Here is a 61,396-nt window from a genome sequence, read left to right as displayed (position 1 = left end):
ATACACGGAGTTTCCAAATATTCTTCCTAGAAAACACGTCAAAATAGGAAGAACTGATAATGAGCAAATAATATTTTACTTGAAGATGTTATAATACCCAATTCATAGAGAACAATCCGCTCTTCACCTACATCTACTACACCAGGACACATTTGTTGCATTACTGTTAATGCCACACGAGAACTTCTATTAACTGTGTAAAAGAAGGTTAACTGAAATTGCAAGGTAATGAAATAATAAAACTATTAGAATATTACAAGTGATGTTGATTTTCATTTGGTTTTATCTAGAAATAATATTCTAAATTTATTATGAACCAGATAAAATAAAGAAAATTTAATTAAAAATTATAACGATCCTTAGAAATTTAATCAATCAGAATAGAACAAAGTTCTTTTTTCTTACTAAATTTAACACCTTTACATATACTTACTAAATCTGAAAGTTATTTTTTCTTTCTTAAACTAAGAGGAAAACTTCTCCTAATGTTTCAAGATAAAAAAATGATAACAGTATACTTTGAACAATTTGATAAGTTTTCAACACCATTAGATTAATTAAAAAATTTAGGTTTAATGTCTCGGTAGGTCCCTATTTTCGGCGTGAATCTCAAATAGGTCCCTTTTCTTTTCGGCGTCTCAATTGGGTCCCCATTTTTGTAAAATTGTAACAATTAGGGGTCTGCCGTCAAATTGAACAAACGGCCGTTTAATTGTTTGTTACGTGGCATGAACAGTAATGACACGTGGCATGATTCCCATCTGACACGTAAGAAACAATTAAACGGCCGTTTGTTCAATTTGACGGCAGACCCCTAATTGTTACAATTTTACAAAAATGGGGACCCAATTGAGACGCCGAAAAGAAAAGGGACCTATTTGAGATTCACGCCGAAAATAGGGACCTACCGAGACATTAAACCAAAAATTTACAATGATTTCGAATTACCTATGCCAAACCCCATACCTAACTATACTATGGTTGTTTGCGAATTTATGTTAAATTTGGTATGTAAAATGTAGGCAATTAACAAGTGATTCTGTAATGGTGAGCAAGAGGTGTTGTGATGATTGTCCCATTAGCTGGTATTAGACATTGAAGTGGAGAAAAGAGAAAGAACAGAACATGTGGAAAGAAAATAAGAGTGGGTAAATATGACGAAATAATTGAGTTGACATGCATGGAATGTTTGGACAAATGAAGAATGCACATGAGGGTGGTAGATGTTATATGATATGAATGGTAAGATTAAAAGTGATTAATCGAAATAAGGAAGAATTAGTAATAAGAAAATTAGAAAAAGAATATAAAGAAAGAGAGAGTGTGGGAAAGGCTTGGTCAACAGAAAATCCAAGTGAGGAAAGGAGAGAGTGGGAAGGGGGTTGCAGTGAATGAATGAATGGGCCAGCGTATGTCTCGCGTTGACGCCAGGCTGACGCCTAAAGGGACAACCCAATGGCCCTATATATCAACATAACTAATTCTTTCAGTCTTTGACACCCTCATACTCTCCATCATCCTAGCTAACTAACCACTCATCACATAACTTCCCCCTCTTTCTCTCTCTCTCTCTCTCTCTCTCTCCCTTCTTCCCTCTTCCCTATGGGATCTCCTTCTGCACATGTTTTACTCTCCGACACACGTGTCTCACAATACAATTTTCCAACATTTTCCACTTCTTAGTACAATTATATATGTACCATCTCTCCCTCCACATATACCTTTTTGTCTACATTTTCTATTTTCTTAACTTTCTGGGCTGGCTTCATTACCTCTTGCCAGGGGATACACCATGTTGCAGGATGTTTTTGATCAGCCACTTCCACCAAAGGCCGAACCGCAACAGCAAGTCCCCATTGTAAACACCTCCACCCACTCCAAATAACCTCCCATCATAATGCATGCATCAATCATATCATCGCTTCTTTCTTTCTGTTTCTTGCAACTTTCATATGTTATTTCCCACTGCTAATAAAATTAAAGCTAGAATACAACACATCATTTGCTATTTCAGACATCTAGAACCTATCATTCTCAAATGTGTTTTTTTCTCTCCATTTATATAGTTGGGGAGCATAATGCTTATTAACAAGCAATAAGAAAAAAAAAACTTAGAGATTCCGCAATAATTATTAGGCTTTATCCTTTTTTTAATATTATCCTATCAAATCCCAGATAATACAATTCACCAATATCTCATTTTCTGAGGACAACATCGTAAACTGCAAAGTGATAACAATTTCTGCATGATTTGCAGTGTGATACCCATTTAAACGTAGCTTTCAATTATTGTGGAATACACACACACACACACATACCTGCCTGTGCTTGTCCATTTGCCAATGTTGATATTCTTATTCAGTTTGAGAGGGAGAGTGGACTTAAGGAACAGTTCACATGTAGCATTATGGGTTCCTTTTAAATGCCTTTTAATCTCCATTAAATCAGTTTCCATACATCGAACAAACACAACGTATCATGGGATGAGGTTCCTTCTTTGTTACTGACATAAATGTAACATAAATGCCCATCTTTTTCATGTTCCAAAAGAAACAACCCTTATGTAGAACTTATTATCTGCACATGACCAAATATAAACCCAACTCACTAGATGGCACAACCAACTAAATCTGTATTAGGAGTTCTTCATTGTAGGGTATACATGATATATTTAATTTATTTCTAGACAAAGAGTGATGATGAACATAACTGATGCTTGGACGCGTGTTACTTACTCAATTCAGAATGCTCACTATTTGATGAAGACATGCATTAAACCAAAGTTTAGACCGATTCTAACAAGAGAATATTATCTTTTTGAAAGTTCAGACTCTGATCATTATACGCTTGATCCCGATTCCTCCTTTGTTGATAGAAACGAGTCTTCTAACTGTTTATAAAGGGTCTATTTAAATGTTGTTATCAATGTATTCAGTAGTTTCTTTTGGTAGTCATGATGCTTAGATTGTATTTACATCACTTGCTGCAGGAAGAAATTTCAAGCCCTTTTAGTAGTGCTCGAATTTTCGAATTTTGTAACGCAGAATTTTTCCCAGAGGCTTTGCCAAATTCTGAGGTTACTTCCAGCTCAAACTGTTGCTATGAGGAGAACTCCTCGTATGCCACAACAAACAAATCTTTAACTGTAGATGTAGAAAATAAATTGAATAGCAATAGCAACACAGTCACCACGCCAACTAGCATTACCACCACCAACAACAACAACACAACCAACAGTAGTAACCTGTCTATTATCTTAGACCCCCAAGATGAAATGGACAATAATGACATCGCTGCCTCCATAGACTTCTCACTATCTCCATCTTTCAATGTTCCTCCATTTCTCCCAGTCACATCCCAGCAAGAACAGTTTGATTTCTCTTATGTGCAGCCTCAGGTCCAATTACCAGCATTTTCAGTTGTGGAGGGCTTCTCTCAGTATCCCACTGACCCCGTTGCACCTCCACTTATGGGGGCTCCATTACCTTCTGTATTTGAAGAGGATTGCATATCTTCTGTTTCTTCTTATGTGCCTCTCAACCCTTCATCTCCTTGCACTTATCTCAGTCCTGGCATGCCACCATACATGCCTACCGGCCCCCTTACTAGCGCCTTATCAACGGATAGTTCTGGATATTTTGGTGGGAACATTCTTCTTGGTTCTGAACTTCAGACACAAGAATTGGAATACCAAGGAGAAAATGGAAGAATGTATTGTACAGATTCAATTCAGCGGGCGTTTAACCCTCCAGACCTTCAGGTATGTATGATTTTCAAACTACTGTAGTTAAATTCTCCGTCATTGCCTTTTGTTAACTGCCATCCAAATAAAAAGTGTTCGGTGCTCAGAAATGACAGAAAAAGAAGTCAATTGGTCAAGGATTTTTATTTATTTATTTTTAATGCTAAGTTGCTGTTATAAGCTTGCTCTTTCAGGTTTCTAGTCCGAAAGGTCGCAGCAGTAAGGTTCTTGACAATAAAGAGAGGTTTTACAGGAGGTGAAAAGTTTGCGAACGATAATGGCCCAAAAATTTCTAAGAAGCTGTATGCCCCGTAGAATATATGCCCATATCCATCAAAACAGTAGCTAGCATATCAACCCCTTTATAATCTCATTCTCACCTGTATAAAGTAGCATAAATTCTGCGCTAGTTAGTAGCACGAGTCAAAATGGAATGGCAACTTTCCACAAAAATTGATAACAAGCAGAACCACCATCAGTAAAGACCCACTTCATGAGTGGCTCTTTTAGCATATCGTTTTCCGGAACCTCTAACCAAGTTAATGATAGTTTGCGATGACCAATTTCCTTTGCGCTGAGCAAGAAAGTAACTGATTTTGTTTGTAATTTATTTCCTAGGCACTTGGTACTGAGAGCCAGCAACTAGTTCCCGGGGGTGGTAGTTCTGCCACTCTAACACCTGAAATCTCTAACTTAGAGGACTCCTCATTCAAGGTTGGAAAACTTTCTGTTGAGCAAAGGAAAGAAAAGATCAATAGATACATGAAGAAAAGAAATGAAAGAAACTTCAGCAAGAAAATTAAGGTACGCTCAAGCTCCTTTCCGTCTTCAAAACAGCCTCATCATCAAACAAAATTAAAATCTCATGATGTTACATTTGCATATATATGCAAGGTACTCCTTGCTTATAAACCACTTCATATTGCATACTTCCAAGTTCAACTAATGATGCAACCAAATGTGCAGTATGCCTGCCGCAAAACTCTGGCAGATAGCCGACCTCGGGTTCGAGGAAGGTTTGCAAAGAATGATGACTTTGGAGAAACCAATAGAACTACTAGTAGCAATCATGAAGATGATGACGAAGAAGAAGTAAGATTTCCAAGGCTTATTGGTTTATTAAACACTTAACAGGGCTCTTTTCATTCAACCTGCCCGAGTTAAAATCAAGAAAATCTTTTTCATTTGTACCTTCTCAATTATTTGTTGATTAGTTTTTTAAACCTGCAGGTAGTTGTGAAGGATGAAGATGATATGGTTGATTCCTCAGATATTTTTGCTCATATCAGTGGAGTGAACTCCTTCAAATGCAACTATTCCATCCAGTCCTGGATTTGACTTAATAGTTTGAGCAGTATACCTACATTTAGCTTCTGTAGATTTTTTCATGGCCACATACCACCCCACATTTCTCCTATCTGGTTTTGATGGATGAGGAAACTGAATAATTGGGGTCCTAATACTATACAATAAGTGAATGAAGAAAATATAGAAAGAAACTGTATACATTTTTTGCAGACATTACCTTTCTTTTTTACTTGAGTGTACTAAGAACCACATGATGTATTAACTAAAAATTTTAATTGTCTCCCTGTACTACTGGAGTTCATATGTACTTTCTTTTATAATAGTGAGGAACTAGTGCTGGCTACATTGAAGGGCATAAGCCAAATCTTTAATTAGTTTTGTTACTTGGTTTGAATCTGTTTTTCGCTGGTTAACAAAATTAAAAAAAAGGTATCCTCTTAATCATTTATTTGATTGATTAATCATAATATAAATTTTTTAAGTAATAATAGCCTATAACAGTTACAGCACACTAAAACAGTTCAATAGGTTAGAAATATATATATATATATATATATATATATATATATATATATATATATATATATATATATATATATTAGTAAAGCATAGCATTCAATTCCCATGTAAGGACTAAAAAAATAATAATAAATGAAACAGAATCTGACCAGTCCAACTTTTTAATACAAATATATTAATTATAATATTTTGTATAAATAAATAATAAAGAAATAACAATTATATTATATTACATTTTATAGTAAATAAATTTATTACAAATAAATATTACATTATACAAAAGACTGTGTATTAAATTTGTATACTTCTAAAATAAAGATAGCACTTAAAAAACTACAAAAATACAAAATCTAATATAAAGCTTCTTAAAATAAATACAGGGAATCCAATTTTAAAGTGTAAAGTGATGGAAATGAATCTAGAGTTATACCCGGTTAGCAAGCATGGGAGCTTGGTAATGATAAAAGGGTATCAGCTGTTTATGTTGGCCTGAATAACCCACCCAAATCCAAAGACGAGAGTGGGAAGAGCAGAGCAGAGCATGTAGGGCAGGTTGGCACCTTTAGGGTACTAAAAATCGAGGGCACGTTACCGCGACATTAGGGGTACCTTTTAAAAAAGGGCAGAAATTATATTAGCAGTGGTATCTATCAATTTGATGCATTAGTACCGCGGATAGCTACTCAACACAAACTAGTAACGCATCATCCTCATACATTATACAAGGCAGCTTCTCCGTCAATTTCCTCACACATCCCTTTCTCGCTTTCTCTTTCACTCTCTCTCTCTCTCTCTCTCTCTCTCTCTCTCTCTCTCTCTCTCTCTCTCTCTCTCTCTCTCTCTCTCTCTCTCTCTTTCTCTCTCTCTTATTTTCCCTCCCTCTTTTTCATCACTCACTTTTCACTCTCCTCCTCACTGAATAACTTAAATCTCTCCCCCATGTCAACAAAACCTGATTCACTCAGTACCAAATTGAGTTTTTAATTAATTAAATTCCTTTGCTTTGCTTTCATCTTTCAAAATGAACGGCAGTTCCAGCGAAAGCAAGACAAGGGACATGGACGGGCAGCTGGCGGGGCTGGGCTACAAAGTCCGCTCATCTGAGCTCTGTCAAGTGGCTGAGAATATGGAACGTTTAGAGAACGCCATCAACACTGTCAACTCATCCAGGGACATTTCTCAAGTAGTCTCCGACGCACTCCTCTACGATCCCTCCAACATAGGTTTAGGTTCCTGGGTCGACACGCTTCTCTCCGAGCTCGACCAAACCGTCTCGTTGCCCTACGATCTATCTTCGGACCTACCCGATTTGCCCACGGATCCAAATCGCCAACTGGGGATGGTAACCACCGTCGAAGAAGACTCCGGGATAAGACTCGTTCACACGCTCATCACGTGTGCGGATTCCGTGCAACGTGGCGACCTCGCATTCGCGGGCTCCCTCATCGAGAGCATGCAGGCACTGCTAGCTCACGTGAACACCTCCTGCGGCATCGGGAAGGTCGCCGGCTACTTCATCGACGCCTTACGCCGCCGAATCTCGTCTCCGCAAAGCGCAGCGTTTCCAACCTCCCCCTACGAGAACGAAGTTCTCTACCACCACTACTACGAGGCCTGCCCCTACCTAAAGTTCGCGCACTTCACTGCGAACCAGGCGATCCTTGAAGCGTTCAACGGCCACGACTGCGTCCACGTCATCGATTTCAACCTGATGCAGGGGCTCCAGTGGCCGGCTCTCATACAAGCGCTAGCACTCCGCCCGGGAGGTCCGCCGTCGCTGAGGCTGACCGGCGTGGGACCTCCCTCGCCGGACGAGCGAGACACACTGCGCGAGATCGGCGCGCGACTGGCGGAGCTGGCGCACTCGGTGAACGTGCGGTTCACGTTCCGCGGAGTGGCAGCGTGGCGGCTGGAGGACGTGAAGCCATGGATGCTGCAGGTGAGTCCGAAGGAGGCGGTGGCAGTGAACTCGATCATGCAGCTACACCGCGTGCTTGGTTCGGGAATCGATACGGTTCTCGGCTGGATCCGAAGTCTAAACCCAAAGATCGTGACGGTTGTGGAGCAGGAAGCGAACCACAACGGGGAAGGGTTTCTGGAGCGGTTCACGGAGGCTCTGCACTACTACTCCACCGTCTTCGACTCGCTGGAAGCATGTTCGGTGGAGCCGGACAAGGGTCTCGCCGAGATGTACCTGCAGAGGGAGATTTGCAACGTGGTGTGCTGTGAGGGACCGGCGCGACTGGAGCGGCACGAGCCGCTGGCGAAATGGAGGGAGCGGCTGGGCAGAGCCGGATTCAGGCCCTTGCATTTGGGCTCGAACGCTTACAAACAAGCGAGCATGTTGTTGACTCTGTTCTCAGCCGAGGGTTACTGCGTGGAAGAGAATCAAGGGTGTTTGACTCTGGGTTGGCATAGCCGGCCCCTGATTGCGGCTTCAGCTTGGCAAGCCGCGCCGCTAAGAGAGGGTGAAACGGTGCGTTTCCAGCGCTGATGATGAGGAGAGGATGTAACAGAAAAGAGTTGTTTATTTATTCTAGTTACTACTACTAGTAAACACAAAAGAGTGGTGAAAATAATGTATATTTTTGTATTTTTCTTTCATTTTCCCACACACGTGACTTCCCTTTTCTCTTTCTCTTTTTCTTCAAACCCAACCAAAACTCTTCTCTTTTTCTCCTTTTCATTTTCCATACTTCCGTCTCAGTTACCCTCTTTCATCCACACAATCACTAAACATTCAAATTCATTTTCTCTCACACTCACTACCAATTCTATCGTTTTAACTCTTTTCTTTCTTCTTCTAATTCATGCTGCTCTTTCTCTCATGAAAACAAAATTTCGAACGTAGTTCTGGGTAATGGTAAAACAAGTCACACAATACACAATATCTTTCCATGCACATTGTCGCATGTAGGATCCATGAAAATACATATAACTAACTTTGATTTAACATATATTCAAAGTATAAACGAAACTATGATAACAAAAAATATTATATTTTCTACAGAGAAGAAAACCGAGGAGACAAAATAGACCTAAAGAGTTAACAAATTAATGGAGTGGAGGTGTAAAATTAGAGTTACTACCAAGATGAAAAAATGGGATCTATATGATACTGAAGATGAATACAGTTTAAAGAGAATAAGAGTTTTTTAAAAAAAATTGTACAGAAGAATATTTTTTGCTGTAAAAGAAAAGGGAAAGGGGACATAAATAGTGATTTTGGTAAGTTTAGAGAGCAATAAATTCTTTTTTTTTTCCTCAAAAATGGAGGGTGTATGGAAAAATAATCCCACTAGTGACCCAATTGTAGATAGAATCCCTATGATTTACATTTCTAAACCTATAATTATTTAAGAAAAAAACTGAGGCCAGACACTGAAATTGGCATGAAGAAAAACTGAGAATGTGGACAGAAAATGATAAAATAAAGAACTGAAAACTGTGGTGCATCTAAAGGTACCTAAATCTAATATGTGGAAAACACTGCTATGCTTCAATCAAGGAGATTATGACCAATACTTAACGCAAAGAGGAACAAGAGAGGAACCTTGTAAGCAAACAAGGAGACATGTCCAAATCAATCTCTCGTATACATTAACTATGTCTATTAAATGTACTATAATTTACTTCAAATCAAACGTTGTTTTGATTTATTGCATCATCATAAATACTCTAAAATGTATTAGGATTGACTCAGTGAAGGTATTTTAAAGTTAAAATTTTTCTATCTTCATTGATGAGCTTGATTGAGATTTTGAAAACGAAACTCTAATGAAAAGAAAGATTTGAATGAGGGAAAAGAAAATGATGATGAGAAATAATTCACTAACTCTTTTAGGTGTCATTGTTTTTGGTTTGAAATTCGCCTCCTACCCCAATATAAAAAGCATTATTATAGTATTTATTTACTTGGTCCTGTGATGTAGACATATTATTTATATAAATTTAATATAGGAAACCAAGAAGTTAGGTATTTTCTGTTTTCGATTTTCAAAATGGTTGTTGCTGAGACGGCTCCAAAGTCTGAAATTTACATTTCTTTCTCAATTATTGTCCACTTTTTAAAAGAACAAAAAAAACTGTTTCACTAAAGTATTCCAACAACCCTATGCCTATTCATTTTTCAAAAAATAAAAAATTGCCAAAACCATCTATAGAAAACAGATTTTGTCATAATATTTAATAGTAAACCTAAGTGACAGGTTTTTTTAATGAACACTCCGTGTTAATTTAAATTGTCAATTAAGTCACGCATGTTAACTTAGATTTATCTCATTTAAAACCAATCTTATGATTTGGAAATTTGGATATATTTAATGGTTGATTCAGTGATTTTCAAGGTTCTTCAAATGTACAATAAAAATACTCCCATTGGTTGTATTGTTGGTGTTAATTACGGGGAAAGTTTTAATATTTTCACTTAAATGATGATAGTAATTACCTTAAGCCCTCTAATACAAAGAAAAAAAAGTTATATAATTAATACTTATTTATCTTTTGTACTATATAAATACTAAAAAATCACCCATTAACTTTCACCACAAAACTTAACTCTTTCACAACCCTTCTCTGTAAACTACAACAAAACACAAAACTATGTTAAAGAGAGCAATAAAGTAAATCTTGTAATAGAAAAAAAGGTACATATATTCATGTTGTTATAGAAAAAAGTAAATATATTTTCTTGAGTTATAATCATTAATTTCAATTGTTTTTAGTTTTCACTTAGTATTTATTTTGATCTCAATATTTATAATAATTATTGTTTTCCTCAAAGTTCGGTATTTTTACTCCACATGGTTTCTGTGGGATGGCACTCGGCCCCACGGTGGGCGCCAAAATGTTTCGGTGTACATTTGTCCGGTGTGTCTTTATTGCTCCTGGCTGTCTGGGACGCTTGCTCTTTTCCAATTGTTGCTCTTCATACTCGCCAAAGGAGGGAGAGGTACCTGCAAAGATACTCCGACGCTCAAGTCAGATATGAATTATGGAGCCTCAGCTCTCAAGAGAGTAATTATGATACTGCTCTGAAATATTATTCTAGGGTCTCTAGAGCATAAAGAGAACCTGGACCTTGGCGCTGTTACTGTATTTATAAGCAAAATAAGAAATAATCACCTTACCTAAAAATGTGGTTAGTGATTTTATAAATATCTTAACCGTTTAAGATATTTTATGTAATAAATATAATATTTAAGATAAAATATCTTACTATATAACAATATTTATTAAAAAAAATAATGTGATCACTTTCTTTAGATCAACAATGTTATTAGATCATGATGATATGAGAGAATGATATAGATTTTTTTTTCTCTAGCAAAATACATATATTATTCTCTCAAGTCATCTTTAATAAGATTAATATTGATATAATATGAATGATCATTTTTACTTCTAATGATAAATATTTAGATCACATTAAGTAAAAGAATAAAATTGAAAAAAAAATATTGAATGATCCCTATAAATATTAGGACCAGGAGTATTAAACTTTTTTGTTTTATGTAATTATTAAAAAACAATGATGTGATATTACAATTCAAATCTAACTTTATATGATGTAATCCTACATAAAATTTTAATCAAACCTATGCATAGAGGCACGAGGACATTGAATTTCATAGCTACTCCCCACGTGTACTTTTTATGACATTTAATATTTTGGAGTTAATTATAAATAATAGTATAAGTTGTACAATTCCCAACTAACTATATTTAAGGTAAGATGCATACTAGTTAACTTAAAAGAACTTTATTCTACATTTGTTTAACATTATTGTATATTTATGATTTTAAATTATCACTGGTAAAGTTGGAAATTTTTTACATAAACTATAATTTATACATATTTTCCAGTTAAAAAAAACACTTAATTCTTCCTTAAGAATTTCTGTCAAAGAGATTATTGTGCAACTGTTTGTCTTTCATTAACTTTTTCCTTCATTTTCAACTTTCCATATATGTGCCATATATATATATATATATATATATATATATATATATATATATATATAGATAGATAGATAAATAGAATTGATCAAACTCTTTCTAATGATCCATTTTTTGAATACTTCTTACTTCTGATGTTTAAATCAGTTTAGTATAAATATAAAGATAATAAATGTTTAATTAATATTTAACCTATCATTTTACCTTTAAACATCTATTTATAATTTTATAACGACTTTTTTTGTTATTAATGACTTAATTATAGCCTAAATTTTACTAATATTATTTAAATTTTTTTCAGAATGATGTTTTACTTTAAACTGTTTCACCTTCATTATTTCGTCTTTTTGATAAAAATATCATCTCAATCACTCGATTAATAAAATAAAAATATTACCTTTAGCAGGCTGAAAAATTAACCTTGTGACCAACTTCAACAAAAACATAGCATATAAAATATATATATATATATATATATATATATATATATATATATATATATATATATATATATATATATATATATATTTGTTCTACATTTTGGATTTGTAGTAAATTTTTTACAGCAAAAGATAGCTATAAGAAGTGAATCCGTCTACTACAATTTTTCTTTTAATTATCCACATATTTTTATTAATAAAAATAAATATATCAGTAAAATTTATCAATAAATTTTAATTGTTTACAAATTATTTTGTTAGTAATAAAATTATCACTATGACTCATTAGTAAACTCAAATTTTTAATATTAATGAATATTTTTTCTTAAAATATATTCAATAATAAATTTTATAAATAAATTTCGTCAAATAATTTTAGTTTTTATTACCGATGAATTTTTTTATTAATAAATTCATTTGAAAAATATATTTTTTTTAAGTATAGTGAATTTTTTGTATATGTTAAAGGAGATGAGTGAAAAAGAGAAGAGAAGAAGAAGAAAGAAAAAGAACAAGATAATAAGAACAAGATACAATGACACTTGATCACAATATGATTGAAGTTGAAAAAGAAAAAAAAGAGAAAAATAGAAAGAAAAGGAGTAAACGGATATTACAGTAAAATTAAATCACAATATTTGAGAAATTTTATTAACTATTATAATATTTCAGAAATTTTACTAACTATTATTGTAGGTTAATAATTACTATAAATATTTATTATCAAATTTGCTATCGTGAATAATTATTTATAAAATTTTTATTCATTGATAAAATTTATCAACAAAACTTTACAAATAAAGTTTTAATCATCGGTAATCCATCTATAAATTCAAATTACCTACGCACTTACTATTTATGAAGAATTTTTTTTATGTAATTTATTTAATTGTTCAATTGAAAGACACAAAAGACTAACAAATTTTATTTATTTATAATCTATAATCGAATTTCCTTTTTAGTACATATTTGACTTCTTAACACACTCTTTATTCAATATAAATTATCGATTATCTCTCTTCCATATTTATTTTTTATGACTTAAACTCTTTACTATTGAAATGTCATTCATTCTCTCAAACCGACAACGTCAAACTCATCTCATCTTAAATACAAACTAAACAACATAAATAAATTATAAACGATGATGAAGCCTTCGGTAGTGAGCACAGGGTCCACACGCATTTGAATGAACTGGAACTAAGCATTTTCTTCATATATTTGATGTCAATGGTTTTGTTTGTGCATAATGATGAACAAGGCATAAAGCAAGTGGCTACGAGAAATCTCTTTTTCTGGGATTCAACGCCCACAAACAAAGGAAACTTTCAAACCTCAATGTATCCTTATACAATCACGCAATGCTACATAACACAAGGAAGCTTCAAGAATTTGATGTCTAGGTTCCTTGCTCTTATTCTAACACAACTTTCACAATTGATAGATATTTTCCTATTGTAATCATCGTTTAAGGTTTTGAGATTTTCTTTATATAAACATTTCATACATTAAAAGGTTGAGAATTTTTTGACAGCATCAACATCTTTTAACGTTTTCACACAATTTCTCTCTATTAGATCATATTTTCATATTTCATTCCTTTTCCATTCTCAATAAGTTTATATTTTACTAACAAACACACCATCAATATTTAGAAGCTTTCATTATTTCTAAAGTGTTTTCTTAAATAAGGCGGCACAACTTTTCCGTACTCTTTTGTTAGCCTTCTGAGGGAGGACCACTACAAGTTTCCTTATCTTGTAATTTGTATACAATTTAAATATTGATTCTTAATTAAACATTTTATATATAAAGATATTTTTTTTTTGTTTTATATTGTTATTCATTTTAAGAAATGGAGGATCTAGAAGAATTCCGTTGTAAAGTAAATTTACAGTGGGACAGCTTTAATTAGGCAACGGGTTTTCAGTGGCTGCCCTCTACAATGCTATTCCAATCACAAACAACAAACAGTTCATTGAATCACAATAAATAACAATTAAGTTTCAACCCATATTACATTAATGCAATTTAATTTATTACCACTCCATATTTTGATAAATTTCATGTTTTGCAACAAAATCTAGAAGCTTTCTTTGACTTTTATGATTTGTTGATCGATTAATCTGCATGGTTTAAGAAGAATCAATACAAAACGGAAGAAAGAACCATAAAGAAAGTGAGGAGAAGAGAAAGATGAATGCAATGTTTCATAAGTTTTTGTATATTCTAGTGAGGTCAGAGAGAGAAAAGGTTTTGATCTTTGGTTACACGACAGAAGAAGATAAGTAAAAGTGAAATTAGAGATTCTATAATTTCGGCGACTAGAAAAGCTAGTTTTATGGAAGTGATTCATGATTGCCTCAAACCAACACAAATAAATAAGATCAGTTGCAACGCCGCCCAATGAATTAATCAGTAATAAATAAACAATGGGGTGAAGACAGAAATGAACAAGAGCAGAATAAATAAATGGTAGCAGACCAATAAAGAAAGTAACCGCAAAAGGGAAGGAAGAATGAGAATGTGTGGCACTGTGGTGTCATGTGAGTAACAGTGCAGTGCAGCTCACTGTTGAAGCCTTCTATGGTCAATTGCTGGGGTCAATAGGCATGCTAAGGTATATATGTACTTCACCAAGTGCCACGTTAGCGACCCAATTTCTCTCTCCGTCACATGCATGGAAAATATATAAAATTGAAAGGTTCAGAATGAGAAATGGAGAAAAGGAAAAGTGAAAGGGAAAATGGTAATATCTGAATATGTGCAAGTGGCACAGCAGCACCTTTGGCTTTAGTGGAGTCACATAGCTATCATGCGTACCAGCTCATGACTCTCTGAAGTCTATGCTAAAACTGCGATGCTTCTTCCCTTAGTTTCTCTATCTGTGTTGGAATTCTTTGGCTATACTCTTGGCCAAGAAGATGCACAAACAACCAAGTGGGGCCTACATCAGTATTTTATTTTTCTGTCAATTTGTCAAGTGAAGAATCGCAGACTCCTTCTCTCCTCAATGCACCCATTTTCAACCATCGAACGTGTCCTGTGAAACCAAACCCCGCGTTCTCTAGTCTTCACTTCATCACCTTTGTTTTGGCTTGGTTTTTGGTGTGATTGGTTTTTCTCTCTTTTTCTTCCCTCTTTCTCTCTCAACATTGGTGTCAAATGAAAATACAACTGCACCCTTTTGTTGAAAGATTATAAAAACTCAATCTTTGGAATCATTACATTGGGTGGTGGTTGGTTTCTGATTTTCCTTCCCCCATGTGCTGACTTGGCTTTCTTCGCCTTGCTTTGTTTTCTCTGTCTATTCGGGTCTATTGGTTCTCCTCTTTATCTGGTTTTGGGGTTGAAAAGCTCAGTTTTTGAGGACTGAAAGAGTTCTCTTCTGCCTTACTGCTACTGGGTTTGTGTTCATTTCGTTGAGGTGTTCTTGGCCCTTCTCGGATCCAGCTTCATCTGGTAATGAAAGAGTTAATATTTTCATTATGGTATTATTATCCTGTTATTTTCTTTTTGTACTTTTTTTCCTCTATTGATTTTATTTATTTATTACCGGAGCACTTTTCGGGCTTCTGCTGCTATGGGTTTAGTTGGTTTCTGTTATTAGACGTTTATTGACTATGTGTTTTGGGTTTCAAGATTGTTAGATGAGGAAAGTTTCAAGCTTCCTATTTTCTCCATCTTTACACATTTTAAAGGCTCCTTTTTGTTTGTTTAGTATTGAATATAAGATGGTGCAAGTGAATTTGTTTCCTATAACAACGATTTGTGGGATAACTTATAGAATTTTTCTGAACATGTTGCAATCTGGACGTGAATGGATTTCTGGTTTTTCCGCACTGTTCATCTTTCATTTTTGACTAATTTTCAGAAGTTGCTTGTCATATACACAGAAGGCTTGCATAACTTTTGGTTTTCATAGGGCTCACTTAGCTTGACTCTTCAAGCAAAACTGCTACTTACAGATTCAATATTTCTGGTTTTCTGTATTCTTTCAGGTCATTGATAGTATTATATAATAATACTTAGTTTATAGTTGAAGGAAGGTGATGATGGGAGAAGGGTTGAACTATTAATCAATCCTGAATAGTAGAGGTGGAGAAGATGGAAAACACAGGCCTATGGATTCAGAAAGAGGGCCACAGAAGAAAATGTTCATTGCTTGGCATATTGAATGATAGGGAAATGTCAGAGGAAGACTCTTCAAAAACACAGTTAAAGAAGATGATTAAAAGATCAAACTCTCAAAGGGCAATGGCTGTAAATGCTATCCAATCACAAATTAGCAAATTTTTCTTCAAAGATTTATTCTTTCGACGAGTCCATGGATTGGACAGTAGGATTCCAAAGCATGTGGTGAGTGTGGACGAGAAATACGTCCGACGCTGCCTTGAATTTATACACAACACTGCATTAAGAGCCACAAACATGGAGAATTTATCAGAAAGCTTGAACACAGCTAAATTTTTTGGTGGAAATGCATATGGTTTAGGGCATTTTGTCTTTGAATGTCCTATGGCTAGTGAAACTGGGAGAGTAGTTATAGGTGCTGATACTGGGGATCGGTGGACTTTAGGTACAATAATGGGAACCAAGAGTATGATAAATATATTGAATAGCACACTTCTTCAGCAATTTGGTGCTGCACATAGAAGTGACAATTTGAACAGGATGAACTTTTCTGATCCTGAAGGATTGGTATGCTATGATTTTATGGACTCTCCCACTGATTTACCCATCACTTCATTGTATAAATTAGAAAAGGACAAACAAAGTCATAAATATGGCTCCATTTCTGTTCATAAAAGGCTTGTTTCCACTTCTAGCACAACCTCTACTTATTCTGATCGATTGTCTTCAGCTTCTTCTACTCTATCTCAGGGAATGATCCAATGTACATGGAAACATGGGATTCCTCATTTTGTTTTTTCTGCAGATGATCAGAAGGAGGTCTATGTGGCAAAATCGAGGAAGGTAAACTCAACCGATAACAAGGCTTTGGACAATGTGTATGAGTTTCATTTGAACAAAGGTGGCCAAAAGGGTCACGAGATTCCCGACAAGGATTTGCCATTTGTTGGGAAGATGCATGTATCAACAAGCTTCACCCTTTGCCCGAACAATTGTAGAATAAGGGAGACAGAGTTTACATTGTTCCTTAACGTTGAAATTAACGACAGAGAAATGTCAACCTCACAGCATTCTCACAGGAAGAACAAGGGACTGTCAAAGAAGGTTTCACAAGTTTTTAGAACTAGTCCATCATCAAAACGCAGAACACTCTCAAAGTTTGGTGGGTCAAGTTCCATGACCGAGAGTTGTCCGTGGGAGCCTAATGCTCTTGGTGGGACCAATTTATTAGAGACTGACACTCCAAATTCTGAGATGGCTGCCATTGTGGTGAAAAGCCATCTTCCTAGTAAACGACCAGAGAAAGTAAGAGGGGGTTGGGGTTTAAAGTTTCTAAACAAATCTGGTGGAGATCAAGTCACAGTGCCTTCTGAAAGTTGTGATAAAAATAATGGGGACTGTTCAACTAGCATGAGCATTCTGATTCCTGCAGGCTTTCATGGTGGACCAAGAACCAGAAATGGTGGGCCATCCAGTCTGATAGAGAGATGGAGATCTGGTGGCCGCTGTGACTGTGGTGGTTGGGATGAGGGTTGCCCTCTGACAGTACTTGAAAGAAGATCTAACAAAGCTGAGCTTTTGTCTAAAATAGATACACAATACGAGTGCAAGTCAGTTGATTTGGTTACTCAGGTATGTTTATATATCCCTTATATTTTTCTTCCTTCTCTTTTCTGTTTTTCTTTTATTCAGAAGCTATCATGACATTTCTGACATCTCAATTATGCTGACACTACAGAGTTTATCTATCATTTGTTTTCTCTTTTCTGTTCAAACAATGTTAGTGATCTTATATATGTTTTGCTAAACAATGTTTTTTTCCTGTTTGTGTGCATTTCTCCACAAAATTTTAGACATCCATGCATCTGTAATAGTGTATTTGCTTTCTGTTCTTATTGAAGAGTTAATTTGGTTTTCTTTTTAAAGTATGCAATGAGATGATCATACCCTTCAAATTTCAGGGTTCAAACGATTTCGGCCCCACCTTGAGGATGGTAAATGTTCGTGATGGTCTGTATTATATTCATTTTCATCCACCTCTGTCTGCACTACAGTCTTTCTCCATTGCTGTGGCAATAATTCATGCTCAAAGTCCTACTCTTCAGCCAAATCTTGCACAGGAGCTGTCATAACTAAAGTTAGATACGAGGTTATTTAGCAGTGATCATTCTCTTACTGTATTATAAGAAGTGAAGAGAAGATTTAGGGGATTTATACATCAATCAGGTTTTCATTATATGTGTAGGGTTGTAATTTTAATACAGTCAGATGTTATCTTATTTAGGAGGATTAGTTCTGTTTGTCTTTTCTCACAATTCATAGTTTGTAACCATCTTTCTCCTCATTCTTTTTGTTGAAGAGGATTGATTGTAAAAGGGTTGTTGCAGAATATTGGTAAATTATAGCATTGAGATTGAGCTTGTTATAGTTGTTAATGAGAAGGAAATATCCAATTTTTACTCATATAGCAACACATATGTTCCATGAATGTTATATATCAATATCTTGTATGGAATAATTTGCTTTTGCTTTTGAATTCATACTTGAATTTTGCGTTTCCATGCTGAAAATACACCTCCCTTCAATTGAATGTTCATTAGAACATGAACATGAATACTTCTTGCACATTATATTTGTCTTACAATTCTTGTCAGGTGGTAACAGAAGGCTATTGCAAAAGATGATCCTGCACAATCAAAATGTCATATGAAAGTTGATAAAAACAATAATTTTGGCATAAATTAGAAAGTCTAAACAACAGGGCCTTCTTGACGAGTACTGCATGTGAGAAATTGAATTATTTGGATGACAGTGAACACTTAAACCCCTGTTTTTCATGTGAATCATATTGCACCCAAAGGTTAGCTTGAAAAGGCAGATCTTATTTTGTTGTGGCTGTGGATGTTTTGTTTGTTTGTGCCATGTTTCCACCATGCTCACAAATATCTGTGTATATTAACAATTAATAGAACAACTTCGTCAAAGATCACTAAATTAAATTAATGATTTTTTTAGTCAAGTATGGTTTAATTAAAAATAATAATTAAATTGTTTGGCCACGGTCAAATATAATCCAAGATTTAAAATTCTGACCTCACGCATTTTGATGCCAAATTTAAGCACGTTCGAAGTCATTACGGGTCATTATCCCACTACATATTTTGAATTATATTAATTAGAGTTTTATTATATAGTTAGAAAAGGATAAATTCTATCTCTAAAATATTATTTCATCACAGATGATTAATTTTAAATTTAGTTTTTATACACTTCCATCTTCATATTAAAGCATCTCCAATAAAGATCATATAACCAATAATAAACAACTAAAACTAAACAAGTTTACGTTGTACGTATCATCAAATTGGACAAGACTCTTTCCTTCAAGGGAAATTAAAAATGAGATGAAATAGTGAAATCTATAAAAAAAAAAAAAAGAATAAATTAAAATCCGTGTTGTATCCCTGTATTCGAAGCTCTCATAAACAAATATGAATTCGATATGATTCAAACAGATAAAGCCATCTGATAGGATGATAGAAGTATGATATTTTCGTCGTCACATATGGAAGTTTGTGGCTTCAAGAGGCATCTTATGGCATATCCCCTCGTAATTAACGTTACTCTTTAAGTTAATGGTTTTATGAAAGTTTGTATAAAACTATATGCACCCACAGTCCCCAAACCCATTTGACCGTTTTAGTTTTATTTTATCTACTGCAGAATATAAAAGGAATATGTGGATCCATTTATTTTCCACATCTACTTATGCCCATGTTTTTGTCAAGAAATGTTTGTGATTCTTATAACCATTAGACGTGTAAGAAAAAATATGTATGTTGTGACAGAACTTATAGCCTGATGAATTAAGTTACGGAGTAAATTTGACTTAATTATTTGAAAACCCAAATATCTAAGAAATTATCCTCATTCATGAAAACCCAAAAATTGCCAAAAAGATGCAATGTTTTTTATTCTGCGAACTTCTCCAAAATAAGGAGTGTTTAACGTCCATCGTTGTCATTTATTTTCAACTTCTCAAAGTTTCAGAGATGATTTAATAGCACCTAATTTTTTGATTTTAAAAGAATATGGTAAGTATCATCTCTGGAATGTAAATGCCATTATTTGTTGAAACAAAACAACTATTGCACGAGTGAAATCCAATAATTTTATTTGTCCTTTTTCCTTTTTACTCTATTTTGCCATGTTATCACCAAAAGAAAAAGTTAATAATATGTTAACAATTTTATGTTGCGATGAGAGAGACCAAATTATGAAAGAACAAAATCCTGCTCCCAGAAGTATCATATTAAACTAAAATCAGTTATGTTCATTCTGTGTCTCCTTTCTTGTCCTGAAAGGACAGAAGTATCACATTAGATTGGTACTTGGTTTACTATTGAAATAGAGAGGGTTTTCCGTGTTTGTACCTACACTTGTAAGGCTGTAAAGGATATATGGTCACTGCCAGTGAGAAAGGGGATTTCAGTAGTAAATGCAATAAAATATTATGTAGTTCAAGCACACTCTGTCACTAACACCAGTGGAATAGTTTTTCGAACTTCATACCAACTCAAAGTAGATATCAGTGCCTTCTAGATTGCTGTTGTACAACTAATTTAACTGCTGAACACTTGATCATTAACAATTTACCGGGACCTTATCAATCGCTGATTCGATAATGGGGTTGTGGCTGCAAACAGGATAAAAACATATGAGACGAACTCTAGAACTAACTTTTTTCTGCATAAGCTTTATGTTGTTAAACAACGGCATAAAGCTTATTGAAATAAGTTTTAAAAGTTATAAGAATGTTAAATCTGATTTCATAATTTTAATCAAGACATGATGTCAAGACAAATAAACTCTACAGAAAAAGAACTTCTTAGATGTCGACCTATATCCGGGCGTGGAAAGAATTACCCACTTTTTCTATCCCACTCTACTAAGTATTCCTAAAAACCCATTCTAATCACAAAAGGATATTTGCACGTGAACGATTGCTTTCGTCAATTTAATACAACAAGTAGAAAATTGAAAATTCATATCCATCAATTTTAATTAGAATACACTACGATTGAAAATTCTTTTGCCCCTTAAAACTTTCCATTCTAAATAGAGATTTGTCTTCCAAATCCCACTCTGGATATATATGTATGTTCTTGCAAAAGCAAACATCAAAGATCATCTCTTCATTATTCTCAGCTTTCACCTTTAACTAAATTATTAATAAGTGAAATGGCAACAAACCTGGAGGTTGCTCCATATAAACTTCTTCCTCAAGATCACCATGGAGAAAGGCATTTTTGATATCCAACTAATGAAGTGGCCAATGACGAATGGCTGCCATTGCAAAGAACAATCGAATGGTAGTCATCTTTGCCACGGGAGAAAAGGTGTCACAATAATCAAGACCATAAACCTGAGTGTATCCTTTTGCAACCAGCCGGGCTTTGAGCCTATCAATGTTACCATTAGGGCCGACTTTAATTGCATATACCCATCGACAACCAACAGCCTTTTTGCCCGGGGGAAGTGGCACAAGCTCCCAAGTGTGATTGTGGTCAAGAGCCTGCATTTCTTCAATCATGGCTTGTCGCCATCCAGGATGATCAAGTGCTTCTTTCACACTTTTAGGAATAACCACAGGAGATACTAAGGATAAAAGGGAATAAAAGGAGGGCGACACTCTCTGATAACTAAGAAAATTATAAATGGGATGAGGGTTTCGAGTGGAACGAGTACCTTTTCTGAGAGCAATGGGCCAACCAGAATCATCTTCACCAGGAGGCGTGACAGGAGATGGTGATGGAGAAGAATCTGAAGGAGGAGATCCACCATTTTCTGGAAGAGGATTACTCACCGGGGTACTGTGTCGAAGGATATCAGTATGTGGAGAGGAAGGTTCAGGAGGACCTTGGGCATGACTTGGATTGACTGAGGCATTGGAGATATTAGACTCAACCACTGGAAGAGGAAGGACCTGGTGGAGGATATGAACATCTTGAACAGAGGGAGAGAAGAAAGGTGTTTGTTCAAAGAAGGTAACATTGGCAGACATGTAGTACTTTTTGGTTTCAGGAGAGTAACACCGGTACCCTTTTTGAAGCTGAGAATAGCCCAAAAAGACACATTTGATCACACGAGCAGAGAGCTTGTCGAGCCCCGGAGACATGTCGTGAACAAAACAAACACAACCAAAGACTTGAGGAGAGGTGTGAAAGAGAGGATCATTGGGAAAGAGAATGGAGAAAGGAACTTTATGATTGAGAGAGGAGGAGGGCATCCTATTAATAAGAAAACATGCAGTTAAGATGGCATCCCCAGTGATGAACAGGAATATTAGCACCAAGCAAAAGGGTACGAGCCATTTCAACCAAGTGTCTATTTTTTCTTTCCACTATACCATTTTGCTGCGGTGTATGAGGACAAGTGGACTGATGCAAAATACCATGGGAGCTAAGAAGTGAAGAAAATTTTGATGAGAAATACTCTTTAGCATTATCACTTCTTAAGACTTTAATTACGTGACCAAATTGGTTCTTGATTTCATTCAAAAAGGATGTGAAAATGGGTAACAATTCAGAGCGATCTTTCATTAGATAAACCCAAGTACATCTAGAATACTCATCAATAAAAGTAACAAAATACCTAAAACCAAAAGAAGATACGCGACTAGGTCCCCAGACATCAGAATGAATAATAGAGAAACTAGAAGTACACATTGATTGAGACCTTTTTGGAAAGACAGATCTGACATGTTTTTCTAGTTGACAGGACTGACATTCTAAAGTTTGAAGACCACTAAGTTCAAGACACATCTTTTTTAACTTTGACGAGTGAGGATGGCCAAACCGATCATGTAACACTTTAGGGGGAAGAGCTGCGACATAAGATACTCGTGGACGAGATCCAAAATGGTATAAACCTCCAGCTACATATCCTTCTCCAATCTGTCTCCCCGAGCCACGCTCCTGTATAACAAAAGATTTTGAATCGAAATTTATTGAACAATGTAACATTTTGGTTAACTGACTTAAGGAAATTAAATTGAATGGACAGTTAGGGACAAAAAGAACAGATTTCAGAGTTAGAGAGGGAGACAGGGAGACATGACCGACTCCCTTTGAACAAATTTTAGAGCCATTTGCAAGGGTAATGAAATGGGGTTTTTCTTGGAGGGAAAGGGTTGAGAACAATGAGGTATTACCAGAAATGTGATCAGAAGCACCCGAGTCAATTACCCATGAATTTAGACCTTCCATGGATTGAGAAATGCAAGCTGTGGACGTACTTGGGGACTGAGATGATTGCGCCAAACTGTTAGACTTTAATCGCAGATACTCTTGATACTCTTCCTCAGTGAACTTGGAGTTGGAAGTGGAAGTTTCAGCCTTAGAGATATTGGCGGTTTTTGAAGGAAAGCCATGTAAGGAGTAGCAGTTTTCTTGGGTGTGACCCACCCTCTTACAGTAAGAGCACTGTGGACGTCCTCGACCTCCACGTCCTCCTCCTCTAGTGCCACGTCCTCCTCTTCCTCGCGTGGCAACCATGACAGATGGTTCCATTGTTTCATGAGCTTCCTGAGACTGAGACACGGGAACACAAAGAAGACGTGTGGTCAAGGCTTCCAAGGAAGGGACCTCATGACTTGTCAGAAGTTGATCTCTGATGTGATTCAAATCTGAATGCAAAGCACGGAGGATCATCACCATATAATACTTGTCAAGCTTCTTTTTGATATCTTCCGAAGATTCCACTTCCAAGAACATTCTCAATTCTTCCACAGCTGCTTGGGCTTCAGTCATGAAGGAGACCATATCATGGTCTGTCATTTTGAGACAGGCAAGCTTGTTTGCGGTATCATAGAGACGTTGAATATCATTAGCATAAATGCTTTGAGCTTTCTTCCAAAAAGTGTGACATGTCTTGAAGGTTTTAACTGATATCAAAAGTCGGGGTTCCACAGATTGCCACAATAGGGTACACAATTGGAAATCAGCTTGTTTCCATTTTTCAACTTTGTCAAAAGGTACTTGGCTTCCATCCTCGAGGTGGTCATAATGTCCTTGACCAAGGAACCACATTTCCACAACAGCAGACCAACATAGATAATTCTTTCCGTTTAGCTTTTCGGAAGTGATTGAGGGACTTCCAGAGAAAGAAAGAGCACTTCCAGACGCCATTCTTTGATAAAAAGAGAAGGAACCAGAAAAACCGTGAAGAACCAGAAAACCCTAGGGGGTTTCTTAGGGTTTTCTTAAAGGGGAGCTTCTGGACACACCAAAGTAATATTTTGAGGGGCAGAAGGACAGAGGAGCAGAGGGCGACAGCTATGGAGGTGGCGCGGCGACTTTCCGATGAGCAGAGGGCGGCGCATGGACAGCACGCGCCTGTTCGCAGCACACAAAGAGGCGGCGCGTGGCGGAGCGTGGAGGAGAATCAGGCGAACCCACCGGTGGGGTTGGCGGTCGCATGAAGAGGCGAATCAGATTCAGTGGTCGCCGGACGGAACAGTGACGGCGGCCGGCAGCAGACGGCGGAGGACGGCGGCGGATGGTGGCGAACGGCGGCGGACAACAGCGGACAGATGCGAGGTGGCGGACAACCAAGTTGAAGAACTACAAATTGCAGTTGACAGCTGCAGATAGTGGCGAGACAACCGCGGACAACGGCGAATGGCACCGGACAGATGCAAACAGCAGTGACAGTGCTGGTGGACAACCCAGGATAGAAACCAGAGCAGGATGAACCTGCTCTGATACCAACTTGAGATCTAAGACAGAGAAAAATAGTTCTAAAGGGCTTGGAAGTCCCTTCTCAGTTCTCTTATTTATGTAGATAAAAATCTGATATAATAGATAGATGGAAGATGAAGAGATTGTCCTAGACTGCTAGGAACAATCATTATAGATAACCCAACACACAACTACCTACTTTAGGCCCTGCTATACTAATCATAGGTAGACTTAATAATTATTCTAACAACATTCAACAAGAAACTGATATCTCATTAAAATAACATCATATTAAAGAGAAGCCACCGTGCCTCCAGGTACAAGGATTTATGTCTATAATGGCTGCGGTAATATTGGGAGTAACTAATGGCAACCTCCGATGAAGCACAATGGTTCTTCCAACGAAAACAAAATCTTCTAGTTTACATTTTGGCACCATCTTTCAAGTTATTGCTCACTGTAGTTAATTCGACATGATACCGAGAAACAAGAGTTTGTCTAAAATGTATGCTTAGAAACACCGCATGAAATCCCCGTTCTACTTCTTACCTTAAAATCAGAGGTGGGATTTTCGACAGAAATCTAAACTTGACCTTTGCTATCTAAAATTACATAATCTAATATTCCTAAAAATAATCATATGAATATGATAGAAAACTGAGCCATTTATTCAATAAATAAAAAGAAATATGTCAGAAGTCACATTCTGGGACCTGCTACATACTTTTATAGTAACTGTGAATTTAAGAACAAATGGCTTAATTTCAGGGATATCAGGATAAAAAAGTATGACCCACATTTCATAACACAGATGTAAACATCTTGTCCGGAAAATAGAGCACTCAAATCCTTCGACCATTAAGTAAATGAAATGAAACTCAACTAATTCATTCTAGATAATATGAACAAGGACCCTTCACTTATATCAAACTTGATCAATCTTATTTTCATTGCATTTGCATTCTAGATAGCAATACTTCTCTTGGGCATTTCATCAAACGGACTCTCGTCACTTCAAAATTGCTCGTTTCTAAATATGATTTGATCATGACATTACACGAGGAATACCCAGAAATTAATACAAAGGAATGAAGTGGCAGTTGTTTCAATGTCTAATATATTTAGAAACATAATGAAGCATCAAGCCACCTCGGACATCAAGAGCTCGTTGAATGGAAGACAGGTCTAGGTGGTGACGGGACTATTCTTTTTTTCTGCCAACGGCGTCTAAGCGAAGAGAAGAGATGGTGTGAAGATATAGATGCAGGCCACAGAGAGAGTAGAAACAAGCCACCCAAGATTGATTACTTTTATGACATTGAAGGTGGGAACTTATCTAAAGACTTGACAACACATTCAAATTTGGAACCGATGAAAACGTGAAAGATCACATCACATTTAGGTTAGTGTCCATCCAAGTCTTTCTCCCCTTTCCTATCTCAACATCCTCCATAAATATTCCTTTCAAATTTCAAGAGGCACGGAATGAAAGCCACGTTTAGATCCCAAGTCAGTAAACAAAAAAAACAGCAACCAGCAACTAATGGGACAAACCCCATTTGCATTTCAATATATATTTTTTTTTCTTTTTGCAATAATTCTGAACTCCAGAGTAAAAATAATGGAATGGATAAAGCATTAAACCACAGTACCAAAACTCAGTATTCAGTATACACACACTCACGCACACATTTCACTGAGTAAATGCAAGCAAGCACCTGCTAGGAGGACTGGGAAGAGAGTTTGAGGCATTCACTCTGGCATCTCCTAAGACAAATGTCATTCCAATTTGGCACTTGATGTTGGTTGACACAAACAGTGCGGGCACAGGCATCAGCACATGCATCAAGATCGGAAACACCACAAACCGTGACGCAGGTATCGGGAATGGGGTCTTTGGAGAAGGAGCCAACCTTCTTGAGCATCCTCTTGGATGTGCAGACCCTCTCACACACGAAAATTTCATCAGAACTCCTTTCCCTCCCTCGAGCACTCTTCAGCCGCTGCTCCTCTGCGTGCCGTTTCTTCACCCGAAACGCTTGCCCTGCAACCACCACAGGGATCGCCGCCCCCAAAAGCGACCACCAGATTTCAACCATTTCTCACCCACAAAGAACGAACAAATTCTCCTCCTCTTCTTCTAGTTCACATACTGCACACTCGCAACCACACGTTACAGAGTTTCAATCGTTAGTAATTATTGTTAATCGTATACATATAGTAAACCCTAGACACGCGCGCGCGAAGCGAAACAGAGAGAACACTGTAATGTGTTGAAATGCAATCGGAAAAGAATGAGAAATGGACTTCATATTATGCAACGAACTGAATAAAGACGATGCAAATTCGAAAGTGAGCGGCTTTGTCTAAGTGAGGGAAATCAAAGTGTGAAGAGAGTATTGCATTTACCGGCGGCGGAGAAGAGCGGCGGAGACAGCGAGGCGGTGCTTCTACGGCGTAAAACCCTCACTGAACTACTTTTTCACAACAATGAGCCATCGGTATTTAGGTTTCTTGGGGTTTTTCCTACAAGACTAGAAAAAGAATATTCGTTCACTTTCCATTTAAAAAAAATAGGAAAACTCTTATTGGACTGGCATTTGTATCTACTTTTTAATTATAATAATAAAAATAAAAAATTCATTTTTATCATTTTTTATTATTTTATTTTAAGTAATTAATTAAATTTAAAAATAATTATAAAACTTTAAAAATAAAAATAATTTATACTGATGAAAAAACCGATAATAAAATGTAAAAGGTTACTAAAAACAATACTATTATTCTTTATTAACGACTGTAAATAATAAATAATATATTATAAGTTGTATTTTTGTCGATTCATTATGTTCTTAATTAATCTAAAAATATATAGTCTTAATTTATTTTCACGCTTTTCATTGATTTAAAACTTGTACCGATTTTGTATATTTTTAATAAGTGTTTTAATTTATTTTTAGCATCTTATTAAAGTATTTGCATTATCAGTCAATTAAAAATATTTTAAATACAATTTTTTGAGTATTTATGTATTCGAAATTTGGTCATATTACGGTTTAAGTAGCCTTCAAATAGACAGATGAATTAAATTATATGGAAGCTAATTAAAAAGTCATAGACGAACTTATTCTTACCCATCATAAAAAAATATTTTAAATATTGTAACCACAATTTCCTGAGGACATACAATAGTGTAGAAACTAATTAACTGTTAAAATATTTTCTGAAAAATATACATATAAATACTTTAAAAATCATAGCTATGAATTTTGTGAAATTCAATTCAATTTAGTTTCAATAACTATTTTTTATGTAATTCAATAATTCTATTTAGGAAAGATTCAATCATAAAATTTAAAGAAGTCTAAGAATCTAATTCAATAATTCAACACAAATTTGTTTCAGTTCAACTAAGAATAACAATGTAAGGCACGATTTCACCATACTACATTCTCGTTCACTTTCATCCATTTCTCTTCCACAGATATTAGATTGTGAATGTGTTTCACATTGTATGTCTCATATATCTCGATGACAACCTTGTAGAAACCAAAACCAAGCATTGTTTTTATGTACATAAACCAAACACTAAAGGAATATATTACAGAAACAAAACCCAGACATGAACTTAACTCTTTTATTTATTGTATCAATCCTTATCCCAGATCACAAGATGCTAACAAGTGTTATTTTTTGGTGTCACATTACACTACCAACCCAGTAACTAACGTAATCCAATTCAACATTCAACCCATCTTAGCATCAGCAGAACCTGCATGCATTTTAGCACAGTATTCAAACAAGCTCCCATCATAGCATCTTCTTACAGCTTCTTTAGACAGGAAGCCTTCCTCATCCTTAGCCAGAATGTACAGAGCCCCCCATTCAAATTTAGCAGCCAACCTGTCACATTCCTATGTCAAATTATGCCATAAAACTAAAGTTGAGATCGATGTCAGAATTAATAATACTCACCACCCAAATGGGTCAAACGCATTTCGGTTTCCTTCTGTCAGATCCCACATCTCCCCAAGTGTGAGCTTGTCCGGAACTGTACGAGCATACTTACTGAACATGTTCTCAATATTCGCTGGCACATAACTGTGGTTTATTTCATTAAGTACAAATCAATGTCCAAGAAGAGGTTATTTGGCAGTCATAACTGACAGATTTTTTGTTAATCCAAACTAATTTCACTTACCGTCCTTCTGTGTCATAAACTCCAGAGTCACTTCCATGTTTTGCTTTGTGTATGTTATGTATGTAGATGGGGAAAAGGAGAGAAGGGATCCAACTCTGTGCAAGTACAAATTCAAAGATGAGCCTAAAAATTTCATATGGCTTTATTTTTTACTCTAAATAAATCATCGACAAGCTAACAACTGATATGCAGATTCTTAATATATGAATAGTGTAAAATGCGCTTAAGAGCTTAATCCCAAAAGTATATACAGCATTTTGTATTGTTCATTTTGTCCCCTTTTGGTTCTAACTACCTAAGGAAAAAAGAAAAATCAAGAATGACTCACAGGCTGAGTGGGGAAACTCAATCCAATATTGATAACAATGGCCATTATAGCAGATGCAACAATATTAAATCCAAGAGAACGCATCCCTGATAAACAAAGATAAAAGAACTTTAGATACGGTCGATGACAATGTGGACCCTATTGGAAATCAAAACTCTTACCCCTGTAAGTCTCCCAAGGGTAAATGATACCATTGCCATCTTGATCAAAAAAAGCAACATGCTGCTGAAGAACAGACAAGTCATTGTGCTTGTGGCCCTGTGTTCCTTGAGGGTGGCTTGCATCAGGAGCTTTCAATGCTCTGGGCATGTCTGAACACGTCCCATGAAAAAAAAATGGCTTGGTTACACATATAAGAGGAAATTTAAATCCATTTATAAGAAAATTGGTAAAGGTACTCTATGCTTTCTATGTCCTTGTTCTTCAAAATGAAATTTACTCGGAAATCAAAACTTAAAAGAGGCAATATACTTACTTATACATATAGAGGTGTCTTCGCAAATTGCAACATAAAGGGAGAGAAATCATGAAGCAATAGTAATAATGTGGTATGAACCACGATATTGACAAAAAGTATTCATGCATGGTCCTTTGGATATAGTAACAATATTAATGCAGAAAACAAATATGACAGCCCATCTTATTAGAATCTGCACAAATTAGTATGATCCTACAACGTTACTTCAGTTTTGGACTAATACTTACATGGCTTTGGCAGAGAATTTTCCAAATCATTTCTGACCCTTCTCTGTGTAGTAACCGGTGCCTTTTCAGCTTCAGTCATCAATGAATCCCTCTCCATCACTGTAGCCATTATGATATTAATATGCTTCTTCTCTTTCTCACTGATTCGTGTATATATATATATATATATATATCTTCGTTTTGGCCTCTCCTTTTATGGAGGAGCTAGTTGAATCACCAATAAATTATATATAACTTGTTGGAGACAGTAGAAAGAGCCAGCAAGTTCCACCAAGTTACGTGGCAAACATGCAGAACATTGAAGTGCATATTGTGCCAACTGCTAAGTTGAGAAGTGATGCATGTAATTGTTTTGTCGGTTCCTTGTCGTCTCTGAATACCTCTCTCAGTGTCGAACATACCCAGTCCCTAGTATTCATCAGTTCGGCAGAAATTTACATATTCTTTCACTAATCGATGCCATGTTTCGACGCGACAGCTTAATTTAATCAATTTTGAATTATTGTTTTTGGAAATAGAATTTAAAAAGGATGTGTAATTCTAATTAGAAAATGTTGTGGAGATAAACAAATTAATCAAAAAGTTGCTTGGTAAATTTGTTTTCAAAACTTTCAAAATAAACTTACAACTTTTTAACAGATACTTATGATATAGCACTACCGCTTTTAGAATAATAGTTTTTATTTTCTAAGAGTAATTTTTAACGTGTTAAGAAAATAGTTTTAAAAAAATGTTTTTTTGTTATCTATAATATGATTAAAATAAATTGCTATAATTATAATTACTAAAAAATACATAAAATATTCTAAACATTTTTAAATAATTTTATCTAAATTTATATTAATAAAGCATTTTTTTTTAATTAGTGTCTATACTTAATACTATTAGTGTATATATTTATAAATAATTTAAAATCTCAACCATTAATAAATATAGATCATACATAAAAAAATTATTTCGTGTTAAATAAATATTAATACTTTATTCATTCTAAGCTTCTAGGATTTATAATCAACTTAAAATATTAAAGTAAGTTTCAAAAAATTTAATATTACTTTTCTCTCAAAGAACTTTATGCCACAACTCAACATTTCAAAACCCATCAAAATTCTAATTACATTAGCTTAAACCTTTTATTTTATATCGCACAAATTTCACATTTTAAGTATTTTAATTCAAAATATCATTCAACATTCAATATATCATTCAATTAGATTAAATCCTCAATTCAAAACATATCCAAATCAATAAGACTAAGTATACTCTATAGGACTTTCGTCACTCCCACTAAAAATAATTATTCTGCCAAAGGTTTTATTTCAAATTATGAGTTTTTATCCTTTACAAATTAATTTGCAAAAGTTTTTTAGATATTTTATATTTTCATCATTCTTTTATTTCTTTTTAGGATTTTAACCTTCCCGTACGTTTTAAAGCCTCTTTTATTTACAACTATTTTTATTTACAACTATTTTAGAGAGTTTTAAAATTTTCATTTGTATTATTTATTTTGTGAGTTTATTATTTTATTTTACTTGTGTTATTTCTAATTTCTTAAATACAATAATTGATAGTAATTAAAAGCTCTTGTAGATGATAATGTATATGACTATTAACGTACTTATATTTTTGTGTTTACAATTTTTATTTGTAAACTTTTTTTTAATATTTTAATTATGACAAAAGACATGACAAACCTTTATCAAAATGTTCAAATATATATCATTAAAACATTTAATTTTCAAAATTATCATAATAAGATAAAAATAATTTAAATCAAAACATAATTATAACTTAATCCATAATTACTCAAAATTCATAATAGATTAAATATAGTTTTATCTTAAAAAATATCATAAACACACTAAATTTTGCTAGCAACATATAATCTTCTTGTATCTAAGGAAGAGACTTAGACTCATTTGGATCACCAGTATGCTAAAATGATAAATAGATATATTAAAGTGAAATAATCTATGACATAAGCGTGATATGCAAGAATAAAAAGAAAACAATAAGACAACAAATTAGAGTGAATATAAAACTATCCATTGTTTAGTACGTTTGTCCTCCATACATACTAAAGTTCTAATATAGTAGCCAGCTTTAAGTATTGAACGTCTATAGATTCTAACCATTTTTTACTTTAAGCCACATCCCCACACTTTCATGTGAAAATTATTGAACTTTTGTTAGACGTAAGTAGTTCACACAACTTTTGGACACAAGATACATACATTACACGACACCATTTGACTCACTTAAAGGTTCAGGGTATGTTTAGAGAAAGGAAAAGGTTTTTTTAACGACTTTTTAAAAAAAAAAATCTATGTAGTAGTTTGTGATTGATCTATTTTAAATATACAGACCAATAAAATAGTAACACATAGTCTATTTTCAAAAAGTTATTTAAAAAAGTTAAGATATCATAGTCTAGAAACTTGTTCGTAGTATTTTTAGAAGAGAAAAAGAAGAAATAAAAATAAAATTAACATCTCTATAAACTAAAATTAACTTAACATACATAATGCCTCCATGTAAATGACCTTATTAATAAAATAGAAAAGAAAAAGATCAAATGAAAAGCAACCAGAATTATGTTTGACAACATATAATCATATGAAACAGTCCAGGAAGAAAATAAAAGCATCTGAAAGCACCTGCATCGGAGTTACTAAAACCCATATTGGATTTGTCAGCAACACATTCAAGGACCTGAAAAATAAGACAATTGCAACAAAAATATTAAGCAAAGAGAGAGAAGTTGGGTTCACTATCACCAACACAACACAAACATGTCTATTCTGAAATGCAACATTCAAATAAAATTTGTATGATGGAATAATCACCCAGCAATTGCAGCCACAACAAGCCAACCAAACATCCCAACAGTACCATTTCCATGCTTTTTCAATTTCCGTGCAGCTGTAATCGCCACTGCCTCGTTCTTGAAAACTTGATAGAAATAGTAGTAAATGCCCTGAAAACAGAAAAATAAGCATTTAGATAACTACCCCACAACCCACTGAGTAGTCATGTTACTTTGTTTTTGGTTTAATGGTTTCCCACACCACATCTATCCTCGTTCAGATGTAATATTGTCCAAGACACAATCAAACATTAAGTTTGAGCACCACTTTCAATAAATATTTGAATCTAAATTCATCAGGTTATTGGAGACTAGCCCCTTTCGCAACACAATCTCATTTACAACACACGGAGTCTTAAGGCTTGAATTTTGCGTCTTATAAGAGGTGAATTCCAAATAATAAGCAATGTACTGTAACAATTCTATACCGCTCGAGCCTAATCCAAAGCACATATGTCGAGGAGAAAAGATAATAAATATTGTACTGTAGAGATAGGGTATAAATATGTGTGTGTGTGTGTGTATATATATATATATATATATATATATATATATATATATATATATATATATATATATATATATGAAGACCTTCTTCTTCATATGAATTAGAGATCCAAAAGTTTTTCTTTAGGAAATAAAGAAGTCTAAGAGTTTACAAGAGGCGATTAAAAGCCATACTTGCGCTTCCACTTTGCAATGTCAATCTTGGTTTCTCACCGGAACTTGAAATGTTATCTGGCACTGGAAGTGGAGAAAAGGAATATATATTGAAAGTGGAAACCCTAAATGGATTTTACACTAAAGGAGCGACATACGGTACCTCTAAGAATCTGACCCTGTGGACCTTAGGAATAACAAATTCACTGGTGGATTGACCTTGTCTTTGCAGGAGACGAGCTTATTAGAGGAATTTGTTGTGTCCAACAATCCATTAGGTGGAGATATCAGGGTCCTAGGTTTGAAAATTGGGGATTTTCAGAACAATTTCAGATTTAATGCAAATGGAGAACACCAACATTGTTCTGGGTTCGAGTCACATACCTAAAAACGGACATTCTCCACCGAGCTTCGTCTCCTTCGAGTTAACGTCGAATGACCTTCGATTGAACGTCAATCAAGCAGATGGTCTGTTAAGTGATGCAAAGAGGTTTTCAGAGTTGAACTTCGTGGAAAGAGCGCGAAAGGAATTCAAGTGGGGAGCGCGAGAAAGAATTTTTTAGTGCGGAAGGAAACCGTGAAGGTTTATAAAAGAATAAGGAAGTAAAAATAAATAAAGGTGAAAAATGTAATATAATTGGTTAACGTTATAAACTTCTTCAAAAATACTTAAAATTGTCTATTATTATTATTTTAAACAATCTATCATATTATTTAAAATCATGTTAATTTGTGATTTTTGAAAAATAATTCCTTTTAATAAAATTTTTTTTTAGTTTTTTACATGTTCTCAACTTATTGTTGTAAAAGAATAAAAAAGAAGATGGAATAAAAAGTGTAACATCCCAAAATACAGTAATTACCATAATTCAGAATTAATTACAATTAACAGTAACATAAACAGTCTTTGCATTGAAACTGGATTTAAAATCGAACGGCATCAGTACAAAAGAACGCGCATAAGCGCATACAAGGGAAAATCCAAGAGTGAACGTTCTTAGATAAATACTAACGTACGTCATTATAGAGGAATAGATAATTAAGACGAACGGCCTTACAAAACATCTAGCCGAACGTTCAAACTATACTAACATTTACAGTACTAAACTAACAACCACTCTAAGGCTCGGCCTTCACTTCAACGTCCACCAGATGAGCTTCATCCAAATTTTCTTCTTCCAGCATTTGCTCAAGGGACGCCCCTCCATCTGCTCACATCCACAACGGATGATCATTGCATTTTGACAAGACGGAGATACATGGACAGTAAACAACACAATGGAAATGCAAGGGTAAGCTTATATTGTTTAATTAATACAACATACATACAGTTCATGATTCAATTCACACATTCATCAAATAACTTAATCATATAATTTAACATATAAATATATATAAGACAGACCGTCCGGACTGTATGAACCATGTAGTTACAGGCGTCCTTGCACACAAGTGGTGTAATAGCCGGGATATACCTAATCAGCTTCCACTTGAGGTTAATCATTCGCCCCTGCTAAGTGAGAGATACGAATGACCTCCTGCCATTCCCACACATGACTACCCCCTTCTACGTGAAGATGAGCATCACGGAATATCAGGATGGACCAAGCCAGCATTAACTAACCACGGTCATACTTTACCAATTCCATATTCAATCATATATGAGACGTTCCTCCTTGGAACGCTCGTTCAATTCCATAATCATATAATCATATCACATAGTGTTCAACCATCAACTTCTTTCATAGTTATAATCTTTCCATTCTGTGTTCCACTCTCTTAACATTAACGTCATGCATTCTTTAATCAAATAAAACGAACTTATTACAGAACCTTTGATTTCACGTTTCTGAACAAAAGAAACGAACTCTTATTCATTGATGGACGTTAATAATTCTTAAAGAATTTAAATGAGATTGAATTTAGAAGTTCAGAATAATACTTAGAAGATGTTGAGTACAAGAACTTTAGGTTGAATCAAGAGAATAAATATCTTACAGAATAACTAAGATAAATAACCAGAATATTTAAAGTACAGAAAACAACTCTGACTGTCAATGAACGAACGTTCAGAAATTTACTTTGGACGAACGTCAATTACGTTCGCTCAGAATTCAATAATAAGGACGAGCGTTCAGTTAGAAACCGAACCCTGCTTTGGACGAACGCTAGGTCAATGACCGAGCACGAATTAAAACGAACGCTGGATATACACCGAGCGCTATTTAAGACGAACGCTTCGGTATAGGACCGAGCGCCAGTTCGGACGAACGTTCAGTATAAGAATGAACGCTCTGTAGAACGAACGTTCGACATAAGGTCGAACGACATTAAGGACGAACGCTCGACTTAAGGCCGAACGTCACTTATTTATAAAGTCTTAAATATTTAAACATTGCTGAGCTAGACGAACGCTCAGACCATCAACTGGGGACGCTCGTTCTCGAGCAGAATTCTTTCCAAATGAAAGAATTCCAATCTAAGTAATTTTACTGAAAGCCGAACGGTTTAAGACCGTACAGGGACGAACGTCCTTTATAAAAGGTAAGATTTAAATTTCAGGTTTTGCAACCTTAACAGAATTTTTCAAGATTTCAACTTTACGAACTTTATAACTTTCTTTCCAGATTTAATACATCAAAATCATACAGATTTCAACCTTCAAACTTATACTTTTAAATCATAGGATTTTCAATTTATAAACTTTAAAATATGCATTCCAACAACTGCAGATTCAATATCAACATTCAGATTTAATTCATACAACAAATCATCCACTTTTCCTACGTATCAGACCAACATGCAAATCAATCAAAATCAGAAACCAGATTCCATATCAGTGGTCGTCCATACAGCTCAAACATCATACTTTTAATTCATGCAAATCCAGATTTACACAACATACAAGTATAAATTAAACATATAAGCTTCCCTTACCTGGATAGCAGTGTACGCCCTAATGCAAAAGTTGGGTTCGTCTTTTACAGCTTTCTACCCTCAGTTTCACTAACCACTCCCACTTGATCTAAACATCAAAACCAGAAAATCCTCAGGTACAGTCCATGCATGAACCGAGAGTATGGTCTCGCATGAAACCCAAATGGTCAGCTACTAAAGAAGGGAACTTACCAGCTTGGATTCCAGTTCTGTTCGGTCCAAAAGGAAGTCCACAGCTGAACGAACGTTCCTACGGTTCTGAATGTTAAACGGAGAGGAGATGGATGAGTAACAGTAGAGAGAAGTTTAGGGTTTCTAGAGAGAAGTTGGAGAAGATGAAAGGGTAATTTCTGAGGAAGAAGATGAGTGGTGCAGGTGAGGGAATGAGTTTTCGAAATCTGATTTTGTTTAACTCACGTTCGTTTGGACGAACTTCTCCCACGCTGACACCTGCATACCAACTCTGAACTGGAAGCTTCCAACGTGACAAGTGGCGTGTGTGCATGCAGAGTTTAGTGCGTTTTTAATGCACTGAGGGTGTGACGTGGTGCGTTTTCCAGTGCACAGCAGAGATGAAATCAGAGTAGTGGTTGGGTTTAAATGGGATTAACATTGATTGTGGTGCGTGTTAAGTGGTGAGGTGTCAGAGTTAATTTATGCTAATTATTAAGGGTTTCACATTCTCCCTAACTACAAAAATTTTCGTCCTCGAAAATTTAGAACTTACCCATAAATAAGTGGGAATACAAATCTTTCATAGCATCCTCCACTTCCCAAGTTAAATCACCAGCCTTCGCATTCTTCCACGCGAACAGGTTGCAAATTCTAGCGTTCTGTCGTGACGAAGTGGAACATTTTCCAGTTCTAAAACATGGAAAGGATTGGCTATGTACTTCCGGAGTTGGGAAACGTGGAAGACTGGATGAAGATTTGATAGTTGAGGAGGCAAAGCTAGTTCATACACCACTGGTCCGATCTTCCTCAAAATTTGGTACGGTCCTACAAACTTGGGAGATAGCTTCTTTGGACGAACGGTTTGGTCTACTCCAGTGATCAGGTTGAGTCTAAGAAATACATGGTCTCCTGCAGTGAACTCCAAAGGTCTTCTTCTTCTATCCGCGACTTCTGCCTGTTAAGTGACGTATTCAGCCTTTCTTGAATTAACTTCACTTTCTCGGTAGTTTGCTGGATGAGTTCAGATCCATTTAGCACATTCTCTCCTTCATGGAACCAACAAAGTGGTGTGCGGCACTTACGTCCTCGAAAATTTAAGGGATACTAAAGGGTATACGGAGTTACTTTGTCTTTGCTTGTAAATCTTCAACTTCTCTCGTAGTGTTGTCATCCTTCTCGCTCCATACCACTCTCACCCATCTGATGGATTTTCTCTTGAAACACTTGGTTGGGGTATCTCCTATGCGTACTGGTTGGATCTATACAATCCGGTATCCCTAAATATGAACATCTTCTAGTTCTAGCACATTAGACGAGTCTCCATTATACTTCCAGAGTGGTGATGCGTGAAAGCTAGACGATGACTCGCTAATTGAGGAGGCAATGATATCTTCATACTCAACTCGCCAGATTCTATTTAAGATTTGATAATACTAATGAATTTGAGAAACAGCTTTTAAGGCAAACGACTCTACCTACTCTCGCGCGTCCTTAGTGAATATTCAAGGCTGACTGGTTCCAACTATACCGAACGGAAAATTTGGGTAAGGCTGAATGGTTATGGAAAGAGAGTGAGCTACAGAAGAACTCTGAAGTAAGTAAACGGTTGATAACATTTGAATAAGGAAGTAATGGCTTTGAAAGGTTGATCGATCGGTAACCTAAATACCGAACGAGAAAAATCACTATTAAGAAAAGTCACAAGTCTTTCAAGAGGAAAAATAATTAATATGGGAGTTGGTTTCTATTGTAGTCGAGTGTGAAACAATGAAACAGAAGAAACAGCAAGACAGAGAAGAGAAACATCGAAAGAATAATATGAATATCGTGGAATAGAATTATTAATGAAAAACAAGACAAGGTGAACTATATATATTTGTATACTTAATCCAAATAAAGGACATAAATAACGAGTGCTAAAGAAAACGAACGAAACCGAGCAGCCAAAAGACCTGAACGCTTAGAAGAAGGAGAACGTTTGTCAGATGAAAAACCAAACGATTAATCACAAGAAACGCAATGAATAAAATATCAGACTGATTCTAAATGACAGTTACTGTTTGAAGAAGGGAATATAAGGAATTCCCGAGTAGTTTAAAGGAAGTATCAAACATTTTAGATTTAGGCAGAGAATGGATTTTCTTGGTTATCGTAGAAAAAGAAGGATTCTTAGAGATCGTTTACTAGGATTTTCTTCTTTATCTATACTAAAGAAAATTCTTATCTCTGACCCCTAATTGATTCAAAGCAGACGTTCGTATAAATATGCGAACGTCAGTATCAGTCTACTCGTCGAGCCATTCCTTCAGAATGATAACTGAGTAAGTCTTCAACCGGATGCTAATTTACTCTTCAATGATTGCACGGAACCCAAAGATGAATTGGAAATGTCTATCAGAATTGCTACCAGTTTGGATTCTAAGAAATCAATCTTCCTACCTACTGTGGAGTTAAACCCATCATTATGGTTAGTTCTCAAACCGATGATCATAAAGCAAATTTCTTGGTCAGCCTATCCTCAGTAATTCTAATAGTACCCCTACCTTATGACCGATCTATAAAGGTAATTGACTTAAGTTCTAGGTAACCCTATCCTGTTGTCGTGCGATCTCGAAAGTTCTTCCTTTACATTTTAACGTGTTACACCATAACACATAAACCTAGTTACTTCTGCTTATAAACCCAGCTATTAAATTGATCGCGATGACCTTACAAAAATCCATCTCCCAAATCACTATAAAGGACAAAAATCTCATAGTTGAACTTTCAACACACCGTCCATTCGTAACTCAAAATCTGCTCATTACTCACTTTCGATCTGTTCTACCGAACGCTTCACTTCCTACTTCCAACCCAAGCCCTTAATAACGTTCGTATCATCACTTATAATGTTAAGTGCCTAAAACTTCTCAATCAACCCAACTCTCGGTTTATCACTGTTTACACACGACCTAGTATTTGTACTTTGTTCATCCAGTAATTCACGCTTTGAACAATTCCACACACCATTCTTCTTATCCTTAACATTCCTAGCAGTGCTCTCAAATGTTTCATTCTGATTTATCATTCTTGTACGCTAGTAAAACGTGCGTACTACATAACGAAATGTTCAACTCATTCAACTGTTTCTTGGGTTCCATCCACTATGTAAAGGCTATTTTGCAAAAAGTTACTGATGTTAATCTAATACCTAGCATAAGTGTGAAAGAGACTGAATCCTTACTCTTAATAGATAACCTTGACACCTCTTCAGGAAGACTCACAAGTCCAAGTATTTACTATTACCGTTCAGTTACTTTTTGCTACCGAACGGTCTAATCTTAAAAGAAACCGAACGTCAACACCCCGTTCTCGGGAAGTATTCTCCAAAGTTAGTTAATTCTGAAAAATTACACCCTCACTAATATCATAATAAGCATCTATCTCCATGTCGGATATTAAACTAATGCAATTGTTGGTATATACACTATCAGACCAAACTGCTTTCTTATCACAATAACTAAAACAGCGTACAGCAAGGCATTTCATACCGCAAGAATGTGCAGGTGATCAGCGTACCTGAGTTTGTTGTTTCAGCGTACGTTAAGACATAGACTCATCCCACTTATGCTCGACTACCTCTTCCTGGTTGACCTCTTCCAACATTTGGTGATCCCAACCCTGCTCGTCCTCCCCTGCTGCACTCGTTCTTGACATGTCCACTTCCCCCACATTGAAGGCAATATTTTGATTCCACCAGTTGAGGACACAATGATCGGAAGTGTGGTCCTCCACACTTAAAACATTTTATGTTCCTTTGCTGTTCTGACAGACCGGTATTCATCAAGGATTGTGACTGAGGCTCACCAAAAGTAAATGGTAATACTGGATGAGGGTAAGGCGTCCTCCTTGGGTTAGTGTTATTCCTAGTGATTCCTATGATCTCCATCAACTGTCTTTGAGTAGCTTCAGAGTGTGCCCTCGCAGCCTCCAAACTCTGCAAGGCGACCGTGTTTTGCTGTATCAAAGCAGCGTTCTGCTGTTGAAGCGCCTCTATTACAGATTCCAGTAGTCTGATGTGGCCAGACGCATCACTCTCGGCAGGCTGAGGATGTGATCTTGGTGCCATTTGTTCCCTCTGATAAGCAGAGAAAATAATCATTAGTTGACTTTGGACGGTTTGACACACTCATCAAATGAATGTTGAATACACAGCACAAACATAGTAGGCTCACAACCTACAGTGTTCCTTAAGGAACAAAACTGCTCTGATACCACTAATGTAACATCCCAAAATACAGTAATTACCATAATTCAGAATTAATTACAATTAACAGTAACATAAACAGTCTTTGCATTGAAACTGGATTTAAAATCGAACGGCATCAGTACAAAAGAACGCGCATAAGCGCATACAAGGGAAAATCCAAGAGTGAACGTTCTTAGATAAATACTAACGTACGTCATTATAGAGGAATAGATAATTAAGACGAACGGCCTTACAAAACATCTAGCCGAACGTTCAAACTATACTAACATTTACAGTACTAAACTAACAACCACTCTAAGGCTCGGCCTTCACTTCAACGTCCACCAGATGAGCTTCATCCAAATTTTCTTCTTCCAGCATTTGCTCAAGGGACGCCCCTCCATCTGCTCACATCCACAACGGATGATCATTGCATTTTGACAAGACGGAGATACATGGACAGTAAACAACACAATGGAAATGCAAGGGTAAGCTTATATTGTTTAATTAATACAACATACATACAGTTCATGATTCAATTCACACATTCATCAAATAACTTAATCATATAATTTAACATATAAATATATATAAGACAGACCGTCCGGACTGTATGAACCATGTAGTTACAGGCGTCCTTGCACACAAGTGGTGTAATAGCCGGGATATACCTAATCAGCTTCCACTTGAGGTTAATCATTCGCCCCTGCTAAGTGAGAGATACGAATGACCTCCTGCCATTCCCACACATGACTACCCCCTTCTACGTGAAGATGAGCATCACGGAATATCAGGATGGACCAAGCCAGCATTAACTAACCACGGTCATACTTTACCAATTCCATATTCAATCATATATGAGACGTTCCTCCTTGGAACGCTCGTTCAATTCCATAATCGTATAATCATATCACATAGTGTTCAACCATCAAATCCTTTCATAGTTATAATCTTTCCATTTTGTGTTCCACTCTCTTAACATTAACGTCATGCATTCTTTAATCAAATAAAACGAACTTATTACAGAACCTTTGATTTCACGTTTCTGAACAAAAGAAACGAACTCTTATTCATTGATGGACGTTAATAATTCTTAAAGAATTTAAATGAGATTGAATTTAGAAGTTCAGAATAATACTTAGAAGATGTTGAGTACAAGAACTTTAGGTTGAATCAAGAGAATAAATATCTTACAGAATAACTAAGATAAATAACCAGAATATTTAAAGTACAGAAAACAACTCTGACTGTCAATGAACGAACGTTCAGAAATTTACTTTGGACGAACGTCAATTACGTTCGCTCAGAATTCAATAATAAGGACGAGCGTTCAGTTAGAAACCGAACCCTGCTTTGGACGAACGCTAGGTCAATGACCGAGCACGAATTAAAACGAACGCTGGATATACACCGAGCGCTATTTAAGACGAACGCTTCGGTATAGGACCGAGCGCCAGTTCGGACGAACGTTCAGTATAAGAATGAACGCTCTGTAGAACGAACGTTCGACATAAGGTCGAACGACATTAAGGACGAACGCTCGACTTAAGGCCGAACGTCACTTATTTATAAAGTCTTAAATATTTAAACATTGCTGAGCTAGACGAACGCTCAGACCATCAACTGGGGACGCTCGTTCTCGAGCAGAATTCTTTCCAAATGAAAGAATTCCAATCTAAGTAATTTTACTGAAAGCCGAACGGTTTAAGACCGTACAGGGACGAACGTCCTTTATAAAAGGTAAGATTTAAATTTCAGGTTTTGCAACCTTAACAGAATTTTTCAAGATTTCAACTTTACGAACTTTATAACTTTCTTTCCAGATTTAATACATCAAAATCATACAGATTTCAATATCCAAATCATTCCAAATATATCATAAACATACTCCATTCATACATAATCAATTCAACATGCATTTTAATCAAGATCAACAACATAGATCATACATAAAAGTCAGTGTTCATCCATAACAGATCAATCAAAACCAGAATTCATATCAGATCTCAGTAACCATTCTTAACAGTTCAACTTCATGAAATTCATACATGCACAATAACAGTGATCATCCATACAACTCAAATCTTATATTCTTCATTCATGCAACTCAGATCATTCAACATACAGTATAAATTAAACATATAAGCTTCCCTTACCTGGATAGCAGTGTACGCCCTAATGCAAAAGTTGGGTTCGTCTTTTACAGCTTTCTACCCTCAGTTTCACTAACCACTCCCACTTGATCTAAACATCAAAACCAGAAAATCCTCAGGTACAGTCCATGCATGAACCGAGAGTATGGTCTCGCATGAAACCCAAATGGTCAGCTACTAAAGAAGGGAACTTACCAGCTTGGATTCCAGTTCTGTTCGGTCCAAAAGGAAGTCCACAGCTGAACGAACGTTCCTACGGTTCTGAATGTTAAACGGAGAGGAGATGGATGAGTAACAGTAGAGAGAAGTTTAGGGTTTCTAGAGAGAAGTTGGAGAAGATGAAAGGGTAATTTCTGAGGAAGAAGATGAGTGGTGCAGGTGAGGGAATGAGTTTTCGAAATCTGATTTTGTTTAACTCACGTTCGTTTGGACGAACTTCTCCCACGCTGACACCTGCATACCAACTCTGAACTGGAAGCTTCCAACGTGACAAGTGGCGTGTGTGCATGCAGAGTTTAGTGCGTTTTTAATGCACTGAGGGTGTGACGTGGTGCGTTTTCCAGTGCACAGCAGAGATGAAATCAGAGTAGTGGTTGGGTTTAAATGGGATTAACATTGATTGTGGTGCGTGTTAAGTGGTGAGGTGTCAGAGTTAATTTATGCTAATTATTAAGGGTTTCACAAAAAGAAAAGGAAAATAATGTGTCGGATTAAAAGTTAACAAAAGAGTACTATTATTCCGTATACTCAACAAATTTTTAAACACACTTTATATATGATTGTAATTTTTCATTTTTTATAAAAATAACAGTTAATTTTTTTTAATGACCTAAATATTTCTAAAGTTAGCTGTGATGTAAAAAAAACATTTTCCTAATGTGTATTAATGTGTGTATTACTGTAGCTACTCCACTAATGAATGCAATGGAGTTGAAAATGATTGGGTACTGTACAAACACTCTTTAATTAGTGGAAACCCTTCTGTCAGATTCAGTAGTGATGGTCAAAACTTCTTCGATTTCAATGGTGCAAGACAACCGAAGATCATTTGGTAAAACCACGTGTAAAGAGTTGGATTCTTAATCTACAGAAATATAATTAAATTAAAGCATAGAAAACCACTTAATCTAATTAATTAATACACATTATGCTGGTTTCTACTGGTTTATGGTATGCAATGCTGGGAGTTATACGTTGCTTTATTTTCTATCAGTGTCTTTAACCTTGGCTCTCGGGTATTGCATTCTCAGCTCAAGATTAATATTCATTTCTATTCAAAACAATAAAAAACTCAGATTAAATTAAGACGTGGTTTTGTATTCCTTTTTAAATCTAACTCACTGTTAATAACATTGGATTAAATTTAATTATTTAGGAAAAATTAAATATAATTTACTAAAATATTTAATTTTCAAAATTTTAAATATAATTTCTTAAATAAATTATATAATTGTTATTGATAAAGCTACACAAAAAAAATACAACTGTAAATTAAATATTAAATCTAAAATAAATAATAATTTTTCATTATGATTTTAGTTGAATTTGTAACATCGATTTTAATAGAGTAAAACTGAGGTTAAAAAAAATGATATTACAAAAATGATACAAGCATACTAGACACACATCCTTCAAACATAAATTGAATATATATATATATATATATATATATATATATATATATATATATATATATATATATATATATATATATATTGAGTTATATATACAAACATATATTAAAATTTTTCAAAAGAAATAGCATTATACCAAAAAAATCAATTCATATATAAGCTTCAACATGTTTCTCGTTCTAAACCAAATCAATTGGAATATTTTTATTTGCTCATATAGTTAAAGTGATAATCCTAAACAAGAAAAACAGACAAACAAATAATAGAGATAAAAAGGTAAGCTAATGTATCAAAAGACAGATCATACGGTCCTAAGACATGCAATTATTCATTATAGACATGACTATCCAGATACATGTATTAACATCATATTCTAACAAGTTATGCACTTGTGGTGGATTTTACTACTTTATATAGTCATTACCAATGAGTTTCTCCCTACTCCACAGAAGTTTAGTTCGTTAATCATCTTAGAGCAAGGTAAAACCCCTAGGCTGGAATCTCTTACTCCTCTCACCACATACCTCAACCTTCTACACTTATGATTTAATGGTTATTAGAGCGTCAAGATAACTCGTAATACGAAATCTTTATATCAATATGTACACTATTGAAAAGTTACCATAGAACTCTTTACAAGATCCATGAATATACACCAAACACATATATCATGTACATAACCAATAACAAACTCAACATCATCACCATATAATATACGAATAAACAATATACTACAGTTCATGAAGCATCACTAATTTCATACTAAACATATAATCCAAAACAAAATAAGTTGTCAGAAAACCATATTGGTGTTTAGACTGACATTCAACTCAAAGCCTTTGTAATATGAAGTGTTTTTAACACCTTCATTTTCTCCCACTCAATGCAGACAACCTATCACTCAACAAAAGCATTAAAAAGTTATAGACATGCGATAAGTGATACTCAACTATACAAAGTCAACCATTTACAACAACAATAGCTGAACAATGAATGAATAAATAATGTTTAAGACTAAAATAAAAATGCTTTCAAAACCTTGTACTGAATGTCATGGTAGCATAATTCAACGCCATATAGAAAAACAACTCCAAAATTGCGAATTGGAAAACATTCACATTTTTTTCAAAATAAAATAATAAAAAGTATACACATCAATTCATTAACATAGCTATTTTTATAGGATCGAAAACAAACATTAAAGTCAAAATAAAAATTCGTTAATCATTTCCAAATGCTAACATATCACTTAATATATAATACATGGTATTATTCAATAAATATTAGTAAGCAATAAAAGGAATTAAACATTAAAATTTTGCACAAGAAAGATTGATTTATGTTAGTTCTTTTCTACCACTTGGAGGTACTGGATTATTCTATTTCACATTCAATAAAGTTTGTTTTCTTTGTGTCACCTTGTTTTAAGAAAAATAAAAGCAATACTATTAATTACGTTGTACTTTATATCTAAATATAAATTTTATATGAAATAGAAATATTAAAACACTTATATTAACTACAATGGAGTGATTACTTTTTTTAAAGGGTAAATTTAGTATATATTTTTCATCAATATACTTATTCATTATTAAAAGTGAGATTTATTTATTATTAAAAGCGAAATCTATTTATATTATACAATTAAAATAAAATTATTTCTTAAAATATTTATATACTAAAAATAAATAACCATGAGTTGGGAAAACAGTGAACTATAATAGAAGTTGTGAAAAAGAAAAATGTACACTAAACTGAATTGACGAAGAGAATTATAATGAGCATTACTATCATCAACAGTTCCGTGATGATAACAAAAAGTAACAAAAATACACCAATAATTTTACATTTTTTTTTATAGAAAAAAATTGCTCCTATTTCTTCCGCGAATGTTGCATACAGCACTTTCCAATTAAATTCAAATCATGCTTAATTTGAATTAACTTGATTATTCGATTAATAATTTCTAACTTTTAGATTAATAAGTATATTAGATATCTGAGAACTTGATTTGTCTTTTTTTATCTATTTATATGTTTTATATCGTGTCTTAATTCTTTAATAAGTAAAAATTAAAAATATATGTAGAAGTTCTAAATAACTTCCTGTTAAGCACCGATTTCATTTATATTAAAATTTCATTAAAAAATAAAAGAAAAAGAAAAATACGAAAGGTTATACTAAATTTATGATAAAACTATACAGACAAAAAAAAATCTTATTTCATATTTTAAACGACATATAAAAAAACAAATTTGTCAACGTAGTGAAAACTTTATCATTACCAAATCTTCTAATTTTCACACGATGTTTAATTATACCCTTTAATTTATGTTTTAGTTTGATGATATTTATTATACTTCTGGTAAAATATTTTAAATGAAAATTATAGAAAAAGAAATCATTATTAACTAGTAAAGAAAAAAACTTCTCATTAATGTAAAATTAATTATTTGTATAGAATATATAGAAAATGAAAATAAAAAACTGAAACGGTGTGTTTTCATCTTAATTTTTTTCTTAATGGAAAAACCAGTTTTTCCTAGTGGGAACTGTAGGAGCATCAATTCGGATTCTGGTTGTGGATTGTTTTCACTTTGTATCCATACAAATTAATGTCGTTTTCTTGTTTGTTGACACTCAGATTCTCTCACTGCTCTTTCGTTAAGTGGGTCGTGTCGAAGTTAAACTTTTCTTCCCCTTTCGTTCTGTTTCCCCTGTTTTTGTCTTGCTTCAACTCTGGTAAGGTTCCTCCGAAGTTTCCGTTTTTGGAGGGTTGTAGGAGTTGCGTTGTGATTTAGAAGTCAATGGGTCAAATGGGTTTCTTCCAGGTTTTTCTAATTCCTTGAAGTTTCGATTCAATTTTTGTTTTCAGCTTTTCTTATTGGGTCTGTGTCACCAACGTACCTGAGAGAGCACAAAGAGTGTTATTATTGATGGATACGAAGTCATCCAAGGATACTAATGGTTGTGTTAACAAGCCTATGGCTCTTACTGTGACGTTGACTGTGGCTTCTTTAGAGGGTAGAAAGGTTGAAGATCATAGCAATAGAGAAGATGATAATGATTCCAATTCTTTGTTGCCAGCGCCAAGAGGAGGAATGTCACGGAAATTGGATAAGACTTACAGGAAAAGGAAAGTGCAGTGGAACGATAGGATAGGAAATAAGCTTGTTGAGGTTTTGGAATACGTACCAAGGTAATTAACTAACTTGTGCCGCGTGTGTGCTGAATTTTGCTCGCCTAGTTCACACACTCACATCACGTCTTGTGAATAAATATATATATGTGTTGCTCAATTCTGTTCTATGTTGATGAAAAACGTTGAAATGGTTTTCTGTTTCCTTTTTTCTGTGCAAATGGAAAATTTCATGCTAGTCCCTTTGAATTTTGTTATTGTGTGACTGATGGATGCAATGGTGGATCACTGAATTACTATGTTGTCTTGCTTTCTTTTTCTTTCTCCTTTTTTGTTCCATGTCCTCTATTATTATATCAGGATGACTTCATTATGGAAGCATCAATGTGATTAATTGTGTAGTTTTCCCTTTAAGAATCATTTTTTCATGTTTATTGTAAGGCATTCCTGCTGCTCCCATAATTTCCCTGCTAATTTTCCATCAAGTTCTCTGACTGTAATATTCTCTTTTTTGGATTCATTTACGTTTTCTTTCAGTGTTTTTCACTTTGTTCTTTCTCCGTGTGTTTCATGAAAATGCTAAATTTCTTATTGTCCTCTGAAAAAGCCCAGGGAAGTAACTTTGTTCCTTTCTTTATTTTCAGCACCCGAGCATGAACATTTGCAATTAGAATTACGTAACTATAGCATTTTGCTATGTCTACAATGACTAGTGCTCAATTTTGAAACATCAGAGTTTGTTATAATGATTGAAACCATACCCATCCTCCGTCATGTTTGTGCTTTCTAGCGCATATAATAAGACAAATATTAGGGATAGAAAAAATTTAGTTATTATCTACGTAGAAACAGCAACGGAAATCGCTTCTTCCATTAGAATGGATGAAGTGCGAGCAGAAATTAGCACAAGAAAGAAATTTCGAGAAATGTTCTTGTTTTATGGCTTCGAAAGTATGTCATACTAGCCCCGGGACTCCAATCAACGAAGAACTTATGAAATAAAATTGCTCTTATTCATCTTTCTTTCCTTGATCTACATAAACATGTGATTATATATGTAGTTAGTTCAGAGGTTAACACTGATAGGAGCTGCTCCCAAGTACGCTGTTGGAAAAAAGTAAAGAAAAGTACAAAACAATAACCAAAATTTTCTTTCCTGGTAGCTGGTAAGTTCGAAGCATTAGCTGTCATATTTTAATGTAGTGAAACAAAATTGAGTATGATAATCAAGCCTAGATGTGTCATTTATCCATAACTATCTTATCTCACATTTGGTCTCCCAATTGTATATGTGCAGTGATGTTAGTGACTCAGACTCAGAGGATGAGGGTGGGGATTCTTGTGTCTGTTCAATAATGTAGAGATAATCTTGATAAGCCATGTCAAACTTTCTGCTGGACTAACCATGGAGCATCATTTGGGCCTGCGCAACCTTACTTTGAGTAGATATGATGACTTGGGACTAACTCTCCAGTAACCCGGATACGCAGCTTGTGTTCCAATTTATGTATCCAGTTTATCTTACTGGATTTTTTGACATGATTTTTCAGTGGCCTTATGCGAGTTCTCTAGCAGATCAAAGTACACACTGCCTTCCAACAAAATTATTTGGAAAGCGCTGATAGTAGCACAGCTTCCTTGTAGGTTACTAAGCATTTTCATGCTAAGTCACGACACTGTTTCTCTGAAAATTGTGCACTCAATGGCTATGGTAATGTTCAGAATTAAAGGGATACATCAGTCTTTTTTTCCTTTCATATATTCTCAAATACTTATGTGGAGCAAATTTTCATGATTCTCAGAATTTGTTCCCCAATTATGTGTCTAAAGGGTTCTTTGATTCTGTTTGCTTTCAATTTACCTTTTACATATCAACCCCTGTTGCTTATACATGAACCTCTTGATTGATTGAAATATCACTTTGGAGAATGTCATAACGAATACAATGTATACTATGAGCATGAAATTCAGAATAGCTGCAACATGAAGATAAAAATAGACAAATACACTCTCCATGGCTTACAACGTAACCATTCACAAAACAACAAAATACAGGGCAAGAATTAGACACACAAATACAATCAAACCATCCCAACTGGCATATACTGATTTGCTGAATGAATAATCATGAGAAGAATCAAAATCTGATGCCTCCTCCTTTGAAGTTGTTACCCATTCTGGTGGCAAAAAAAGGCTATTGTAGTCCACAGAATTGATATATTTTAAGTTTCTTTTTTTTTTCTTTCAATGGCATGACCATCATTGGCAATGAATTGTGGTCGAGGAGACATGAATATTAGGAGAAACCAACCAGTTTGAGAGGCTAGCATCAACTGCCATGTCTGGCAACAGAGGCTTGGACTGAAGTGCATTTGATTCCAAACTGCAAGGTGAGAAATTCAAGCTTGCTTCAGGAACCAAGGGCATACTTGTTTGTTGATTTGATGGAACATTTTCCTTCCTCCTGTGCTTGCTCGATGCTGCAACTTTTGTTTTGATCGCTTTCCACTGCGTGAGATTCTCCACAGGACTCAGAACAGAATGCATGTCCATGCTTCTCTCTCGTCCACCTAAATTAGATTTCCGCTCAGCATGATTTGGATCAACCGGCATCTGATTCTTTACCTTATCTTCTGCCATAGAACGATAGCATGACTCTGACAACTCCTTCTGTCTAGGATTTTCATCATATATCTCAGACTCGCCATTTTCTAAACTTTCATCACTGCCACCTTCATCCCAATCATACTCATCATCGTCAAATTCACCATCATCATCATAGTCATCAATGTCAGAATCCTCATATGCTATGTCATCCTCCTCACCATGACCATCTCCACAGTTGTAATATCTATGATTTGTCGGGTATATCACTGGCAAGGCTCTAGAACTCTCCGACTCAGCAGTATTGTTCTTATCCTCTTCTTCTTCATTATTCAATACCTGATAAGCAGTGGGGTTTGGCTCATATACCTGTACATTCAAATTGAAGGTAACTTTCTTCTTCCTGCTCCTATTACTGATCTGCTCCTTGACTTCATCTCTGCCTCTAAGATACAAATTAAATAGTTAGTTTATCTTATCGGCACATACACATGACATATAAAGGGAAATGAGGAGCAATAAATACTAACCGGAAATCAGATTCCGGCAAAGTGGATTTTTCCGTTATGGCAAGAACTTGGTAATCTCCATATCGCTGTTAGATAACACAATTATTTTCAAAGTTTGAACCGATAAGTACGAAGAATTTATACGAATGAGAAATTAAGAAGAAAGGAATGTATTGTACTTACTTGATTTCCAGCTAAGACTTTGTAGAGAGTCTTTCTACGCTTCCTTTTGTTGGATAAACCAAAACATGCCATGAAACAACCCATCTCTATTGGGGAGAGGAGGAGGGTGAGGAATGTTGTTGATAAGGTGGCATATAATGAACCAAAGCTACTCACTCAGAAACCGACATGCATGCCACCCAGAGAGAGAAGCGAGAGAAAAACATGTGACAAGTTTAAAAGCCGTTTGGCTCCAAACAATTTCGAAAATAGTAACGTTAGGCTTTTAATGATGATTGTGGGCACAAGAGTTGTTTTTTTCTTTTTTTTTTTTTCTTTTACAGTATAAAAATGAAAATGAAAGCTAGGGACAACATTGGTTGCTTTTGTCTCAGATCTGAAAAATCTTTCCCTCTCCAACGTTTGACTAGTTGTCGTTTTATTAGAGTTTATGCGTTGCTATAGCCACGAAATAAATCAGATTGGGTTGTTGTGAATACCTGAAGCTTTCGATTTTAGATTTAAAAATAATTCAAGAGAGAAAAAGTAAACAAAAAATCATTTATAACAGTTATAATTAATAACACTATTTCCTTTTGAACTACGTTGCATCTTAATTAACATTATAAGCTTCTTTACAATAATGTTTTATTTGATTATTAAAAAACCATCACATTGACTATAAATAAAATCCAATTTTTAAATAATTACACTCCACTGTAATATTTTTTTATTTAATTACTCTCATCATTCTCTTAAATTTATTATATATTTAAAAAAAAATTGGGACTGAGGAGTGCCTAGGGAATATAAATAAGAGTCCTTCCGGATAAGTTTCAAAGAATTATTAGGCATGCAAAATAATTGAGAACAGTTTATGAAAATATTAGGAAGAAATATTTAAAATGATATATAAAATATATATCTACACACAATTAATTCCTAAAATGAATTAAAGCCTCGAAAAGATGTACTGAAAGGAAAACCGATTACTAATGTATGAAAATTAATTTAAACATAAAATAGAGACTTTGAGAATTTAAGAATGACATGAGTAATTATTTATGAGTAATACGATAAGAATTTATATAACTCTTAAAAGAACGTACTTTAATTTAATTTGATTAATTACTTTGATGTTATTTATTTGAAAATGCATGAATTGCCTTATTTATATATTAAAGCAAATGGAAGCGGGATCTCCCTATTTAAAGCAAAATGTGCACATTTGTGAGGATACTTTTTTACTCAGTTTTCTATTTTTTTCTCACTGTCGATTCATGGATTAAGAATGAAAAGAAAATATAAATAAATTATAATAGTTTGTTTTTTATTTTAGAAACAAATAACTTCTTTAAAATACTAATTTTATTTTCGAATTTATGACTTTTATGGTTATTTGTTCTTTAGAAAAATCATGTTATTAGTTGATTAAGATAGTTTAAATTTATTCTTTATCAAAGTAAGTATTTAATTTATTATGCTAGTCTTTATTTGATCTATTCTTTTTTTTTTCCTTGATATTTTAAGGGGAATTGTGACAACAATTTGGTAAAGGGGAAATGCAAATACTGTAGGGGTTGGAAGCTTTTTGTAGCTCGATTTGAATTTTGATGATGTTTTAGAAGAGTCGACAATATATTATTTAGATATGTGAAACGTAATATTAGTTCGATTGATGTGAACTTTTTTGTATGTGATAGTCATATTAGAAATTTGGTATTTATGAAATTAACTCGTGTTAAATTCATATATATTAATTTTGAGTTGTAGTAGTTTATAAAGGTTATTGAATGGAAAATTGGGAGTTTGAACAATAAAAACGTAACATAAATGATAATAAGACTTTTATAATAATATCTCTAATAACGGAATGTGGTAAATTTATTGCTCAACTAATAAGTAATCATTTGTCACTCAAATCAACATCAACACTTGAAACTATAACTTAAACTTAAGTTTGGGAGATACTAAGGTCATTTTTTTCTCCATTTGAATGCTTGTCATTTGTGAATTATTTTTCTAACATTAAAGGAAAAGTGGTACGAAATATTTTTAAAACTTCTTCTATTATAAAAAAGTCACATTGTTCAAAATGTGACACTTAAACATTACAAGACAAATAAAAGCTATTTAGAAAAAATGACTCTGCATGTAGTTATATTGTGTTGTGATGCATATATGTCTATTATATATATATATATATATATATATATATATATATATATATATATATATATATATATATATATATATATATATATATATGACTATGAAGATAATGATATAATGAATGTTATATATGTGAATTATAATATACATAATGTTGTATATTATATATGGATATTTTGTATGATATTTATGGTTTATGTGGTCATGAATGTTAATATATACTCGATATGATATTATGAACCTTTTATAGTTGTGTGATAAAAAAATATCTCAAATAATATTGAGTACTAAAAGTCGCACTATTAATTCATCTTAAAAATTCATTATTTTGTTTGTGATTATGTAATTGGGTTTGGTAGATTAACTTTTATATGTTCATATAAACTTGAAAGCAACATTGTATGTAGTTGATGTTGGTCAAATTGAGAATTTAATAGTTGAAAATGAACAATTTAAACTTATTGTAAGCTGAAAAATGATTTATAAAAGCTTAGTTTTAGTTTTTGAAAGTTTTACATAATGAATTTTTTTTCACTTTCAAAAATTTCCTAAGTGAATTTTGTATAAATAACAATCACGAGTTTGAATATCCTTTTAATTTGATCAAATAGCTCCTTTTCAATCGAAATTAGTGTGATTTTTTAACTTTTGCTAATTAAATTATTCTTTTAAAAATTAAGATCTTAATAATTGTAGCTGACGTTGGATCTATCAAGGAGGAGGTTCACCAGAAAATGAGTATTTTATCTTTATATAGTGTTCTACTTTATCATTTTTATAATTTGTTACCTTTAACCATTGTCACAAATGGTTATGTTTTATGAGTTGTTTGAATTATAAAGTAATATGATGATACAATATAGTAAAAAAACATAATATATTATACAACACGTTGAACATTATTTATTAAATATTTTTTATATTCATCAATCTAATTTAAGATATATGTTATAATTTAATTTAGGGTTAAATATGTTTTTCGTCCTTTAAGTATCACACGATTTTGGGTTTAGTCCCTACTCGAAACTTTGATGGTTTTTAATCATCGTAGTTTTAAAACTTTTAATATTAGTCCTTAAAATTGGACGACGTTAACTTTTAGTAGATGTGGCAAACGGCGAGGCCACATCTTATGCCAGCTTGCCTCTTCACTCTCTGCCACGTTGTTTGTGTCGTTCGTCTTCTCCGGCAGAGCAGAGCCTCCATCGGACCAGCCGCTCAGTCCAAGGCGTCGCCGGCGACACCAATCGCCACCCGAGACCATTGCTGGCCGCGACGTCGATTTCTCCCTCCTTGTTGTTTCTCCGCGCGTGAGAGAAGCTCTCTTGTTCCTCCGCCAATCGCTGCTGAGAAAGTCAGCCTCCGCGAGCCACAAACTTTAATCTTTGATTTGTACTTCCTTTTCTCTATTTTCTTCCCTCTCTGTCACACATATATCACGACCTAAATTTCACAGATAAGGTAGCTAACAAACCCTTTATCACATCCCCAAACTCCAACTCACTCCTTCATTACAGAGCAAAAATCCAAACCCACTTAAACACCACACCCCATCAACACAGCGCAGGAACAAAATTGGAAAATTTTCACCACAAAACAAAATCCCAATTAAATATTCATCCCAAAATTCAAAAGGGTGAACCAGAAAAAGACAGGGACAGAGAGAGACATACAGGGGTGCAACAAAACTTCCTCCTAGGAGGCTCATCGGTGGCGGCAGCGTCATCGTCAGTGGTTGGGGTCCACCGGCGCAGGAGGAGAAGAGAGGAAGCGTTGGAATTGGCAGGAGCAGGAGCGTGAGCGTTGTTGTTGGTGTTGGTGTTACTGGGTGAGGAAGAGGGAGTGACGTGGACCTATTTCTTCTTCCACTTCCTGACGGGGCGGTGAAGACGGTGGTGGAACCGTAACGAAAGGAGGCGCGACTCTCTCAGGCGGCGATTGGCGGAGGAACGAGAGAGCTTCTCTCTCGTGAGCGGAGAAAAGGCAAGGAGGGAGAAATCGATGCCACGGCCGGCAATGGTCTCGGTGGCGATTGGTGTCGCCGGCGACACCTTGGACTGAGCGGAAGGTCCGACACGACGGCTGGTCCGATGGAGGCTCTGCTCTGCCAGAGAAGACGAACGACACAAACAACGTGGCAGAGAGTGAAGAGACAAGCTGACATAAAACGTGGCCTTACCGTTTGTCACATCTACTAAAAGTTAACGCCGTCCAATTTTAAGGACTAGTATTAAGAGTTTTAAAACTACAAGGACTAAAAACATATTTAACCCTTTAATTTATATCATAACACTCTGGAGTCATATTCGAGTTATTTAAACAATAATATTTATGAACTATATATACATGTGTAAAACTTAGAATAATAAATTTAAGATAATTTATTAATAATAATTGATTGCGCATATTAAATAAAAACTCTAAAATATAATAATGATCCCTTATAACTTAAATCATATAACTATATTTTAGAAATTTGACAACGTTAAAATAAAATTTCATCCATAATTTTATAAACGAATAAAATTTAATATATATCTAAGGGTGTATTATTGAAATAAAAAATAAGTTGTTTAAATTATAAATATATTTTTAACTTAATTTATTTACTTATTTTTATTATTATAAAATTTACAAAATATGAGGAACTTAGTTTATGTACTTGCTTTTTTATATGTTTGTCGTATTTATTAATTTCGTGAATATATATATATATATATATATATATATATATATATATATATATATATATATATATATATATATTACTATTAATTTTGTTTCTTTAATTCAATAAACAAATCATGTTTTATTTGTTTTCAAAATTTAGTAGTTGTGTTGCTTGTATTTATATCATCTCTACCTTGCCCCTTATTATTTTGATTACAGTTTTCAATCACCTCTCACCAAATGATCCGGTGAAAAACTCTTCTTCAACACATAAATAGTCATCCAGTCAGTAATTTCAAAACCACCATTTTTAAAACAAACAATCTTGAAATCCTCTAGTTCAAGATTTTAAAACAAACACAAATTTCAAAATCATCATTTTTAATTTCAATCTTAATACCAACCTCTCTAATATCATCCCGATGGTGGTTTTTTTTTCAAACATAACTATTCTATTTTTAAACAAAATTTTTCATTTTTCAATTATTTTATTAAATAATATTTTGTTTTTCATTAATTATCTTTTAATAGACCCAGATTAAAAATTAATATTTTTGAATAAATTTTATTTTAATTTTAGTTATTCAATATTTTTTTCTTAGTAATTATTTTTATATTTTTATTACAATTTTTTTTCAAATTAATTTAACTTTATATATATATATATATATATATATATATATATATATAATTAAATGTTTTATATGAATTAAAATAAGAATAAAAATATTAACCAAAGATAATTTAATTAATATGTATGATTAAGAAAAATAAATATTAAAGTTAGAGCATTTTACTCCTTGTATATCAACATTGTTTTCGAAAATAAATAAATATTTTTTTTAAATTGAGTATTTTCTTTTATAGATGATTGAATGCTAGTACATCATCATTTAGATGGAAGAAAATCATCCCGACTTGAAAAAATATATAAATTCATGAACTCGTCAAAACATTATTCATGCAAAATAATGCAGTAAGACTTATTATTAAACCAAGTTAGGATAGTAAATTTAAATATTATATATATATATATATATATATATATATATATATATATATATATATATATATATATATATATATGTACTGATAGGCCCTCCCAGCATAGACCGAGCGAACGTTTGATATAATGCCGCCCGCTCAAAACCGGACAACCGCCAAAGGTTGCATGTCCGCCCAGGAATCTGGACCGAACGAGCGGCCAACCATTTAAGAAGTGGACGTCCGCCCAAGGTTGGTGTGTCCGCCCAATAGTCCGGACGTCCGCCAAACAATCTGGACCGAGCGTCCTCAGGAACCGGACATCCGTCCAAGGACGTCCGCCCAAGGTGTCTAACGAGCGCCCACCCATTCGGGAGCCGGACGTCCACCCAAGATTGAACGTCCGCCCACCAATTAGGACCGAGCGTCCAATCATCCCTAGACTGGACGCCTTCCCAAATGATCCCTCACTTCGTTGACTACATAGTTAAATGCTAATGACACATTAAAGTCCTTAATGAAGATTAAGGTATTATTGGGCCGTTTCCAGGCCCCCAAAAGGTAAAAGCCCATTACGATCAGTATAAATAAAGGTCTCAGGTATGATTTCAGGACAGATTGCTTAGAACGCAACCCATGCGTGCATTATAGAACGCTCTGTCATATTACTGACTTGAGCGTCGGAGTGCCTTTGGCAGGTACCCGGCCCCCCGGCTTGGAGCATAGGACGAGCGTCTGGAACAGGAGGACGTCCGCCCGGTTTGGAGCGTGGAGCAGCGACCGTCCATCTTTGCGCCGCCCGCCAGTGCAGCTTGCTTCGGTTCGTGGGATTCAGCAGTGTCCGCCCGGTCCATGCATCTTCGTCGTCCGCCCGTCCGTCTTCGACAGTAAGCTTATCTGTTTTTACAGGGTCCGCTCGGATTCAGTCGAAACAATATATATATAAGGAATTTAGATATTAAAGAAATAATAATGAATATATATAGATGTAAACACTTAGATATGCATGTGAAACTTTAGATAAAACTAGTACCTAAGTAGGTATGCACTAGAAAATAGTGAAGGCACTTCATGAATCTGGTATGAAAAAAAAAATTCAATGCAAACAAAGAATTATCTTAATTGCAAATGAAAGTATCACTCTTTTTATTTTAAAATTGACTAAAAGAAATATATATATATATATATATATATATATATATATATATATATATATATATATATATATATATATATATATTGTACATGGACTATCAAGTAAAAATATGGATTAGACTGTTAATCGATTATTCAACCAGAATTAAATGTTATATTTGTTAAAAATACTGAGTAACCATGATTAAGTGGTTTAAAGTATGAAAATCATTTGAATTAAATCTTTAACAAAGATTAAAGGGATTTGAGCGTAATTAGATTGATTAACAGAGATTTAAGTAAAATGTTTCAATAGGTAAGATTGATTAATTACTTTCAAATAAATAGTTGTCCAAAATTTCTTACTACAAACTTTTATGTTTGACAATATCAATCACAAATACATGCCAAATGTCCTCTTGTACTAAGATCAGTTCAGTTTGAATACTAGGACAGTAAATATATCATGAACCTATCACCTTAGCTGTAACTCTATTTGTAATTTTTGAGTTTTTAATAAAAAAAATCTAATTACTTTTCAAATTCCTCTAATCCTAATTAAAAGTTTAATCAAAATATTTTATAACCGCTTAATTTTAGTCATAAAAATAACATTTGATTATTTGATTTTGATTGACAACGGATCGGTCCATATATTAATATGACACTGGTATTATAATTAGCTAAGTTTAATTTCCTAGAAAGTGTATGAAATTAGTTTTGGTTATAATTTGGTGAGACATATCAATAAATATGTAATCAATCATATTGAAAAAAATACTTATAATGTTTTATTATTATATTAGTATTTTTTATTTATTTCAAATTTATAGTTAATATAATTTAATGTTTCGCATAGATTTCGTTTTTGTTTAAAGTTGATTGTTTACTTAGAGCTTAAAATATGAAATGATAAATAATTTTAATTATATACAAAAAATAGCTTTTAAAATATAAACCTACAATGACTAATGACAGTTTGTATGAACAAATAAACAAAATTAACAATGACAGCTGTATCCAACGACTTGAGAGGGAAAGACATTAATAATTGGTAATAAAGGTTCCGTTTCTATAAAAAAACACGCATATATTTAAAATTATATAAAACATCTATATTAGCATATAACATCTATATATAGGGGTTTGCTTACGCCTGTTTTTTAGTTGATACATTTTAGCAATGTGTACCGGATTTTAGTAAACAAAAATACCCTTATATATCATGGATTCTAAGTTTTAAGGTTAAGTGTATTTTTATAATTTTCATTCTCAAAACTTAAAAAAAAAAAAAAAACCTCCAAATCCTTACTCATGTCTCTCATTCCTCTCAATCCTTTCTCTTTCATCTCTCTCACTCCAACCTTTTCTCTGTCATCCCTACTGTAGCCCTAATTGAAAAAATCAGAAACACTTGCCTTTAAACAATTTGCCTTTGTAAAGAGTTGAGTCATTGATATATTCACCTTCAGGCAAAGGTTCATTCAAGATCTCTTCAATTTCACCATCTTCACTAATTTCTCTAATTTCATCATCTGCATATGTTAGAATCATCATCTCTAAAAAAAACCCTCCAGGCCAATTACCAATTCTTTCGGATGTCATTATGCTTGTGAAAATTAGATAAAATTATATACGACAAAAATTATAAAATGAAAACTCATTATAAGGTCATTTTTTGTAAGAAATTGTTTAACGACGAGTGTTTCTGATTTTTTCCAGGCCAATTACCAATTCCTTTGATGTCATTATGCTTGTGAAAATTAGATGAAATTAGATGAGACAAAAATTATAAAATAAAAACTCAAGTATTTCTGATTTTTTTTCCAGGTCAATTACCAATTCCTTTATGCTTGTGAAAATTAGATAAAATTAGATAAGACAAAAATTATAAGATCAAAACTCATTATAAAATCATTTTTTTTTAAGATTGTTTAACGGCAAGTGTTTCTGATTTTTTCAATTGGGGCTACAATAGGGTGTTTCTGATCTTTTCAATTGGGGCTACAGTAGGGATGACAGAGAAAATATTGGAGTGAGAAAGATGAAAGAGAAATAGTTGAGAGGAATGAGAGAGGTGAGTAAGGGTTTGGGGGGTTTCTTTTTTTTTTTTTTAGTTTTGAGAATGAAAATTATTAAAATACCCTTAACCTTAAAACTTAGAATCCATGATATATAAGGATATTTTTGTCTACTAAAACCCGGTACACATTGCTAAAATATACCAACTGAAAAACAGGCGTACGCGCGTTAGCAAACCCCATATATATATATATATATATATATATATATATATATATATATATATATATATATATATATATATATATATATATATATATATATATATATAATAAGCTATTTTATTATATAATTATGAGTTTTCTTAAGTTTTATGCATTTTTAACTCATTTATTTAGAAAAACACGAGCAATAAATTGCTTAAACAATTGTAATTATTATTTTATTTAAATACTTTGCTTTTAAAATAATTATTTCATAATTTAACTCATTTGATAAACTATGAAAAACATTTGTTTCTAATTTTTTGGAGACATATTTGCCAAATAACTTAGTTATTTATCAATTCATATCTCAAAATAACAATATAAGTACTATACTTAACCACTTTAGCACCTAATAACTTAGTTAAAATTGTAATATTTTTCAATATTTAAATTTACATTTATTAGGTATTTAAATTATATTCCTCATTATTATTGTATTGTGAATGCCAAAGGTAAGAATTTTATAATAATTTAAATAATTTACATGTTTAAATATTAATTTCAGAGAGTTAGGTTCCAAAAAAATAAAATAAATAAATAATAATACATAGCAATATCTGTTATGAGACTCTGTATCTCCATTTAAAAAACTTTCACTGTTCGTTTTGAATCCCATTTTATACCTGAAAATTAAAAATGATTTTTAAGTTATATAATTTAAAAATTAAAAATAAATTTTAAATTATATAATTCGAAAATATATTTTTTAAAATATTTTTAAATATAAAATAGGAAATCCCTTTATTATGGAGTCCAAAAAACAATATGGAGGTGAAGAAGAGGAAACTGCCCATCTTCCAAAGAAATACCAACAATTTAAGGTTAGTGACGGGAGTTTTTCTTTTTGTGTATCCTTTTTTTTGTTGGGATCCTTCCTATACAGCACATTTTTCTTTTTGTACGTTGAAAGTTTCTATATACTTTGTAGGATTTGAATCTTACTAGGGTTTAAAATCCTTTAAATGTTGTCACTACACATCATTTGGGCCTCATCCTGCACCTC

General features: G+C 34.1%; 7 protein-coding genes and 2 long non-coding RNA genes across 16 annotated transcripts; 4 read left to right on the top strand and 5 right to left on the bottom strand.

The window, feature by feature from the left end:
- The first annotated feature begins 1,473 nt into the window (after positions 1–1,473).
- Positions 1,474–5,261, top strand: LOC124837450 (uncharacterized). Its single transcript, XM_047312812.2, has 5 exons — positions 1,474–1,858; positions 2,990–3,760; positions 4,361–4,546; positions 4,709–4,834; positions 4,973–5,261. The coding sequence occupies exons 1-5, from the start codon at positions 1,793–1,795 to the stop codon at positions 5,078–5,080; spliced, it is 1,257 nt and encodes a 418-aa protein (XP_047168768.1). The 5' UTR covers positions 1,474–1,792; the 3' UTR covers positions 5,081–5,261.
- A 617-nt stretch (positions 5,262–5,878) lies between these two features.
- LOC124837422 (protein SLENDER RICE1-LIKE 1-like) lies at positions 5,879–8,181 on the top strand. Its single transcript, XM_047312774.2, has one exon. The coding sequence runs from the start codon at positions 6,591–6,593 to the stop codon at positions 8,061–8,063; it is 1,473 nt and encodes a 490-aa protein (XP_047168730.1). The 5' UTR covers positions 5,879–6,590; the 3' UTR covers positions 8,064–8,181.
- Positions 8,182–14,735: 6,554 nt separating this feature from the next.
- On the top strand, positions 14,736–18,564 carry LOC124837423 (uncharacterized). 2 transcript variants are annotated; one of them, XM_047312775.2, is made up of 3 exons: positions 14,736–15,429; positions 15,969–17,733; positions 18,063–18,564. In XM_047312775.2, exons 2-3 carry the CDS (start codon positions 16,075–16,077, stop codon positions 18,231–18,233), a joined length of 1,830 nt encoding a protein of 609 aa, XP_047168731.2. In that variant the 5' UTR covers positions 14,736–15,429; positions 15,969–16,074; the 3' UTR covers positions 18,234–18,564. The 2 variants fall into 2 exon arrangements, with proteins under 2 accessions (XP_047168731.2, XP_087953092.1); XM_088096966.1 differs by having other exon boundaries at positions 14,736–17,733.
- A 1,811-nt stretch (positions 18,565–20,375) lies between these two features.
- LOC124837418 (thionin-like protein) lies at positions 20,376–27,412 on the bottom strand. 4 transcript variants are annotated; one of them, XM_047312768.2, is made up of 3 exons: positions 27,252–27,412; positions 26,561–26,994; positions 20,376–20,797 (listed from the first exon to the last, which is right to left on the bottom strand). In XM_047312768.2, exon 2 carries the CDS (start codon positions 26,939–26,941, stop codon positions 26,564–26,566), a length of 378 nt encoding a protein of 125 aa, XP_047168724.1. In that variant the 5' UTR covers positions 26,942–26,994; positions 27,252–27,412; the 3' UTR covers positions 20,376–20,797; positions 26,561–26,563. The 4 variants fall into 4 exon arrangements, with proteins under 4 accessions (XP_047168724.1, XP_087952916.1, XP_087952915.1 ...); XM_088096790.1 differs by lacking the exon at positions 27,252–27,412 and adding an exon at positions 21,355–21,734 and having other exon boundaries at positions 21,850–26,561; XM_088096789.1 differs by lacking the exon at positions 27,252–27,412 and having other exon boundaries at positions 21,355–26,561.
- A 1,031-nt stretch (positions 27,413–28,443) lies between these two features.
- LOC124837430 (peroxygenase-like) lies at positions 28,444–34,151 on the bottom strand. Of its 3 annotated transcripts, XM_088095804.1 has the most exons (11): positions 33,990–34,151; positions 33,769–33,900; positions 33,627–33,689; positions 32,926–33,056; positions 32,737–32,791; positions 30,077–30,484; positions 29,533–29,682; positions 29,372–29,457; positions 29,044–29,138; positions 28,818–28,943; positions 28,444–28,745 (listed from the first exon to the last, which is right to left on the bottom strand). In XM_088095804.1, exons 6-11 carry the CDS (start codon positions 30,183–30,185, stop codon positions 28,589–28,591), a joined length of 723 nt encoding a protein of 240 aa, XP_087951930.1. In that variant the 5' UTR covers positions 30,186–30,484; positions 32,737–32,791; positions 32,926–33,056; positions 33,627–33,689; positions 33,769–33,900; positions 33,990–34,151; the 3' UTR covers positions 28,444–28,588. The 3 variants fall into 3 exon arrangements, with proteins under 3 accessions (XP_087951930.1, XP_087951931.1, XP_087951932.1); XM_088095805.1 differs by lacking the exon at positions 33,627–33,689; XM_088095806.1 differs by lacking the exons at positions 33,627–33,689; positions 33,769–33,900.
- A 346-nt stretch (positions 34,152–34,497) lies between these two features.
- On the bottom strand, positions 34,498–37,195 carry LOC148194628 (uncharacterized). The gene is made up of 3 exons (XR_015781433.1): positions 36,735–37,195; positions 36,543–36,630; positions 34,498–34,813 (listed from the first exon to the last, which is right to left on the bottom strand). It is a non-coding gene; the product is annotated as an uncharacterized LOC148194628 (long non-coding RNA).
- Positions 37,196–41,032: 3,837 nt separating this feature from the next.
- On the bottom strand, positions 41,033–43,720 carry LOC148194627 (uncharacterized). Its single transcript, XR_015781372.1, has 3 exons — positions 43,293–43,720; positions 43,101–43,188; positions 41,033–41,348 (listed from the first exon to the last, which is right to left on the bottom strand). It is a non-coding gene; the product is annotated as an uncharacterized LOC148194627 (long non-coding RNA).
- Positions 43,721–47,306: 3,586 nt separating this feature from the next.
- On the top strand, positions 47,307–49,713 carry LOC124834868 (uncharacterized). Its single transcript, XM_047309677.2, has 3 exons — positions 47,307–47,473; positions 47,607–47,930; positions 49,168–49,713. The coding sequence occupies exons 2-3, from the start codon at positions 47,668–47,670 to the stop codon at positions 49,229–49,231; spliced, it is 327 nt and encodes a 108-aa protein (XP_047165633.1). The 5' UTR covers positions 47,307–47,473; positions 47,607–47,667; the 3' UTR covers positions 49,232–49,713.
- A 120-nt stretch (positions 49,714–49,833) lies between these two features.
- LOC124834867 (FK506-binding nuclear-like protein) lies at positions 49,834–51,526 on the bottom strand. 2 transcript variants are annotated; one of them, XM_047309675.2, is made up of 3 exons: positions 51,167–51,526; positions 51,005–51,069; positions 49,834–50,913 (listed from the first exon to the last, which is right to left on the bottom strand). In XM_047309675.2, the coding sequence occupies exons 1-3, from the start codon at positions 51,248–51,250 to the stop codon at positions 50,130–50,132; spliced, it is 933 nt and encodes a 310-aa protein (XP_047165631.2). In that variant the 5' UTR covers positions 51,251–51,526; the 3' UTR covers positions 49,834–50,129. The 2 variants fall into 2 exon arrangements, with proteins under 2 accessions (XP_047165631.2, XP_087953515.1); XM_088097389.1 differs by having other exon boundaries at positions 49,834–50,919; positions 51,167–51,507.
- Positions 51,527–61,396: the final 9,870 nt, after the last annotated feature.

Source organism: Vigna umbellata, chromosome 8, assembly GCF_029865625.1.
Source record: "Vigna umbellata cultivar VRB3 chromosome 8, Vumbellata_1.0, whole genome shotgun sequence".
NCBI classification, from domain to species: Eukaryota; Viridiplantae; Streptophyta; class Magnoliopsida; order Fabales; family Fabaceae; genus Vigna; species Vigna umbellata.
Note: the sequence above shows the minus strand (reverse complement) of the source record. Positions and strands in the feature narration are given on the sequence as shown.

What these genes read in the sequence shown, in the direction of transcription:
- LOC124837450 (XM_047312812.2), top strand. Translation starts at nt 1,793, where the DNA reads ATGTTGCAGGATGTTTTTGATCAGCCACTTCCACCAAAGGCCGAACCG. An exon ending in TTAACCCTCCAGACCTTCAG is followed by an intron (nt 3,761 to 4,360) that starts GTATGTATGATT and finishes TTTATTTCCTAG; the next exon opens with GCACTTGGTACTGAGAGCCA. An exon ending in AAGATGATGACGAAGAAGAA is followed by an intron (nt 4,835 to 4,972) that starts GTAAGATTTCCA and finishes TTAAACCTGCAG; the next exon opens with GTAGTTGTGAAGGATGAAGA.
- LOC124837422 (XM_047312774.2), top strand. Translation starts at nt 6,591, where the DNA reads ATGAACGGCAGTTCCAGCGAAAGCAAGACAAGGGACATGGACGGGCAG.
- LOC124837423 (XM_047312775.2), top strand. Translation starts at nt 16,075, where the DNA reads ATGGAAAACACAGGCCTATGGATTCAGAAAGAGGGCCACAGAAGAAAA. An exon ending in CAGTTGATTTGGTTACTCAG is followed by an intron (nt 17,734 to 18,062) that starts GTATGTTTATAT and finishes TTCAAATTTCAG; the next exon opens with GGTTCAAACGATTTCGGCCC.
- LOC124837418 (XM_088096789.1), bottom strand. Translation starts at nt 24,290, where the DNA reads ATGGCGTCTGGAAGTGCTCTTTCTTTCTCTGGAAGTCCCTCAATCACT.
- LOC124837430 (XM_088095804.1), bottom strand. Translation starts at nt 30,185, where the DNA reads ATGGCTACAGTGATGGAGAGGGATTCATTGATGACTGAAGCTGAAAAG. An exon ending in AAATTCTCTGCCAAAGCCAT is followed by an intron (nt 29,683 to 30,076) that starts GTAAGTATTAGT and finishes GGACGTGTTCAG; the next exon opens with ACATGCCCAGAGCATTGAAA. An exon ending in CCCTTGGGAGACTTACAGGG is followed by an intron (nt 29,458 to 29,532) that starts GTAAGAGTTTTG and finishes TTTGTTTATCAG; the next exon opens with GGATGCGTTCTCTTGGATTT.
- LOC124834868 (XM_047309677.2), top strand. Translation starts at nt 47,668, where the DNA reads ATGGATACGAAGTCATCCAAGGATACTAATGGTTGTGTTAACAAGCCT. An exon ending in GTTTTGGAATACGTACCAAG is followed by an intron (nt 47,931 to 49,167) that starts GTAATTAACTAA and finishes GTATATGTGCAG; the next exon opens with TGATGTTAGTGACTCAGACT.
- LOC124834867 (XM_088097389.1), bottom strand. Translation starts at nt 51,250, where the DNA reads ATGGGTTGTTTCATGGCATGTTTTGGTTTATCCAACAAAAGGAAGCGT. An exon ending in AAGTCTTAGCTGGAAATCAA is followed by an intron (nt 51,070 to 51,166) that starts GTAAGTACAATA and finishes GTTATCTAACAG; the next exon opens with CGATATGGAGATTACCAAGT. An exon ending in TTGCCGGAATCTGATTTCCG is followed by an intron (nt 50,920 to 51,004) that starts GTTAGTATTTAT and finishes TTTGTATCTTAG; the next exon opens with AGGCAGAGATGAAGTCAAGG.